Below are 68,163 nucleotides of genomic sequence, written 5' to 3'. Positions count from 1 at the left end.
TTAGTATTGGGATTAATACTGGTTCTTTAGTATTATTGTTAATTATTTAGTCTTATCCTATTAACTCTATTTATATTTCAACCCTTGTGTTTCCTTGCTTTCCTCGATTCCCTTTTCCGGGTGGGGAGGGGTCATTGTGTGACAGAATAATTGTCTAAACGACAATAAATTGTTACGGGTTTTCTCAAACCGTAACACCGGGCGAGGAACCAGACCTGGCACGGAGCAGAGAGAGCCCTTCCCGGGCCGGAGCCCAGGAGACATCCCTCGGGTCCTGCTGGCGCTCGTCTCCCTCCGGAGCTGCTTCGATTTGCAGTTCGGCATCGCAGCGCCTGCCTGGGCAGGTCGGAGCGAGCTCGCAGCTCCTGGAAATAACTCCTCCACCACTCTCCCGTCAATACCAGCCTCGGCACAGTCGATTGCTTTTTGTGTCTCTTCCCAATGCACTGCAGCACACGTACACGCACATAAAAACACAAACTAGTATAAATTACCTTCCAGGCAAAGCCCGAGGACTTATAAATTGCTTAAAAATCAAAGCACATTCCGGGGGGAAATGCGGTAAATTGGAAGGGGGAAAATGCGCATATAGGCTTTTAATAAAAGCAGTGTCATGGAGGAATCTCACAGCCCTTTCAAGATGTTAATTAACTGGGTCCCAGTACACCCCTCGGAGGCAGGAAAGAGTTAATGCCCCTAACCAATTTCCAGAGGGATGTGTAAGTCAAAGCCTGCTGAAACCCCCAGCCCGTGGCCGGGGGGGAGCATTTCGGGGCGCCCTCTCGGGGTGTCGCAGGAGCAGGGATTTTGCGGCTCCGCTGCGCTCTGAGCGCGCCAAGAGCCAGCGCTGAACGCAGCTCTCCTGGGCGCACCAGCCAAAAACGGCTTTTCCAGGGGAAAGAAATAGGAGCAGAGGGAAAAGAGTTTGGAAGAAAAGCAAAAACTCCAACGGAAAAAAAAAAAAAAATAAGGGGTTTTCTAAATGAAAAATATAAATTTAAAGTGCAACACCAGCTTTTTCCCATTTCAAAGTGATGAGGTTTTAATGTCTGAAGCTGGAAGACAACCAGCAAGTGATGGAAAGGAGGTTCAGCCTGAATATCCCTGTTGGGAAAACAGAGACCTTCACGCTCGCTTGACTTGAGGATCTGGAGCCGTGATCAATGCGCCCAATATTGCCAGTCGGGTGGTCGTAAAACATTTGCTTTAATTACTCACATATTGCAGCTGAACAGCAAGCCCAGATTAAGGACCCGCAGCCCGGCCGGGTTGGGAAGGGATGGGGTGGCTTTGCCAAGCAGCCCCTGCGCACCCCGGGGTGGCCACCACTCGCGGGGACTGGCCCAGGGCTCCCGCAGCCGCCGCGCCGCGTCTCGCTGCCGTACTCGCCCCGGATCCATCCCGCTGCTGGTTTCCCCCGGTAAACCTTAGTATTTTCCTGGCTAATCTTAGCAAAGTCTGAGTCGGAATAAGGATGGATGTGTGAAACAGAAAATGTTGAGATATATTCTGAATATATAGCCGGGAGCATTTCATGATGTGAAGCCAGCAATGACTCCAGCAGTGTTTTTCCCCAGCCTCAGTCTTGGCACACTTTGGCTTTTCCTCCCAAGGACCCATTAGTCACTCCTCTGAATATAAACCAGGCTCGCACGCAGCAAACCGCCCAGTTCCTTCAGTCTTTCAAAGATCCCCCACATTGTAATTCCAAAATAACATCGCACTTCTTTAATGATCAATAGCAATTACTAAGTCATTTATATCCAATAAAGGCTGCAGCAGGAGGTCTGTGTGATACATTACTGTATAAATTCACACTATGAAAAAGATTAACAAAGCATTATAAAAAGCAAGCTTATTATTTGCGTGAATACGAGGCTCAAGAGCTAATTGAAGCAATCCAGCAAAATGTCAATGACTTCTTTTGTATATGAAATATTCATTAAAGGCAAACACTTATTTGTGAGGGATTGTTTATTTCTACTTTTTCATTTGCATTCTGCTATAAAACGGGCTGTCTTGCCATTAGGGCGCCGCTTTTGTTTGGAAACACTGGGTCTTCAAAATTTCCTCCTGTCTTGCGAGAGAGCGGGGTTGGGGGGGGATGATTTTCCTTAAGCGATGGTTGCATCAAACGCATCGGGGCTGATGGGGAGGGGAGGGCAGCAGCCGCAGGAGCGATGAGCCTCCTCGTCCCTCCTCGTCCTCCCTCTGCCCTGCCTCGTCATGGCATGGAGGTGAGCGTTGGAAGAGCCTTGTTTAATGCCAGGTTGGACACCCCCATCCTCTGCAGGAAGACCTGGGGGAAGTGCCAGCCGTGCAAGGTTTCTGCAGGTTGAGTTGGTATTTTTAAGCATCTATTAAAGCTAATGAGCGTCATTTGCCCCAGACGATGGCCACGCAGCAACTGGGCAGGGAGAGGTGTAAGCAGGAGGGGGAGGCTTTTTTGCGCCAGGGGAGGTTTAGATTAGATATTAGGAAAAATTTCTACACCAAAAGGGTTACCAAGCATTGGAACAGGCTGCCCAGGGAAGCGATGGAATTTCCATCCCTGGAGGTATTTAAAAGCCGGGCAGACGTGGTGCCGAGGGACATGGGTTAGTGATGGTTTTTGTCAGTGTTAGGTTGATGGTCGGACTTGATGATCCAAAAGGTCCCTTCCAATCGAGACGATTCTATGAAATCTAGGATTCTAAGTGCGGTGATGGATCCATCTCCTCCCTCCAGAGTGTCCCCAGGCACAGCCCACGGTGATGTACCTGTGGCCAGGCTTTGCTGTGCTGCCCCGCTGGGGCTGGTGCAGGATCAGGCCCTCATGGTGTCACCCCCCCGCCCTTGGCACCAACCCATGGGGCAAGCCGAGGCTGGGGGGAGCGGGTGGAGGGCTTTGCTCAGCCTAGAGAGGGGGCAGGTTCCCCTTCCCTCTCCCCAAACCCACTGGAAATGCCTGGTTCAGGTTTTATTGCCCTTGGCACCGTATCCGAGCCGCGGGGCGGCGAGCGCCGAGCGGGGCACAGGGGGCCGGGGAAGACCCTGCAGAGCCGTAGGGAAAAGCATCCCAAAAAAGAGCCAGAGCTGGAGGCACAGCCCCAGTTTTGCCCCCCCTGGTGCCTACATGCCGCCAGGGTGGAGGAGCAGCGGGACACCGAGAGTCCGGGCATCATGCTCCCTCCTCACTTTGCTGCTTTCTCCATTTTAAGTCACAAATGAAGTTTTTTCTGAGCCCATCTCTTTGCGAGGACAGCCCTCAGACTACAAATCAATGCGCCACCGTATCTCATTTGCTCTGCAGCCAGCTGAGCAAAACAATGTAGCACCAACAGAGACATGAATCTCCTTCATTTATCTTCGCGCTAGAAAAATTCCAAGGCTGAAGCTTTTTTTGGCTATTTGGCAGCGCTGTCAGGAGCGTGATGTGTTACAAATGGCTGGATGGGGGCTCCGTATTTGTTTTCTCCGTGATTTCCTTGCTCTAAATTGCAGTTTTACTAACACACGTCCCCGGTTACCGGCGAGACAAATCTTTGACCAACAGCTTAGGACAGGACACGAGGATCAATCTGGCGTCGCCTCTTGGAGGGAGGCTGCAGGGGAGGTGAAATTATAATTATCCCTAATAATGCCAAGAGGGAATACCCTTGCATGCACCAGCAGAAGACCCCATGGCCTAGGACCAGCTCTCAGGGGCTTGGGGACCCCGTTCCTCCTCGGTTCTGGGGGGCGCAGTGGGGAGATGCCTGGGGGAGCAGGGCTGGTTCCTGAGCCGCAGCTCTCCCTCAGACCACCAGCAGGACCTGCTGTACCTCACCCCCCAAAAAAAAAAACCATTGGAAAAATCCGTTCCTGGCAGCAATTTTTGGGATTGCAGCTACAGGCATTTCACTCAGCGTTTTGGTGCTCCCCTGAGCTCCCTCCCCCATTGCGGGGTCTTCGCCCGGACCCCATCCCACCGCTCACCAAGCCTCGGGAGCAAACAGGCTCTTGGCCATCCCTTCCCAAAGCTCTCAGCACGTTACCGGAGCAGCAAAACCCCGGGGACCCCGTGGCCACGTCGCACAGACGTGTCCGGTCCTGGGAGGTGGGAGTACAGCCTCCGTTTCTTGAGCATCAGCAGGAAACAGCAGACAAACACAGGCAATAACCCGCTGGTCCCGCAGCCCCCACACCTCCGTCCTGCCATTAACAGCAGCTGTTGTTTTTATTGCCACTTTATTAGCAGAGATACTGGGGGGCAGAGAGTTCATTTATTTCTTGAAAGCACCTAGCAAGCCCTGCTCGATGCTCTCCCCAGAAGTGGAAGTCAGCGGGGCGGATGATGGTGGAAAAATACCTGGTCCTCTTGTGGGAACCAAGCTCTGGGTGCCCCAGAAACCTGCAGCAAGCACGAGGATGCACGGGATGTGCATGTCCAAGGATGCACGGGATGAATGTGCCGAAGGATGCATGGGGTGAGTGTGTCCAAGGATGCACGGGATGAGCATGCACAAGGATGCGTGGGATGAGTGTGCCCAAGGATGCACAGGATGAGCATGACCAAGGATGCTTGGGATGAGCGTGTCCGAGGACACACAGGATGAGCATGTCTGAGGATACATGGGATGAGCATGTCCAAGGATGCATGGGATAAGGCTGTCCAAAGATGCGTGGGATAAACATGTCCAAGGATACATGGGATGAGCGTTTCCAAGGATGAATGGGATAAGGGTGTCCAAGGATGCATGGCATGAGCATGCCCAATGATGCACGGGATGTGTGTGCCCGAGGATGCAGGGCAACAGGCTGTCCCCTGCGTGGCCGGCTCATCCCAGCCCACCCCTCTGGAAGTGCCCGATGGTGTAAGAGGCAGCCAGTGCCCACCCCAGGGCTGCGGGAGGGGAAGGATCCGGGTGCTACTGAAGCCATACAGCGGTGAGCAAATGGCTTTCGGAGCCGCGAGCAGCACTGGGAACTGCTGACATCAGTGCGCTGGCTGGGCCCTTTAATGGCTTTTAAATCACAGAGGTTCAACAGGGAAAAAACCAACCCCGAATGTTTACTCACACTTGCGCTGTTTCTTATTTGCATATAATTGCTTCCTATCACAACACGTACCATCCAGCGCCACCTTAATCACAGCAATCAGACCTAGTGCTGTACAGGGCGTGCTGGCAAACAAGTCCTCTGATACCCGAGGAGCCGTGGCCGTGTCCCGCAGCAGCGCAGGGGCCCGCATGGACGTGGCAGAGAGGGGCACAGCAAAAAAATGAGGCAGGTGAAAACAGGGGATCCCCCCGCTTTTTTTTTTTTTTTTCAATAGATCCTTATCAATCGCGGGGATCCCAGGGACACCCGCTGCCAGCATCCAGCACAGCTCACTTCTGCAACCAGCCTTTTTCTTACCATTTACCGTGCAAACCCTTTTCATTTAACTTCAAAAGCTCATAAAACCTTCCCAATAACCACATTAAATTGGGGTGACTCTACACACCCACTGCATGACTCAATCCCTTGCAGTGCGCACCCTCCGCTGCCTGAACCAGACCCAGCACCCTCCAGCCCAGAGGTGGCTTTGATGGTGCATTTGCCGGTGGTCCGGGCCAGCTGCAGGGTTTTCTGTCACTCCTGTTTTTCAAATCAGAAGATAAGTAAACTCATTGCAATGCCTCCCAGGCCTTTTGCTGGAGAAACAACCACGGAATCCCCCCCCCCGGGGCTGGATTTGAGGGGAGGCATCGATGGCACGGGATGGTGTCAGACCATCCAGGGCTTCCCAAGCAGCACCAGTATCCCAGCGCCAGAGGTGTGGGAAAGCGCGTGGCACACATCGTGCCTGTCCTACTTTCCTGCTCATGTGATGGTGCTGATGATGCACTCACGATGCATTTTTTAAAAACCCCAGTCTGTCTTGAGGATTTAACTCTAGAGACATTTTCTAAGGATGATGCTAGAAATGTTGGAAAAACATTATTTCCAGGGAGGGCTGAGAACCAGCTGAAACCAGCCCTCTGTGGGTCTCCGAAGCTGTTAATCAGACAACAATTAACACCCTGGGAAACATTTGATTCCTAACAATGGCACATCTCCGTTTCACCGGGATTAGCATCACCGGGACTCCTCAAGCTCAGTAACATCCTGCAGTACCTGTATCTGCTTTCCCCATTCCCTCCATTTCTCAATGCTTTCGCATTAAGAGGGCTTAGAAGTTTGTTAGGGCTTTCAAACCTCCCTTTTTCCTTTACATGGAGCGTTTGAGGCTCAGGGAGAGACTTTGGTGAAGAGACCCCAGTTACAACAGGGCCTGTGCAAGGTTGTTGCTGGTTCCCCCCAGCCTGGGGCCGCGACGGTGGGGATCCTGCCCGGTGCTGGGGGCAGGACGACAGAAGAGCCAAGGATGGTGCTGGGGAGACTGTAGGAACTGCTTAGTCTGGATGACCTTACTGCGCGGCTTGGAAAATGAGGAGTTTTTCTTAGAATCAGCAAAATTACTTTCCTTCCAGCCGGCAGCCCCCGGGGAGTACGCTGGCCTCTCCAGGCAGAGGGGAAACAACCCCCCCCCCATGCGGTCAGTTTTATTTCACGATTAAATATTCCCTTCTGCCCCACCTGCCTGCCCCTCGGCCGCCTGGAAGGCAATCAAACGCTGAAGGGGAGAAGGTTTTGGGGTCACCTGGCAGCCCCTGGGGTTTTAGAGCATCTCTTGAACAAAGTTTTGAACGCGGGGTGTTCTCTGCGTGTCGTTTCTGCCCTTAGTCCCCCAGCGCTGGGGAGGCGCCAGGGGCCCGGGGCTTCAGCGTTTCTCCTGACAGGTCATCGGTTGCCGTGAAATTTTAACCGAGTGCTGCAGTTTGCCAAGGCACGCTCCTCTTCGGCAGTGAAGGAGGAGGACGCGGCGGATGGGCTGATGAGAGACAAATGAGGGAACAGATTTAGGCTGACATGTTAGAGGAGGTTGAGATGGGCTAATTATTTCACTAACAAAAGCCGTTAGGGGGAAAAAGTGCCGCTTATTTTATTTTATTGCATTTTATTTTTCCTCTTTCCTAGTCCCATGTTCTTCCCCCAAAGACGTCACTGCGAGCAGGCACACGTGTTAGCTGCCATGATTTATTCAGGAGCCACATCAGCTCTGCCTTCCACTCCGACGGTCTCAGGATCTCAATATTTCATATGGAATTCTCTGCCCCTATTTCTGGTTAAAGCTGCTTGTTTTGTACGCTCATCCCTGGGGTGCGAAGATGTAATAGCCGCGGCGCTCCTCTGCTGCTCCCAACTTTTTTTCCCCGTTTCCTGGATGCTTTTGAATCTTTCCCTCCCCACGGTCTCTCCAGTGGCCTGTCAGCAGTGTGACGGGGCGTGTGACAAACCCGGATGGCACCGTGTCCCCTGCCAGTGCCACCGTCCCCGTTCTGTGCCTGCAACTCATCCACCAGCCGCTTCTCCGGGTGACAGCCACGGCGCGGCGGGAGCCTGCGGCCATCCGAGCTTGTGCCTGGAGTCAATTGGGTTTTACCTGGCAGCGACCCCTCCTTGTGCTTCAGCTCTTCTCTTTTGGGCAAAGAAACTCTCTTTCCTGGAGCTGAAGAAATGGCCCTTTTCAGGGCGGGCGCAGGGGAGGGAGGGCAGGTTTTATCATAGAATCATGGAATCCTCTGGGTTGGAAGGGACATTTCAGATCATCGAGTCCAAACATCAGCCTAACACTGACAAAAATCATCACAAACCCGTGCCACGAAACACCATGTCTGCCCATCTTTCGTATACCTGCAGGGATGGCAATTCCACCACTTCCCTGGGCAGCCTGTCCCAATGCTTGATAACCCTTTCAGTGTAGAAATTTTTCCTAATATCCAGTCTAAACCTCCCCTGGCACAACCTGGGGCCATTTTCTCTTGTCCTATCACCTGTTCCTTGGGAGAAGAGACCGACACTGGGGAGTTTTGTCTTTTTCTGCACCGAAACATCCGCAAGGATGCGCTTTGTGCATGGAAAGCTGCACCTGGGATTTATGTTGTGTTGGGGGATGCTGAAATCACTGCGTTTCTGGGGCTGGCAGCCTGGCTCCCCGCAGCCTGGCCGGCCCCTTGGGCACCGTGCTGGGCTCCGGCAGCGACGCTCTCCCTGCCCGGGGGCGCTGCTTGGCATGGAGGATTAAAAACCCTTCTGAGGAACAAGACAGAGAAGCATGTACAAGCTGATTTCTCCTAGGGAGAGGGTAATAGTCTTGATTAATATTATTCTCCATGAATGGTTTTAATCAGGCTTCGCAGAAACACTTGGCAGCAGCGCTTGTTACCAGGGATGAGTCGCCCGAATTCTGTTCAAGATTTGGGAGGAGAAGCGGGATGGAGACCTTCTCCAGGCAAGGAGGTCTGGTGGGATGAGCTGCTCTCTCCCCAAAAACCAGCAGAGTCCTGTCCCACAGGGAAGCGCCGGTCCCGAGGAGGAGCAGGGACGGAGCAGAGGGGCTGAGACGATGTCTCACTGGGGCAGAGCCTTCTAGGTCTGGCTGACAGATGGGGACTTCTAAATTTTGTTAAGGGCTGCATTAATCCTGAAATAAAAAGAAAAGCATCTTCCCAAAGGCACTGGCAAGCCCACCCCAAATCCTTGGTTGCTCAGCCCAGCTTTTGGGCTCCTCGGCATTTTTTTATCTTTTTGAACCCAAATTTGGGGTTTGGTTGAAAGAAGTGAAGGATGTCGACCAGCCCAATGTAGTAAGCAAAGCAGATGAGGAGGTTCAACAAACTCCTGTTCTCCTCGGAATATATCAGAGATAAGGGGGAGCGAGGATGCCCCGGCACCGGAGGCACGCAGCTGATTTCTGCTCCGAATTTACATCCCGCTGCATCCCACAGCATCCATATGGAACAGGGCCGCTAGCGAGGGAGACGAGAGCAACCAGAAAGTTATGGTTCAATTGGAGAGAATAAAGGAAACAACCGAGATAAATCAATTTCAAGAGGGGGGAAAATTCATATCTTTTACTGCTCTCCCAACAAAAACATAAAACACAAACAAATCAAAGGGCTGGAAGTGCTTCCAGTCCGGGACATGACCTGACTGAACAACAGGCTTTAATGTGGAGGGAGCTCCCACGAGGATTAAACCACTGATAATAAATTATTGAGAAATATTAGGCAGCAAACAGGCCTGACGCCAGATTGATTCACAGCGACATTCGCGAAGAACAAATGTAAAAAAGGAAAAGAAAAAAAAAAAAACAAAACCTGAAAGAGAAGCAAAGCGACGACAAGATCGTGAGCTTTAAGCTGAAAAAAAGGGAGCGAAGGCTGTTTTGGGGCATGAAATGGGCAGGAGCTTGTGTTCACAGGGAGGATGTTCAAATCCACAGGGACACAAATGGGCAGCAGAGCCCGGCTGGGAGCAAACTGGGGATTTTCCCCCATCCTCATCCTCCCTCCTATGGGCAGCCCCAGCTTTGCTCTGCTGGGCCATGCCCAGCTCTGGGTTCTCCTCGGTTTGGCTGCAAAAGCTGCCAAGGAGCAAGAAACCTGCCAAGCGCCCGCAATGCCATGAACGAGCATCGCGGGGGCACGAGCATCGCAGGGGCACGAGCATCCCGGGGACGCAGGACAGACGCTGCTCGCTCCCCGGCTGCCTGCTGTAATGAAGGGAAGAAAGGAGCCACACGCGGATACAGCCGTTAAAGGTGGCTCCGTGAATTTAATTTAATTTTTTTTTTTGTTAATGCTATTAATCACCATAGGCACACGTCAGGAGTCTTATGCATATTTAAACTGGGCCAGGAGCCAGTGATTTCTCATATGCAATTTCCTAATGTTAATAATGTTTCCATTAGCCATATTCAGGAAATCTGCCATTTTTTTGTCCCCTTCTGGCCCATACTTTTTACTTTTAATTATGACCCAGTGTCAGCTATTGAATAGGTTGACGCATTTGAAGTGTCTGCAGAGATTTCTTTTTAATAATGCAATTTCGTGGCTGTAATAGCCCTATAACTTGAGTAATTAATGAACCACGCAGGCAGTGTGCTCTCAGATGCTGCCCATTCATTCGCAGCAAAACTTGCTGGTGGAAAAGATGCTCCAAGCCAGGGGAGATGCAGGAAAGAGCTCTGTTGCCATCCCCTTCCCCAGCCCTGGAAAAGAGGAGCCGGGTGCTACCACAGTATCCTTGCAGATGATGCTCCAGCTGCAAAGGGGGGTCTCACCCCCCTTCTCACCACTTATTGCCCCAGGGGATGGACCCGTTTTGCCTGGGGGGTCTCTCTCCCTGCTCCATCCCATTCCCTCCCAGTAGCACTGTGCCCCTGCAGGGGACAGCAGTGTGGGGACAGACCGGAGGGACATGTCGGCAGGGCTGCCCGAATGGTTGGTGGCGGGCTGTGCTAAATGTGGAGCATCCCAAGGAGAAGGGATGGGCGGTGGGCAGTGGGTGGCATGGTGCCTGCTGCCACCAGTGCCAGCCCTCCTCCATCTCGGACGGGCCATACCTTCCGCCCTGCAGAGCATCCCCTGGCGCGGGGGCATGAGTCCCTGCTGCTCCCCAAGATGTTTTGTGGCCACGCAGGGGGGAGCTTTGAGCCATCCTTGAATGTCAACGGGAGGCCAACAGCAAGTGCCCCCTCCCTGGCAGCCACGGCGGGGTGGTGGTAGCCGTGCCACGGGACCCAGCCAGCCCAGCGATGTATCACCAGCCCCCGGCACAGTGTCCTTTCCTCCACAGAGCTGCTTAGAAAAATTGACCTTGGTACATGAGGAGGCTCCAAAATGGGGACTCATCCTGCCTGCCTCATGCAGGGACAGCCGAGCGATGCTCCCAGCACTGCAGGAGCCGGGGGGGAGCTCATCGGGGCTGCCACCCCCGAGCTCAGGCTCCCCCCATCAGCCCCTTGCACCTCCTGTCCCCTCGGCTCTCCCCTCACCTCCTGCTAGAGGCGTCCCTGGTTGTCATCAGCCCCACACAAGTGACTGAGACGGGATTAAATGATGACAACAGTCCCTCCTGGTTTTAAAACCCATGGATCTGGGCTTCAGGGAATTATTCCCCAGGAGCTACGGGGGAACGTTTAATTCATGCATGTGTCCCAGTTGTCTGATTGTATTGCTTTGCATCACAGTCGGTGATACGTGCTGAGATTTGGGGGGGATTTGGGTTTTTTTTCTGTTCTCAATAGCCTTGCTCCCTTCAAGCGCCGCTGTTTGTTGCTCTCGGCGCTGCTTGTTTCGGAGCTGATTTACATTGCCCCAACAGAAGCTCTCACCGAGGAAGTCGTGTAAGGAGCAGAGCGAAGGGAAATCTATTGCTGAACGTATTGATCTGTACATTTTTCTGAGGCGAAGCAGGCTCAGATGGTGGCAGCTGCTCTCGGCGTCTGCAGCGCCGGGGGCTGCCGGGGAGGAGGTGGGAGGGAGAGAAGCTCCAGCAGAAATAGCAGCCTGCGAGGCGGAGGGGGGTCGGGATGCTGAAAGGCAGCACCAGGAGCCCCATCTGCCAGAGTCCTGCTTGGGGCCGAGGGACAGAGATCCCCAGAGCAGCAGGACTCTGTGTCCCCGTCCTCATCCCGGTCCCCTTCCCCATCTTTTATGTACAAAGCATCACAGAGGGTGTGTGACGGGTCCCTCGCACCCTGCGCAGCCCAGCACCTTCAATGACAACCTGAGGCCACCATCTCAACCCCCCACTGCTCCAGAAATTAAGGGTCAAATAAAATACGGCAGCAGAAAAAGCGGATAGTTCAGTGGAAAATGACTCCCCCGTGGCGGGGTTTATCACTGATTTTGTACTGGTGTGGGAGCCCGTTGCGCTGACGGGATACAAGGAATTTCACCTATCACTTTGCTACTTAGAAAAATATCTATGAAAGCAAGAAAGACCCCAAAGGGAAAGGCCTGGGGGCTCGGGGGGGCTCCTGCCGTGTTGGGTTGGGGGGGTTTGGGCTTCGGGTCTGGGAGCTGCCAGCGCCGACGCTCCCGGCAATATTACACACGGGTTTTCTGCTTCCCCCATTTTTCTCCCGACTGCTCAGGCGTGTGAGACAGCTCATTAGAGCGGCCGCAGATTTGAGCAGAAGAGATGATCAAGTTGTATGGGGGGAAAAAATAAACCATTTTAAAAGTGGCTGGTTTCCGTTCACAGCTGCCTGTGGCGTTAATAACATAATCGCAGCCCGTCTCCCCGCCGCCCGGGCACGCTGGGTGGGCAGGAAAAGTTTTGCTTTGCCCAGGGTGATGCAGCCACATCTGGGGCAGGAGCAGCTTTGGGGAATGATATTGAGTTTTGACTGATGGAGAGGAAGATTTGGGCCAGGGCTCAGGATATAAAAAGCTTTCTTCCTCTCCAGGGCACCTTCAAGCCTGCAGAGGGGCTCGGGAGCCGGGATCTCTGCTGTAAAGCAGCAGGTAGCCACCATGCTCGCCCCCTGGCCACCGGGCACGGCTCGGTGCAGAGCCAGCGATGCGGCACGTTTCTCAGCTGGGTTGGTGACAGCTCTTGGCTGCCGCAAGAGGCCGGGATGTCCTGGATGAAATTTTTTAAAATGTGGGGGAGGAAATCAAACTGTTGGGTCAGGTCTTCTTCAACGCCCAGACACCACCAAAGCCCTGGGACGTTCAGCCAAGGCTTGCTCTGTCATCGGCTCTGAAGCCACCAGCCACGGGGACACACAGCCCCCACCACCCGGTGCCACGGAGCGTATGTAATAGAAAGTAATCCCCACCACCACGTCCTTCACCCAGGAGGAGGGGACAGACCCAGATGGCTGCCACAGGGGAAGAGGTGGCAGATTCCCTGTCCCTGCACTGCCACCGCTGCCGGTGACACTTCAATTCCTGCAAACAGACCCCATTTATTAGAGAAGTGCATTGGGGCAGCAGCGAAGCGATGGCTTATCTGAGACACTGCTGAAGTTAATCGCCTGGTTCATTCATATTTCTCCACGAGAGGAGTCCTGGCCCTCCTGGGGACGGGGCTGTGGCTGTCCCCCTGCCACACAGCCCGAGGCGGCCACTGAGGCCACGGTGATGGGCACAGGGCTGCGGGGAAAGGTCTCCTGCAGCAGGGAGGATGGAGAGGCTGTTGCTGGGTGAGGCGGGTCAGAGCATCCCACGCTCCATGTTTGGTAAGAGGTTAATTTATCCGAAACGCAGGAAAAATGTCAGGCGCTCTGTTCTTTTTCGCAACCAAATTTCAAAGGGGAAATATTTTACCGTAAAATAAAAAATAACCCCATCGCCTTGCCAAGCACGGTGCCTGGGGAGCGCCAGCTGCCCAGACCTTCGAGGACCGTCCTTTGCGCAGGGCGGAGAGGAGGGGGATAAATCCCAGCTTCGCCGCGCAGCTGGCTCTGCTCAGGGCTGATGTTAAAAAGAGAGTGAGAAGGGAAACGAAGAGAGCCCTGAGAAGCCTTCAAGGTAATTAAGGTAAAACTCGTTAATATTTCAAGCCAGCGCTGTGCCTCTTACAGCAAAAGGCCTGGCTGAAGCCGGGGAAGTGACGGGAAAGAGCTTGTCTTGTTGCATAACGGCACATTACAGGATCAAAGCAATAAAACTTAAGAAACCTGCTGAAAGCCCTTTGCAGGGCGAGGGGGGACGGCGCCTCTGGAAAAGCCTGGGAGAGCAGAAAATAAAAAAGCTGCCAGTTCTTGTTAGACATGAATAATCAGGGAGAAAAATTCCCCGCCATCCTCTTAGCGCTTTGCTAATTCTCCTCCGGCCAAGAGGAGCCGGTGCGAGGAAGGAGGATGCGGCTCCTGGGCTGTGATCGTTCTGGGGGGCCATCGGGAAGGAGCTCGGCCCCAGCTGGGGCAGGGGGGGGTCCCTGGGGTGGGCAGAGGTGGGGGAAGCAGCCAGCAGCTCCCTGGGCCCCCCTGGGCCCCCCAGCATGCCCCCAGACGCGGAGCCGCCGGCGCAGCCCAGCCCTGAGCGAGGTTGGAGGGGCTCGGCTAATGGCGGGGGTTGGAGGGGTTCAATTCATTACCAGCGTTGTAGGAGCTCAACTAATTATCTCACGCAGTCATTGCTATGCTGGCGGCAGCGGTGAGGGCGGCTTAGCTCTCCGGAGCGGCTCAATCTCTGTTTTAATCTCCACAAGCAGAGGAGGGGAGGGGAAACGTGGCTTTTCCTCTGCTTTAAGATTTTCCAGCCGTCTCCCGGTCACTGCTGTTGGCACAGGCTGCCCGGTTCCTCCAACACCCCCAGGGGAGGGGACACAGCAGCAGGTCCTGGGTGTCCCCAGCCCCTGGTCAGTCCCTGTTCCCGGGACCGAGCCCACCCCATCCCTCTCCAAGGAAAGCCTCCCTCCTTTGCACAGGAGCAGAAAAACCCACAAAACCCAGTGCCCAGAGCTTCCCGGGGCCACCAAAGGTCCCTACGGCAGCAGAAGGTCCCATCGAAGTGTTGGGGCTGGCAGCGGAGCCCGGCATCTCCTGGGATGGGGGTACCCTGCAGGCTGTCCTGAAACTCAATCTCAGCCTCCTCTGTGATGCTCTGGATGCGGGCTCTCCTCCAAATATTGGATTAGCAGATATGAGAGCAGGGACTTGCCGAGGTGTGGAGTGGATTACAGGCACTCCGGTGCTCTGGTACCCAGTAATTAATGTCCTAGGTTTGCAGGAAACGTTTGTTTCTTAAGTAAACAAACTAAATAAATATTAATTCCCCATTTCTCGTGTCTCGGCACGAGGGTCCCACTGCAGATGGGCTGGGGGTGAGGGATGCTCACATCCATCCCGCGCCATGCAATGTGCTATGCAGAGCTGCGAAATTCCCAACTTGTCATGATTTATTGATGCCGGAGTTCTCCGCTCTCCTCCTTTGCTGTTTCTCTGAGCAGAATTATTCCCAAATCAAATTGCGGCATTTTCTATGGCACCCGCTCCCCTGAATACACAAGGCACGCAGGTTAGGCGAGGAAAATAACACAGTCGCAGCAGAAAAATTACAGGATGGCTGCTTTATTTGTGCTTCAAATCAAGGGACCGGTCTCTCCCAGCTCGTGAAAGCAGCACAGTGCTACCGGGATCAGCCCCGCCAGCCGTGGGGAAAGAAATTTGGGAGGAAACCAGGCAGGCTTGGAAGGTGCTGCGGAGGGGGGATTTTCTCAGGAATGGCCAGAAATTTAAAATACATTGAAAACATGTAATACGAGCTGTAAGGGCTGGCAAACTGGAGCACGAAGGAGTTAAGCGATGGCTGGGAGGCAGCAGCAGGCCAGGAGTATGTGGGGTCTCCTCCCCACCCCAGCCCCCGCTGGGCAAAACGGATGAAGGATGCGGCCTCGCTGGCCTTGCCCGCGTTAAGCGAGGAAAACGGAGAGCTCATTTTCCTGCTGCTGCGCTGGAGATGATACCCAGAATATTCTACTTGGATCCCTCCAGCCTCTGTGAAAACCAATTTCCCTTGCACCAGCAAAAGCGGGTTTTATTAACAGCAATTTGAGCTCTCCGATAAATCTCAGCAAGGCATAATTTCTCCGCAAATGGCATGTCCGCATTGTTACTACCTCCACCGCTCCTCGCTCTGAACCATTTAGGACAATACTTACTTGATGGAGTCTATTAAGCGGGATATTTTGGGATGTGCAGCAATTGCTGTCGTTAAGCCTTCTCAGGGCTGCTCATTTACCGGGCAATGGCCCCGCGCCGGCAGAGAGGACGCTCACCCATCCATCTCGGGTGAAACCACCTCATTCGCGGGCCAGATGCTGCTACTACCACATTACCACCGCGCCTTCGTGTCCTGATCTCGGGAAAATGTAATAACATGGGACCGATCCGAGCTCCTGGGAAGCGACTGCTGCTGCTCAGCCCTTCCCCAGCAAACCCAGCGCTTTCAGGAGGACGCGCGGGCCGCTCCAGCAGCGCCCATATATCTTTTTTTAATTTGAAGAACGAACAGTTTCCAGGAACCGCTCCGAAGTTAGAAACAATATGATGCTGCTGGTGAATAAGTCATGAGGGCTGGAGCCTGAATCTACATATTTATGTGCACACTCCCTCATCCAAGGGGATGATTTATATAATTTATACGAGTGAGAATACTCCCATGCCAAACCGCAGCCATCGGAGCCGCTCTGCCAAGGGTCCTGCTCGCCCCTGGCCCGGGCTGTGCCCCACAAGAGCCAAGCTGCCACCCCAGGGTCCCGCTGCAGAACTGGCACCGATCCCCTGGCTTCGACCTGCCGCCCGGGTGGCCGCGGGGACGCTCCGGTCCCTGTCCTCGGGTAGGTGGTTTCCACCTCCCAGCGCTGCCAAAGCCACTGACGGGAGCTCTCTTATTACAGAACTTTAAAATATTGCCAGCTGATGCTATCTCAGAGCGGGGAAGTCAGCAGAGATCTATTTTCATACACTTTCCATACCAACAGTTATTATTTTTCCTTTTTTAATTATTGAAAGTTTCTGCTTCAAGAAGCGCTCCAGTTCTCAGGGGGGGAAAAAAAATATTAAAAGGGCCTTTTGCTAATCTCTGCCTTTTAATCTGTGGCAGAGTTGTGCAGTTATCCTTGGGAAAGCTGACTGCGGAGCATGTTGCCACCTCCCCCCGGTTTGCAGCGGCATCAGAAAGTCCCCGCGCCTTCGGGGTTTGCCTGCCACGCTCCCCGCGACGAGAGAAAGCGAACCTAATTAAATCTCAAAATTGCAACTGGCAATTTTCCTTTATTTTTCCCTTTTTCACTCAGCACTTGGCTGTGCCTTTAATTACCACCTTCAATTATTTGTCACTTCAAGGCCCAAATCCCACTTTTGAAAACGCTTTCGCTTCAGTCAAGGGAAAAAAACTGTGGAAAGCATCAGCAGGTGGAGGGAGGCGAGCTCAGGTGCTGACCCCCCTGGCACCAGCTTAATTTAAGCATGTGCTTAAGTGCTTTGCAAGGCTCAGAGCATCTCTGTGCCTCAGTTTCCCCCAACCACCCACAGCAGGCTCTGCCCCTGGGGCTGGGTTTGTCCCTTTCTTAGGCTGGCTGGAGGCACCAGCATCCTCACCACTCTGCGAGGACACGGACGTCCCCTCTCGCATCCCTGTGGGGACCACCATAAGCACCTGGGACCCAGGTTGGGGGGCACGCAAAGGTCCCCAGCCTCTCCTGCCCTCCTGGCAGTGCTGGAGCCAGTGGCAACCTGCCGCCTCTGCCCTCCCATCCTGGTGCCAGCAGCAGAAAAGCCTCCAAAGACCTTTTATCCCCCTCCAAGGGCTCCCCAGGCCCCCACTGTGAAGGGCAGCCTGCACGAGGGGAGTTTAAAGCCCGCAGTGAAGGGTTTCTCCCGGAGAAGGGTTTCGCAAGCGGGCAGCCGCTTCACAAGCTGCTTGCTTCACAAGCACCCCAGGCAAAAGAGGTCCCACCACGATCACAAAGACATTGAGGCCTTGGTTGGAGATCAAACGCCTTCCCAGTCAGCTTTCAAAGACCACGGGGGTAGTGCTAAGAGCCTGGGCTTTCTCTCCCAGCAAGCCTCCTCCTCTCCTCCATCCTTCTGAAACGCCTCCACGCTTTCATGTATCCACCAGTGCCCTTTCCCCACGCTAGCAGGACTGGCCAGAAAAAGCCAAAAACGGCACTAAAACCTCTCTGAGACACTTGTGTGCTCTCAAGCCAAGCCCCGGCAGCTGCACGGCCAGGGAGGGATGGGGAAAAGCGGCACAATGGCATATCTGGGGCAGCCCTTGGTGCTCCCCAGTGGCGGGTGCCCGGATGCTGGGGCATCACGGGATGCTGAGCAGCAAAGCCAGCGCTCGGGGACAATCGGGATCCCAAACCACTGGGGTTCCCAGCTCAGAGCGACACAGGGACCCCCACAGGGATGCGGCTGTCCCTGATGTCCCTGTTGCGGGTGCTTGGTGTGCTGAGCCCCGGGGGGTGCGAGCACAGCCCACCCCCTCAGCAGCGAGCGGCCCCCTCTTGGCTGGAGGGAGATGGTCTCTCCATCCCGACCGCCTTCCTGCACCTCCTCCAGAAAGCTGAACCCCCTCTCCAACATAACCCCCTGCCTTTGGGCCCTGCAGGTGGGCGGCTTCTACCTGCTCCATCTCTTTCTGTAGGATCTGAGGGAAAAAAGAAGGAAAAAAGAGGTTGTGCAAGGAGCGCTGAGGAGGAGGATGCATTTCCCGGTAATGAGTCCTTTGCACCAAGTGAGAAAGGGGAACTACGAAGGATTAGCACAGACATGAAAATTAAGAGTCAGAAGTAATTAGAAGAGCCGGGATTGCTGCTTAGCCCCAGAGGAACCCCCGATAACGGTGTGGGTGCTCATTAAAGAGATATAATTGGGATTCTGAAGCCACTGATGAGCCACTCTGCATCCCCAGCACCGCAGTCTCCGCGCAGGCGGCTCCTGCTCCCCCTTCTCCTCTCGCAGGACCCTTTGCTCTGAGGAGCCGGGGCACACGGCAAATCCCTCCACAGCCCGATCCCTGCGGGACCCTCATCAGAGGCGACGGGAAACGAGGAGCAAACCTGCAGCATCGGTCACCGCCTCCGCCCACATTTTGCTTTTCGCCATGGGGTGCCAACATCCACACAAGGGGGTTTGCGGGTGATTCCTTGGCGTGTTTGCTGCCACACTGCCCCCAGCCACACCAGAGCAGGGCCCAGCTCATCTCCTCGGGCAGGATGCGACCCCAGATCGCATGGAGTAGGGGTCCACTGGAGCCGGTCTTGATGACGCCAACAGGGCACTGTGTGGGTCATAAATCCCAAAAATATAGAAAAGTGGTGCATGTGGGGCTATGTTGGTACTTGCCACAAGGTTCGGGTGAGGCTGCGCGGCCTCGGGGAGCTGCTGTGCCCCAGGTTCAGGCTGTGCAGCTTTGAAATGCTTTTTGATGAGGCTCGAAGGACGGAGCGTTAACCCCGAGGGCAGCCCAAGCCCTGGCGGGAGCAGTTGACACGTGGCAGAAATAATTGAATGGGCCCCGCTCACCCCCCAGTTGGACGCGACCCTTGGGCTGCCGAAAACTGGCGACGCAAAGATGCGATGAATTGTTTGAACGCGTGATGAAAACCCTGGAGTGAGCTTGAACTCAACGGGGTGTTGTGAGACTTAATTAATTTATGTCCAAAAGCACTTTGAGGGCGTCAGATGAAAGAGGTTATTATGGGAGTGCAAAGACATCCTTTATCCCGCAAGATGGAAGCAGGAACAGCTCCGGCCATGCTCCCTCTTTAAAGAGGACGGGCTATTAGCACAAAGCCTGCTGATGAATAGGAGCTATTTTATTTTTTTATCTTATGGAAATGATCCTGCAGCTTCTGGTGATGACACATCATCCTGGCACAAGAGGGCATGGAGGGGGAGAAGCTCCTGGTGAAAAACAGAGCGCTAATTATTTCATGCTAAAAGCCTGCAACGAGCAAATGTCAGAGTTTGGACCAAAATCCCTTTTCTCTGCAATGCCCCCGGGAGCGCTCGCCTCTGCTCCGGCATCCCACCGAGCGGAGTTACGGCGTCCCGGGGGTCCCCCCACCGCCACCAGCTATTTGAGGGGGGAGAAAAGGATCCCCCGCAAGGCGACGGGGAGTTTGGTGGGGCTCTGCCTCACCGGCGCCGGGCAGCCCCAGGGAGCCAGGCTCACGTCTCGCCCCGCGGCGTCCCTGGGTCCCCTGAGCTCCCGCAGTCCCTCGCTGCCACAGGCTCCCCTGAGACCCCCATCCCTCTCTCCTCCTCTGGGGTTTCAAGGCAGAGAGACATTTTGGGTACCCTGGGCTGGGGACAGCTTGTGCCACCGCTCAGGAGATGCCCGTAGGTGTTTGTTGGGAGACAGCAAACAGTCGGAAATTGGGGCTTTCCCGCTGGGATGGGCAAAATGGGTTAGAAATCAGCCCCGGTACCACGTGCAGGGTTGTTTTTCCTCTGTCTCCTTCCTCAAGCCAGTGTCTCTCTGGCTGGCAGGGCAGGATCAGGCCCTTTTACATCTTACTTTTGTGGCAGTACATCTAGGGAATTGCAACCTGCAGGACAGATTCCTTCCCAATGACCCTCGGAAAAACCCCTGGGGAATTAGAAACACCCCCACGCAGAAGCCCAAAGCGTGCGGAGCTCCCCTGTGCAAGCCCTTGCACGGCTCCGAGGGGTCAGCAGCACCCGTCCTGCCCCGGGCAAGGGGGACCAGGGAGCTGGGGGCACTGGCAAGGGGACAAGGACAGGGACAGGAGGCACCGCGGGGCAGGAGCTGCGCAGGTTTCTCGTTACACTGCTGTTGCAGCAGAGACATGTTTAATTGCAGCTCCACGGCAGAGATAATTTGTAGGTATGAATGTCGGCCTCGTGGGCGTTAATTTTCCTTGGCTGTTTATGCGAATAGGGTGAGTTTCCGCTGCCAGGGTGATGCTTCCCGGCTGCCGAGACGCCACGGTGAAGGCTCACATCCAGCTGGGAACCCGTCACCTTCATCACGGGGAGACCCCCCCCAGCCGCCCCGGCACCGCAGAGCCCACCGAGGCAGCAGCACGGGGCATCTCAGGGACGGATCCTCCTGTTCCATCCCTGTGTTGGTGGGGAAAATCACCCTAAGGACAGGTATTCCTGATGCCCTGACCTCCTGCTTCTAGAGGGCAAGAGGTTTCGGCAGGGAGCCGGTCCTGCTCGGAGCTGAGCCGGGCGCAGCGTGGCCCTCCAGCACCCCCGCACAGCGTGGGTCCGTGGGTGGGGAGGTCTTGTGGATGCAGTTGCCATGGAAAAATAAAAACCCCTCGTCAAGATTCAGTAGGGAAGCTAATGAAATAATTAACAAGTAGAAAAAATGAGAGAGGAGGACTGTTGCGGTGTTTCTGCTCCATTGCCCAGGGTGGGCAGCTGTGGAGGGGAATTGACCCTGAAAGCAAAGCAATGGGAAAAGCGAGGAAATAAATCCCACCTAAATCTGAGCTGCTTCTCGCTGGGGCTGGGATTTTCTGAATTTTGGTTTGCTTTCTGCCCAGAAAGCAGAAATGAGAAAACTCCAGGAGAAACTGTCTCCACACAACGCAGAAAGCAGCAGCACAGCCCTCTTCTGACCCGGGCTTGCAGTGCAGGTGGTGAGGGACGCTGGCCTGGGACAGGCAGCCCTCGTGGGATGGAGGAACCCTGTGGCTCCTTGGGACCTTGAGCCGTGGCTGGGACAGGGCGTCTGGGAGAGGGTCCGTGCAGCTGACAGCCAGCGGGGCACTGGGAGGACCCCCCAGTTGCATTCATCTGAGGAGGCTGGGCCTGGTCATGGAAGGACCAGTTTTTAGAAATTATGACCATCTCGCTGGCAAAAGGCATCAAGGGGACCAGAAGCGCTCTGCCCCTCTGAGGGCTCGGTGCTGGCCTGGACACAGACCTCCATCGCTAGCCGGAGGCTGCTTTCCGCCCAGCTACGAAACACAGCGTCAGCTACATCTCCGCACCAATCCATGCAGCAGTGCAACGTGCTCCTTCCATCTCCTCTAGACACCATTTGGCAGATCTGAGCTGTGAATGTCACAGCAGTCTTTCATAATACCTTCTCCCACCATCCCACCAAGCGCGCTGAGCCGGGGGTACCATCTGCTGGGAGCCGTGCCGCCATGTGCAGAGCCGCATCCCTCCCTCGCTACAGACACCCTGAAACCCTTCCCCGGGCCCACTCAGCCTGTCTCGGGGTGTAACAGATCTGCGCTTAAACAGTCCTTGCATTTCTTCCGGTGGGGGGGGGAAAGTGGCTCCTTTTTGTGCCCCCCTGCAGATGCCCCTCATGTCTGCAGCGATGGCCTCGTGGGGGAGAAGGTGACCAGGTCCTTCTCACCTGTGTCTTTAGCATTCAGCCCTAACATCATCTTCCAGGGTAAAACACCAATAGGATCGTCTCCATCCACAAGGTTCCTTCCCTGAAACAAGTATGCAGCAGCACTTCGAGCCATCATGGATAAAAGTCACTGGAATCTGATTTTCCTGGGCAAGAGCGTGTCATTCACCAGGGGAGAAAGATTTGATCAACCTTGCTGAGACCCAGCAACCTGCGCAGAAGGGGAGCCACAAACCCGGCAGCGCCGGGGAGGGGGTGGCTCCTATACAAGGAGACCAGGCTTCCAAACGCTTTCTAAAGCTGATTCAAAGTGTTCCTCGAAGAAGGCACTTAAAGAAGAGAGCGGCTACTTGCAGGAGCGCTGGGCATCGCTGGGGCGGTTTCTTTTTGCTTGGGCTGGACAAAGCATCAAGTGATTTATACCTGTGTTTGCTCTGGGGGTGGAAAGAGTCCGGGCCGTAAAGCAATTAGTGCAGGAGAGAAAAATCTCAGGGCAGTTTAATACAATTTTGTTGGTGATGTTGCGCTCAGCGTGAGCTGGGAAAGGCCAGGGTGGTCCTTGCCCCTGAGGAGCGTGTGGTTTCAGCGGCTTAGACAACAAGCAAAAGTGTTTTCCAAGAGAAAAGAAGTGAAATGCTTTTTTTCTTGTGAAGCGCATGTTTTCTTTAAGCTCCTTGCAACATGTTTCATAATTAAAACACATCTATAACGTTACCCAGTGCTTTTTGATACTTGCTCTCTCCAGAAGTATGATTTGGATCAATGAAAACGTCCTGGGAGCTTATGGCAACAGCCTTGCTCAGCGTTTCTTTCCCTTGACAGCAGCCCAAGGGGAAGAAAGGTTTGTGGTTGTGCAAGAAGAAGGATTTTCCAAAAGAGTTATTCCCCACATTGGAAAAAAAAGCGGTAACAACTTCACTCCGGAGTTTCTCATCGAGGCGGATTTGCATAATTAACACTAAAATTAGTCTTCGTTCTGTTGTAATGATTAGGACGGGTTGCGGAGGGCGCCTGGCGAGAGCAGGGCTTCGCCCAAGGCAAACCGGGTCCCTGGGGGGGACGCCCCCGGGTCCCCACCACGGAGGGTGCCCGGCAGAGCCGGGACCATCTTCGTGGCTAGTGATCACCAACCCCGCGCAGCCAAAGCCTCTCACACGGCGCCGACAGCAACGATAATAGCAGTTAGATTTGATTTTGCCTTGAAAATGCACTTTAATCAAACCTTATTGGATTAGCATTGAAATCCGAGAATTGCTGGAACGGAGAGCTGCCGCTTCTCCGCCACGAAATCCTCCTGGCTCTTCAGCTGGGCTCGGCTTTGAACATGCCTCCCACCCGCAGCAATTGTGCTCGGAGCCGAATAATTATGAAAAGGGACTTTGGTGCCAAAGCAAAAAATAAAAAATAAAAACCAAGCCAACCCCAGCCCCCAAACCCGCAAAGGCTCAGCCGCGCTCGCGCTCCAGCGCGCTCGGCATCACGAGGATTTTTTTTTTATTGCCCCCCCCCCCCAACAAAATGTCAAAAATGTACTTAATGAGAAGTTCTCCCGTTACAAATGAAGCAGTAATCTGTCAGGAGGGAAAATCTGCTGTAAACTTAGTCAGAGCTCATCCCCCGACTCCTCGCCAGCCTGCGTTACAGCCGGGCGGGCGGCGGGGCCCGACTGCCATCTACAGCGGTTCGGGGGAAACTAAGAAATCCGAAATCCTGCTGCGGCTCCAGGCCCTTCCTTCCCTCTGCTCATCCTTCCCACCGGGAGCGCACACCCCGACCTCGCTGGAGACAGAAACGGCCTGGATGACTTTTAGGGTGCTTCCCAAAATTTAGGGTGAGGCTGCAGCTGGCAGAGCCGTAGGAATCGTGGCAGGGATGCGGGGCAGGTCCCCAGCAAGTTCATCAGCTCTCTGGCAAAACCAGCCTGGCCTTTAATAAAAGTTTGTTTTGCAACCCATGCTCACAGCAGAGACTTCAAGAAACACGCCGGTGCCCACGCCGCGGGGCGCGGGATGTCCCACCCGTGGCTTCACCGGTGCGAGGATGAGCCGGGGCATGGGGCTCCGCTCCGGCAGCAGCACCGTGGGTGGCACGGGAAAACACACCCGGGCGCCGGGAAGAGGAGATCCAGGCGAGAGCTACCAGAAAGATCTGCAGGAGAACATATGGTGTGTTTTTTAATGCACCCATAACATTTATTTAAAATACAGGCTCTAAAGCTTGCCAGCAAAGCTTAATAGGAGGAAACCTTCTTTATGCTGGAATCTCTCCTATTGTTTCAACCAAATCATTAAGCTTGTATTTATTTGTTTTTAGCCTAAACAAGTGGGGAGTATTGCAGGCAGAACTACCGAGGATTCCCCTTGTGTCTGCAGGGTCCCGAATCCAACCTGCGCGGCTCGCCGCGGGCTGTCCCCATGGGGGCTGGCAAACCCGGCTGAGCTCACTCTGCCCTGGCACAACCCCTCAGCCATAGACGTCCTGCTGCTCCGAGGAGGTGGCTCTCCTGTAGCGGTGGCCCTGGAGGAGCAGTGCATCTGTGTGTCCCTCCTGCCATGGGCTGGGTGGAGAGGCCGGATCTCCAGGTGGGACGGTGTGGTTGAGTGCGTCCCAACCCCGAGCTGCCCGTCGCAGGGACCGTCCTCCTGCCCTGCCGAGTTTAGCAGCCACCTCCCTCCTCGCCTGGAGATGAGTCAGGGGATGGCAGGCGAGCGGGGTTTCTAACAAAAGACTATGATGGCATTGCGGCTCCTCCGGCTGGCTTGCTCCGCACCCGGCGGGAACGGAAACAGCCCGATTGCCACAAGGCACAGGGTCACCCCCAGGATCTGTCCCCTCTCCTCCGCCTTCTGCTGCGTTCTGCCAGCATGTCCCCCGGGCACTGCCAGGACGTGCTCTGCCAAGGACAGGAATGCCAGGAATAGCAGGAGGCAGGTTTCTCATCCCCTCGGTTCCACGCAGCCCTGTGCCCACGGCTGGTGGACTGATGATGCTCCACAGGTACCTGGCGCAGACCTTGCAGGGGGGGTGATGCGTGTGTGGCTGTGCCCCCCAACACCCGTCCTGCCAGCGGGACAGACCTGGAAGGGGTGTCGGGGAGCTGGGGGCAGACCCCAGGGCTGGCTGCACCCCACGTTCTGCTGCAGGGGCTGGGGTCTGGCTGCATCCCCGTGCTTTTTTGGTGTCCAATGGCAGTTGCACCATCTAGAGGAGAAACTGGTACCGGTCCCAGAGCAGAGGCCAGATCCAGGCAGGCAGAGCGGCTATAGGAAAAGGGTGAGCAGAGCAGTCCGGTCATGAGTGAGATGCAAATCCTTCATCGAGGCACAGTGCGAGTGATTTCAGGGTCTCGTGGATGAGGCCAGATGGCCCGTCTTTCCCAGAGAACGGGAACAGAGGGAATCGGATTCAAAGATGCTGGCACTGCCTGCCTTACATGTGACTGATCTCTGCTGGCTGCAAGGAACAGGGCAAGGGAGAGGGGAAAAAATAAATTAAAAATCCCCAGCCTGCAGTCAAGCTGACCGCACACCCCGGAGCCAGGAATCAACAGCCCTGAAAGCAATTTTGTCGCTCAGCTGGACCTGTATTACTTCTCTCTCTCTGAACAGATGTGCCAGTGACACTCATATGAATTACCACAGCGGAGATGTGAGCAGGTGATAAAAAGGCCCCCACCCCTCTCCTCCTGCAGAGCTGCTCCTCTCCTCGCTCCCTGCTCCCCTTCCCGCAGGGTGCCCAGGCCAAGCCACTGCCCAGTGCCCCAAATAAGCAGCAGGTTTCTGCCGACGGCAGCTCTTCCCTCGTGCTGGTGATCTCCCCAGGGACCAAACCATCAGGGCCATACCCACAGGTACGCAGAGGAAAAGGGGGCTGCACACCATGGGATTGGCTGTGCTGATAGTACCCACCAGCTCCCAGGACCAGGGGGCTGCCCTTTGACCCCACCGGCTTGCCCACCTCCTGCCCTGTCGCAGCCACATGAGCCCGGGCTCTGTCTTGCATTGCCCTTGCACAGGGTGCAAGTGCTTCACCCTCCTTTGCAGCCTCCTGCAGCATGAGGGGATGTGGGAGCTCCATTCCCACAGATAATTTTTTTTTTTTTTTGTACCACTCAAGCCCCTGCAGATTGTGCAAGTCACAAGGAAACGTTGATCATATCCCAAATCCAACCACCAACACATCTCAGCTCTCAATCTGCCTCGTTTGCTGACACCTGGTTTTCTCCTCCTCCTCCCACGAGCTCCTCGCAGCCCGTTCCTTCCTCCTGATCTGCGGCACGTACGTCTGCAAGCTGCTCCGGCTTCCCCGTCCCACGCGCGGCTGCGTGCACAGCTCGCCCCAGGCAGCGCCGGAGCCCGGGGCACTGCCTCCGTTCCTTCCCTTCCATCCTCCTGCCTTTCCTGAGCCTCAGCCAAGCCAGGCGGTGGGCAAGGGTCAAATCCAGCCCTCACCCTGTGCTGTGTAGGGCTCAGTAAGGAGCAAGAAAAACACGAAACACACCAGGTAACTGGCTTTTGTTTTTTTCCCCACTGATTCTCCCACACCGGTTGGGGCAGCGCGAAGTATCAGTGCATAGACCTTCTCTGTGAGCCATGTTTTGGGTGAGGGTTTGTAGCCCCATGCTGTCATCTCATCTCAGCAGCTCCCAGCCTCCTGCTGCCGTGGAGCCCGCTGCCCTGGGGGTGGTGGACAGATCGGAGGGGGTTTGGGTCATTCTCCAGGGGGCTCAGACCACTGCCAGGGGAATCAAGACCAGGATGAGGCAACACTTCAAAAGTGTTGTCCATTACTGCCATCAGCACAAGCCCCATCCAGGAGAAAGTGCCTCTCTAAATACCATGTTTTTCTTACTGCTTCCCAGAGGGCCAGGGTTGGATCTTCTCTGTTTCCAAAGCTGTTATGGGTCTGTTGCACTGAAGGCATTTGCGGTGCCTCATCAATACTCCTCCACCCCTGACAGCTCTGCGGAATGGGAGGGGGAATCTAACACTGCGCTTGGCCCAAAATTACCATCACTGGACATATGGCATGGCCCTAAAAGCCCCGTGCAAAAGCAGGAGTGCCCATGGTGTGAGCGTGGAGTGTGTGCAGCTGCAGCTAACACCAAGCGAGGGTGGCCAGGGCTCCTGCCCTCCTCTTGGCTGGAGCACTGGGAGGTGACTTTGGCCCACAGGGAGGGTGGCATGAGGACTGGGGAAAAAGAAATACTTCAAATAACTATTAGCAGGTTTGCCAAATGCTGCTTCAACTAGCCCAAAACTGCTCCTGGGAGGTCCCTTCACCGTGCAGAGCCGCAGGGAGGTTTTCGCTCCCTCCGGCTGCTGCGCTGAGGGCGATTTGCTCTGTGAAGAACCCCAGCCAAAAGGAATGCAGGGACTCTCTGGTCCAGCATATATTTTTCAGTTTTGATGAAAATTCAAAACCGTGGTAATCATTGGTTTGATCCAAAACTGATTTAAGGAAGCATTTTAACCACGGAACCAAACAGCGGTTGTTTGCAAATCCCTAATCAAAGCCTGCTCACGCAAAGTGCATTTTGCAGTTGCAGAGGTGCCGGTGAATGAGACCCACTGGGCACCGTCGCCCTGGCCCCCACCTTCCCTGCTGCCCCCACAGCGAGACCGGGCAGAGAGTGGCCCATGGTGGCAGCGTGGACACAACCCGCTCCACGGGGACCTCGGGGACAAGTCGCTCCCTTTGTGCCGCGCGTCAGTTGGAGACTCTGAACGTCTGCCAGCTGCCCTGTTGTGAATTCACCGCAGAGAGGTTTCGCTTGTTTGCAGCCAAGAGAGTCCATGGCTGCTAAAAATAGAGTGCTGCTTGAAGGTGAGCTGAAAAGCTTTCCTACATGTGAAGACGCCTTTTAAAAACACTGGTTTAGAGCTAATGGGGGCTGGGATGACGCTCGGGATGGGTCTACTGGGAATCTGGAGTTGGTCCTCAGAAGTCGCCCGTTCGTCCCCTGCCTCACAGGTGGCTGCAGGAATGCTCCTGAGCAAGCAGCCGGTCAGGAAAGGGGCTCTGCAAATGCAAGACCTGATAATTTGAGGATGGACAAGTCCACAACTGTGCTGGGACTTCTCAGCAGAGGAGTCGGAGGAGCAGTAATGAGGGGAGCTGGAACACAATGTGTTTTCTTTCCCTCCCCCAGTCCCCTTAAAGCTCTCAGCAATTGCAGCACAAAGTCAAAGCAGGACAGTTTCCTTTTGAAATATACAGCGAGTGCAGCATCTCAGTTTCATTATGGCTTTTCTTCGTGTGGAGGGGAAGGCATCTATCCCACTGTGCGTCTTTGATCTTGCCCTTTAAATAGGCCATTTTGAAGCTCACAGACCCCTTTTCATCACCTTCCACCTTGGCTCATGGCACCTAATGCCTGTGTTTGTATCCCGGCTTGTGGCTAAAATCAAAGTGTTGCTGTGGGAAACTCTGCACATGGTTCATTAAAAAGAAAAAAAAAACCAGACTCTCCATCTCGCAATGAATCCCCGTGCATTCCTCAGTGCTCCCAGCTCCTGAGAAGCAGGAAACGTCTGAGCTGTCCCGGCACCCTGCACTCACTCATGCTGCTGGCATGGCTTGGCACCAAACTTCAACATTCAGCTTCTACTGCTCATCCCCAAGAGGGTGATGGACGAGGTGGAAAGAGCCCTGTCACTGCTCTGGCAGCACCTCGGTGACCCTGCAGATCCCAGAGCTATTGCGATACGAAGAGCTGACCCAAGGAATGCAATTACACGTGATCTAAAACACAAACGCACTGCAAAACCCTGCAGTATTGGGGCAGGAGTCACTGCCTGGGAATGCTCAGCCTGTAGCCCGGGGATGAGCTGGCTTCAGAAGAACCACAGCTGGAAAAGCCTGGGCCAAGGCCAGTAGAAAGTCCCCATTTGGTGGCCCAGTGAGCACCACACCACCCAGTCTGCCCTTTCTGGGTCGTACCCATAGGCGAGCGCGCAGCCGGCACCCCAGACAAGCCACGCTGGCTCTTGACTTTTCCTACTCGCTTCTTCTCTGCGAAGCCCCAGAAACTGGAGAAGACTGTGCCGATAACAGTCTGACACCTAATGGGCACAAGCAGAATTGTGACAAGAACAGGATCGGGCTGGAAACGTCCTCATGGGAATACAGACAGCATTGCCTCAGAGCAAAGCGGAGCTGGACGGAAAGGGAAGACTTGTGTAAAGAAAACTCTTAAGAGCCCATACGGCATACTTCCATGGTCGTAAACATGAAAAATTTATAATTTAACCTAGATAGGAATGAGCTGGATGAAAACTATTAAAACGTTCCAGGTACAGGAGAGAGGTGCCATCATTTCCTTTGAAATTTTACAGGTCTCTGCCATATGATAGCGAGGAAAGGTCAGGGTTGCAATCAAACCTTTTGGCAATAATTGTATTTCTGAGGTTGTATTCTTATGCCAGATACACCAGGAGTTACTACTGAAAAGGGATGTCTTCAAAACCAGACAGTTGCAGCTACATTTTCCATAATGGTCAGTAATGAATGGGAAGTTAAACAGATTTGACTCAAAAACATTAAATATATTCTGTAACTGTGCCTCTGTGCTGTACTTCCCACTGGATGTGTTTCATGGTGCCATAGGGTCTATTTTCTTAAAAAAATGCGATTTACAGCAATGGTGTTTTCTAAGGCAAGACACAGTGGAGCTTCCCAGGACCGAGCTCCACTGAGAACTGCCCTCGGATGTTCTCCTGCCCCTGGATCTCCTCCTGCCCCTGGATCTCCTCCTGCCCCTGGACCTCCTCCTGCCCCAGGTACTGCTTTCCTGGGCAGCATCCAGCCCTGCTGTAAGGAAGCTCCATTCAGAGAGTAAATAGAAATGTTCAATATCCAGTGCTGTTTGCTGGCAGCTTTCACAGGCATCTCTGTTCCTTTTTTTCTAAATTAGATCTTTCTATTATAACTTCAAGGCCTCATGAGTCTCCTTGGCATTTATTAAATAACAACTAAACTCTTCAATTTACCATGTTACTACATGATCCAGTTGTACTCCATCTAAATACGCCACCTGCGATCAGACTGGAGGAGCTGATGGGGGCAGGAGGACGTAGGAGCAGGGCCACCACCATGACCTGCCGCTCCACGAGACCTGCTGCCACCCGGGATGTGCCCAGCGCTTACTGCAGCTTGGAGCACGGGCAAATCCATACAAGAGAGAAACAATGCTCAAGCCACACCTGAGCCCTGTTTTGAACCAGAGGCAAGCAGCCTGCATGATTTATTTTAAAGCCAGTGCTGGCACTACTTTCTCCAGACCAGTTTTGAGCCTCCGGGAGCTCAGTGGAACCACATGCGTGGACCTCAAATACTGACTGAGCTCAAGGTTCAGACTGGACTCCATCCACCTCCTTTCCCTGCTTGCTTCTTCCACCAAAAATTCAATGGTCACTATGAGATTTCACTTTTATGGGTTGGTTTTGCCCCAAAGACTTGCTTGGGGAATGCAAAACTGCCACCAGCAGAGGAAAGGGTTTGCAGAACCTGAGGCTATTGACTTCCCTCGTGTCCGGAACACGGCTGTGCCCTCAGCCAGCACCAGGTATGACTCATATTCCCAACGAAACAGCAGCGTGACAGAAATGCCTGGTGTTTTAACACGGCTCCATGTAGGACCCATAATTGGCCACGAAGCCACAGGTTACCTGACAACAAGAAGATCTGCGAGGCGAGTCCTTTTATTCTTACTATTTTGTTTTTAATCTTGTCCTTTTTCTTGCTGGGAAAAAAAAAAAAAGCCATCACCTGAGCTCCGGTTTCAGCCTCTGATAACCCACAGCAGCTTTTGCCTGTAATGTATCCAGAGACACCTATAATGAGCGCCTGTTCCTACCCCCTGCAAAAAGCTGCAAATGGGATGAGCAGATCCTGAGGTCGGGGAAGATGTTTCATTTTGAAAACATGAATGTTTCCCTGCCATTCCGGCCATCCTAACAAGGGGTCTAATTAGCGCTCGTGACTTTGTCATCTGTCCACCGGGGACACGGGGCCGGGGACCACTGCTCTCATTTCCACAAAGATCAGGGATCGGGAAGACAAATCATCCCTAATGGGACCTTGGGGAGAGGCTCTGCTCTGCTTTCAAGGCAAAGGCTGCACATGGAGACAACCTGCTCTGCAGAGCCATGAAATGCCACCTCCGCTGGTGACAGCCGAGCTCTCCAGCAGCAGCCAGCCTCCCCCTTCCAAGCAACTGCATGTGCGCAAGAACATTTATCAGGCTCCTGGCCATAGCTTTGACTTTCATTTTATTTTTAAAGTGCATTCACATGTAAATTGACTTGGCCCGAGAGGATATGTGAACACAAGAGCCCTTTCTTTCCTCTGGAGTGGCATTAGGAGGAATATGGTGAAAGGAGCAAAGTTTCCTCACCTCCGGGCTGCAATTCTGCAGCTAAGGAAAAGCAAGTTCATTGTTTCCTTCTGCACACAGATGCTGGCTGTGCTGTTTTCAGCAGTCTTGTTCAAGCGAGCCATTTCGGAATATAAAAGCATATTACATATCCCAGGGACAAGAACACACAGGCGAATGTCTTATCGGCTCTGTTTTATCTATTGTCAGAGCAGGAGATAAATTAATATGAGTCTATAACTGTGTCTAACGGTTTGAAACACGGTCCTGTCCCATATCCCCACGGTCAGACCTGTTTTGGTGGATAGCAGACTCCTGGGAAAAGAAAAAATTAGAACGTGGGGCTGGAGTCCAGGAAAGGGTCCAATTCCTCAGGAAATGAAAATACATGTGCTCCCCAAAACAAGCATCTCTGGGGTGACAGTAGGTGGAAATCTGTTCCACAGCACTCAGCATACATCAGACCCACATCTCGCGATGCGTTGCCAAAGAGAGCGCACAAAAATGTCTGAAGAGCCTTGCAGCTCAGAGGCACAGCGTCCGGCACCCGCCCTGCACCAATATTGGGGACAGGGACAGGGCAGTCTAGCCACGTTGCCAGCTCCAGCAGCACCTTCTCTTTCTGCAAGGACAGAATGGATGCACCTTGGAGCCTGGTTAAATTCTCACTGGTGTTCAACAGTGCATTGGGAAATTGCCCTCTAACTCTTCAGTTAAACTTCTGAGCTGTGCTGCGGTGCTGCGACATGCTGTCATAGCTGCAGCAGAAATGGCAACATCAGTCGAGCAAAGTGTCTGGAGCTTTGGACAAAATCTAGAATCATGGAATGGTTTTGGTTGGAAGCGACCTTAAAGACCACCTAGTTCCAACCCCCCTGCCCTGGGCAGGGACACCTCCCACCAGCCCAGGTTGCCCCAAGCCCCGTCCAACCTGGCCTTGAACCCCTCCAGGGATGGGGCAGCCACAGCTTCTCTGGGCACCCTGGGCCAGGGGCTCACCACCCTCACAGCAAAGGATTTCTTCCCCATCTCTCATCTAAATCTCCCCTCTTTCAATTTAAAACCGTTCCCCCTCACTACCCTCCCTGATCCAGAGTCCCTCCCCAGCTTTCCTGGAGCCCCTTTAGGGACTGGAAGGGGCTCCAAGGTCTCCGCGGAGCCTTCTCTTCTCCAGGCTGAATCCCCCCCAGCTCTCCCAGCCTGTCCTCCCAGCAGAGGGGCTCCAGCCCTCCCAGCATCTCCTGGGCCTCCTCTGGAAAAGTGACACAAAAGATGATTAATTGTACGTGATGCACCTATTAAGGGTGATGGTCCTGATTCTGACATCCACCACGTTCTTGTGCACTGGCAATAATTCTCCCTATGGCAGAGGAGCCCAGTGGGGCGTGAGCGTGGTGCCTGGTTTGCACTGTCATGAGCTGTCACCCCATTTTTCAGCCTTGGGACCCTTCATATCTGCTGTTCCCCACTGATATCACTTGACATTTCCTCACCTGAGCATTTTCCCAGTGATTCTGGCAACACCCAGCCAAAAGCCACTGGTTTCCTCTGTAGCATCACAGGTGTTCAAGCACCATGGGGGGGAAAAAATGCACTGGCAAGTGGAAAGAGGCAGCACTTTGGGTTAAGGCACTAGGTTTTCCTTTGCCAGAAACTAAGAATGGAAATGCTCGTGAAGATTTACAAACCAAGGGTTATGACTCATTCTGTGATTTTTAGTGAATGAGCAGGTTGAAAAGGGTGTCCTGAAAGGAACAACTCCAAAGCCTGGCTCTGCTCTGGAAACACAGGGACAACAGGAGGCGGCTGGCAGCACAGCCTTGGGAAAAACCTGCTCGCCAAGAAGAAACAGAGCACTAAAACTTTGCTGTTTCTCTACGTGAAATCACGGACGCCCTGGTAACTCTGGGAGACAAAGTACCAACCGCTTCAGCTTCTGAAAAAACAGGCCTCGGCTCCCTTAAACCCCAGTGCTAGTTTTGCATCCCCAAACATTGTATTTGGGACAGTCATTGGTGTGTTCTGCTGTTGTCTGGACTTTTCCCCACCTTTGTCAGCCCCCATTGCATGCCCGAAGGGAGTGGGATGAATTATTTCTCCCCCTGTGCGTTGTACTCGCTTTGTCACAAAAGTAAAGGACAAAAAAACCACCCGGTACGTGTGTTTTCGAAGTCCCTGCCGGGACAGAGCTGCTCAGCATTCGCAGGATCGGGGTTTGGGGCCCAAATCTTGCCCGGGGTCTGCAAACTCCCCCCGCTGCACAGGGTGTCCCTCCATCCCCGGCGGACCCTCCACTACCGATCGTTAAACGGGCTCCAGCCTCCCACCGCTCCGGTAGGGCCCCGGGGCGGCCGCGCCTGCCTTTGTGGTCCGACGGCGGGGCGGCCCGACCCGGCCCGGCCCGGCCCCTCCCCGCCCCGCCGCTCCCGCGGGCAGAAGCCGGCGGCCGCCGAGGGCCGGCCGGTCGCCCCCGCCTCCCCGGCGGAGCCCTGCGGCGCATGCCTCCCGCTCCCCGGGGGCAGGGAAGGAAGCGCCGCCCGCCCCTGCCTGCACCAGCGCGGCGGGCAGCGGCAGAGCGGAGCCCGGCGGAGCGGCGAGCCCGGGCCGGGCGCCGCTTGCCACCACCACCAGCCCCTCTCGGCCTCCCCCAGCGGCGGCGGCAGGTGAGCGCCGGGGGGGCGGGCGGGGCGGCGCGGCGGGACCCCGCCGAGGCCGGAGCGCTGAGGCCGAGGCCGAGGCCCAGGTCCGGGCCCGGCGCGGCCGGGCGAGGGCGGTGGAAGGCGGGAAGGGGGAGCCATGGCGGCGCGGGCAGGGCCCGGCTGGCCGCGGGCAGCGGGCGGGACGCCCCGCGGCGGGGGCATGGCGTACGCCGCCTCCGGGCGTCCCCCCTGGGTGGGTGTCCTCTCACAGACCCTCTGTGGGTGCCCCACGGGGGGGTGCCCTCTCGTGTCCCCTCACAGACCCTCTGTGGGCACCCCCGGGTGGGTGTCCCCTTGTATTCTCTTACACACACTCTGTGGGTGTCCCCTCACAAACCCTCTGTGAGTGTCGCGGGGTGGGTGTCCCTTCGTGTCCCTTCATACCCTCTCTATGAGCGTTGTCCCCTCACAGAGCCCCTGCAGGTGCCCCCCAGTGAGTGTCCTGTCATGTCGCCTCATGCTGCCTCTGTGGTGTCCCCTCGTGTCCCCACACACCATGTGTAGATGTCCCCCAGGTGAGTGTCCCCTCATGTCACCTCACACACACTCTGTGGGTGTTCCCCAGTTCATGTCCCCTCACATCCCCCCTCGAGCAGCCTCCACATGCCCCTGGGTATCCCCTCACGCCTTCCATGGGTGCCCCCTCAGAGCTGGGGTTCGTCCCACCCCATGTCATCCTCGCAGGGTGACAGCAATCCTGGCGTGTTGTGGCGAAGGCACCTGCCCCTTTCCTGGAAACTGTGGAAATAGGTTAATAGGAAATAAATTTGGGTTTTTTTTTTAATGAAGCTGGGAGCTTAAGTGTGTTAATTGCATTTCTTCAAAGATAATTAGGTATTTTAATTTCTGTCTTTTTGATCCTTAGCTGCTTATTACAAGGAAAAATGTTTTTAATTTATGTTTGCCCATTTAGTGAATGTGTTGGAGGCTGCTTTAGAAATTGTGTGTTCATTCACATGTTTCTGAAAGTTGGGGTTCTGACACGCATCGTGTCGGGCTGTTTGTGTGGAGCTTCCCCAGTTTATGCCTGAATACACGCATGATCGGGAACGCTGTGCTTTATTAGCACGTGTAGAGCAGAAATTAGTCTAAACTATCTTCAATTCACTAAAAGGTGGAAGTTAAAAGAGTTTGTGCTGGGTTGCTCTGGGTACCAACTAGCAAGGAGGATCACTACACATAAAACTTTTAATTTTTCAGGAACGATGTCCACAGTTTGGGTTAAAATGTGTTCTGCTAAGGTGTCCTGCGGCAGAGAACTAGCAAAGAAGCGGCAAAAGCATTATCAGTGGTGTGTTGAGAGCTAACCGCTCTGCAGATGTCGTGTAAGGCGTGTTCAGGCTGACGCTGCCTCGGTCAGTAAGATTTCAAGAATATTCTAGTCTACTAAGAAGATGGCAATAAAAGTGCTCCCTGAGCACAGGTCCCCGAGTCATTCTGACAAAAGCACTTGTTGTGTTGTACTGTGTTCTTTGTTGGAGCACCATGCTCTTTTTAAAAGTGATAAGGAATTGTCTTCCCTGGTTGTGTGCTATCTTATTCTCAGTAGCAAATAAATATACTCTTTCTTTAAAGAGTTTAGAATCGTTAATTCTTTAAAATATTTATTTCCACTGATTAATTTGAAACCAGGACTAGAGAATAATTGACAAGGGCAAGGTTGGAGAGGATTCGGAGGCAGAAGCGTGTCTGTAGGTCAGTAGAGTCCCGTGCCATGCTGCAATTGGGGCTCACTGGGTTTGTGTGGGAGACTGCGAATTGCGCTTGAAAAACTGCTCAACCACAGTAGCTTTTTGTTGAGGTTGCTGAATGCCTTGTGTCGGCCAGGTGCTCTTTTGGTCCCACCAGATGATGCTGCAGGTGAAACCTTCAGCCCTCATGGGACTGCGCGGAAGTTGTGAACTCTTCAGGGTGTGATCTGGCATTTTCTGGATGGCAGTTTTCACTATTCCATGAACCAGGGCTTCATTCTCTTTGGGTTTTCTACTATAATACAAAGAATAGTTTATAATCATCCTGCTTTTGCAAACTCCTAAAGATTTGTGTTTACCAAGAGCTTTTATCCTGCAGTGAGGCCAGAATGAGTGGTATCTCAGGATTATTGCTGTATGGTATTTTTCAGGAAGAAATATAAGCTCCCTTTCCTTCTCTTTGAGCTGCCCCAAGTCCCTCGGTTGTGTGTGTTTAATGCTAAGCCAGAACTAGTAAAAGCTGTCTCGGGTTAGTGTGTGAGTTCAGGCATCATGCTAACAGAGTTACTCTGCTCTTTGAATAAGAGTTGGTTTGTGTTCCACCATCTCAGATCATGGGCAAGCTTGCTTCACATCCGCCCATTATACACCATGTGGACATAGCCAGCATTGTTTTTGTTGTAAAACTGAAAGGCTGAGCTATGCATGGCGGGCGTTCTTTAAAAAGGGCAATTATGCCAAAGGAAACACAGGGAGCAGAATATTTTGCAGGCTTCTCCACTCCCACCAATTCCACTTTGTTATGAAAGATTCCCTTAAAGTTGTTCTTTCTCTCTTGCCACAAAGTTCATCGCAAAAATATTCAGACAATCTTAGTGCAGAAGGGGATCGCACACGTCTGTGCGCTGAAGTATCATCGCAGTGATTCTTTGTGTGTCTTGACAACACATGGTTATGTAGGAGCGGGCGCAAAAGAGAGTGCGACCTTCAATGAAAAGGGCAGGAAGAGTTTCAGAAGTGAAGGTAATTACCTGAATTGGATTATGGTTGTGCCAGAAAATACTGAAAACCACAAATGATGAATGCTCTGTCTTATCCTTAATGGCAGTAGTGACTGATTTACCCGTTAAAGTGATGCTGAGGAGTAACTCTTGTGATATCTGGCAGAGTAAGTCTGAGTGTTAATAATTTACAATTTATGTTACCAGTGTTATTACATGGAACTTCTAAATGATAGATGAATAATAAAAAATATTTTCCTCTTTTTTAATTGTAGGATGGAAGAGAGACCAGTCTGAAGAACTGTTCCATTGTGGACTTTGCTGTTGTCAGCTAGAATGTTCCTTATGAATGCTTCTCCTTTGGTAGCTCTTCAGACAAAATGGGAGTCCTTCGGACCAGCAAGGAATTGTAGATACCCCGTTTGCTTCTCCGAATCTGAAGGGGACGTCACTAGAACCTCTGTAAGTGCAAAAGTTCAGATGATCATAAACAACCTGCAAAGCCAAGAGTCTCCCTTGGGTATGAACAATGAGTATGATTGTATTATGCAGAAGAAACAAAAGGGAGAAAAGGGCACTAGTAACAGAGTCGCATCTAGCACCACATTGCTACGGAAGCATCCTCAATATACCAAGTGTGGTTGCCCTGCTGATTTGGATGACACTGAAGTGGAAGAGAGTGTGGGGTTTGGGACACTCTTGCTCGATTCTGATAGCGACGATTCTGTTGACCGAGGTATAGAGGAAGCCATTCAAGAGTACTTGAAAGCAAAAAGCAAAAGTGACCAGTCATTGCAAAGGAATGCGGAGTGTTCTGAAAATATAAGCAGAGACAAAAGGTTTAAGAGGGAATTCTCCCAGAACAAAATGTCTAGTAACCTTCTCCCTGTGAAATTTAAAGCTGAGATGCTCTCGGAAGAGTACCTGTCTGATCACCTGGGAATTGGTAAAAGGCTACAGCCTGCGTCCCCTCAGAGCATCAGTAGCGATGACTCTTTTGAACAAAGCATACAAGCTGAAATAGTGCAGTTCTTGAATGAGAAGAAGCAGCAAGAAATTAGTAAATGCGTAATCGGGAAGGATAAAAAAGATTCCCATGTGAGAGCTGTCCTAAAATGCAACAAAGAAGCAACAAACAAAGCAAACTGTGGTGCTATAAAGCGAGGTTGTGATGCTCTTCTCTTGAGACACCATCCCAAGCTGCAGAAAACCAGCACACAGTCCAAGTGTTTGCAGTCTAAAATCCAAGAAGAGCCTCGTGACTTCAGCCAAGTGAACCAAGCATATCTAGAAATGGCCACTGCCAGCCAGCCCTGGTTAGTGGAGCGAAATGAAGAAGGTGGAGCTAATTATTGGGAGAAGAGGGGAGCACTCACCAACGAGAGCATGCACGCATCTGACTCAAGTAGCGATGATGGCATTGAAGAAGCCATTCAGCTTTATCAGCTGGAGAAAATCAGGAAGGAGGCAGGTCATGCAACAGACTGTGTCCCTGTGCAGAGGGAACAATTTGACACAAAGGGTATGGCGGACATTTCTGCCAGCCTGACGATTAGCTCAACAAAAAGTGCCTCACCAGAAATCCATAAAAACCCTATAAGCAACAAGAGAAAAGAAATTAATTCAAAGTCAACAGAATTAGAAAGCACCAGCAATGAATTAAACAAGCTGTTTAAACCACTGAAAAAAGCTAGACATTTTACACCTCCGGAAAACAAGATTGCTGCTTGTGAGCTCACACTACAGGCCTCTTGCAGAGCAGACACATCTGCAGAACTCATGTGTGCAGAAGCTATCCTTGATATTTCCAAAACAATCATGCCATCCCAAATGGGAAGTGACAGCAAATCACTCGCTGCAGACTCCTTCTTTTCTCCCCAGCTTCTCTCATCCTCCCGTTGTGAAAGCGACAGCAGCCTTGTGGACAGCGATGATAGCATAGAGCAAGAAATCAGGGCTTTTTTGGCTCTGAAAGCACAGTCGGAAAGCCTCGGAACAAAGCCTCCCGGCCTGTCACACTCAATCCAGATGCCTTTGCCTTCTGATCAAAACAGCCTCACCAGTACCCTTGAGCCTTCTCTTCCCAAAACTCTGAAGCTGTCATTGAGTCGTAAAAGGAGACTTAAAAGGGAAGGCAGAATAGTGAAACAAGGTGCATCAAAACCACTGGAACAGCTGGAGACAGGACTTTCCCAGCCAGGTACCTGTTCAAAATTTCCTGTGCTCCAAGAGGGGTGTGCCCTGGGCAGCCCTGCAGAGCTCTGTGATGCTCAAAGGCTCAGTAGCAAAGAGACTGGGCAGCCGCAGCTGATGTCTTCTGGATTATCTGGATCTGTTGGCAGATGTGTGGCCTTGGACTGCATAAACCCTCTTACGCAGGTTCAGAGTAGCGCAAGAAAGCTTATGAAAAATACCATCCAAACTCAGGAGAGGGATGGTTCGGATGATGAGAGCAGTTCTCTGGATAGCGATGAGGACCTTGATAGTGCTATCAAGGACCTTTTGCGGTCTAAAAGAAAATTAAAGAAGAAGTCCAAGGACCAGAAATCTCAGTGCAAGAAGAGAGTCAGATTTAGTGAGACAGAAACTCAGCTGCTAGATGAATTTAGTAGCCTCCAACAAAATGAGTGGAAATGTAAAAACCCTGAGCTACTGAAAAGCTGCCTCTCAAAACCTAGAAAAGCTGTGAAAGAGAATGCCATCAGAAATCCCCCAGACAAACTTACTGGCGATAAAACAGAAACCATGAAGAACTTAGAGTTTAATTTGCAGCTTAAAAAAGGATATAAACCTAAACCAACTTCAAACCAGAATAACCTGCGGGTAGCTAAAAATAGAAAATGTACTTTCACAGCTGCATCAGATGCTGATGACAGCAGTTCAGTGGACAGCGATGACAGCATCGAACAAGAAATTAGGAAGTTTTTGGCAGAAAAGGCTAAAGACTCTGCAAGCAATTCAGAAGTACAAAAAGACGATGCAACTCTGGACCTATTGAGAGTGACCAAACAAACTGTTAATAAAGGAAAAGCAAAGCAACAGCCAGTTGAAAATGAGATTGACCCTGTGCTGGGTCAGGGTAAAAAGACTGAGGTATCTCATCAAACAGATGAGTTGAAGAACTGTCAGAGAACAGAGGGGAAAAGTGCAATGTTACATGGCAGTGGGAAATCTGCTTCCTCTGCAGAAAATGTTGATCTTCATACTACTGGTCAGCCAAAAGCTAAGCAAGGAGTGGCAGGGACTAAAGGTATTGCTGCTGATGAGTTATCTGACAATGCAACAGGTAAAAAGGATGTCCCTAATACAGGGCCCATGCAGAAAATGCTCCCACCTAAAACCAGCAAAAATGAAGGTTGTAAAGTACGAAAAGTAATGAATGCGAAGTCTAGGTCTAAAAGAAAGAATACCTTTCACCTAAAAATTTCAAGTAAATTTATTGCAGGTCTGAAATATGCTCGGGACAGGAAGAAATCCATGCTTTTGAACAAAAGGCAGAAAGCAGAGCGTTTGCTCACCCAGAGCAGTGCATTAGGAGCAGAGGTGGCTTCCCAGGATATGGACATACTTAATCAGGGAAGAGGAGCCCTCTTGCCAAAAGGTGAATTCAGCAGGGAGTGTACGACAGCAATAAAAGAATCCAGTTCTTCTCAGAAGCTTGCTGTGGAAGCGTCAAGTCCCCAAACATGTGGAAAACTGGAGGCTGCTCCTTTGTATATCAAAGAGGAAACAGAGGGTTGCAGAAAGGCTGATGATTCAGGAGACCAGTCGGGTTCACGCTCGAGTTCCCCCTCGCAGGAGCTGAGCGCGGCAGCAGTAAAAGCAGATAAGGTTTGCAAAGGAACATCCAAAGCTGAAAACACACAGATGTGGATTGAGGAAGGAGATGTCCACGAAGGCAGCTGGGCCAATTCAAATAGAGATCCCCCACTACCTGAACACAGTATGGCAGTGGTAAAAGCAGATAACGTTAGCAGAGACACATCTCAGCAGACTACACAGTCATGCAGTAAGGGAGAGGATACCCAGTGGGACAGGAGGCCAGATCCAAGTCTAGGTTGCCCACTGCAGGAACTAAATGTCACAGCAGTAGCAGTGGATAAAACTAGTGGAGGAGCATGTACAGATAACAGTATGCAGATGTGCATTAAGAACGAAAAAGTTATCTGCCAGGACAGTGACAGGCAGGAAGAAGTTCAGGTATCCAGCTCCAATTTGGAAGGAAAAATACCTGTCCTGCAGAATAGGGAAACTGCTTGTGAAGTGGGCCAAGGGCAGGAAGTTTTAGACAAAACCTGTGCAAAATTTACTGATGTACCTGCAGGGGACTCCCCAGATTCCCTCTTGAAAAGAAAGGTTTCAAATATGTAAGTACACTTTTTTTTTTTTACAGTAAGCATCTTTTTAGAAAATAACTATCATTGTAATTACCTTGATAAAACTTGAGACATGAAAGGAGAGACAGTGGGAGATACTGATACCTGTATATCATATACACACTAATGTGAAAAATGCTTCTATTTAACAGGGATACCATGGATAAACATACATAGTTTTTGTAGAATTTTGTAAATTATTTAAAGTGCTCTAAGGAAATATTTTTTATAATGATTTTTAAGGCTTGCATTACTACAGGATGCTGTGGTTACTGTAGATAAGATACTGGCTAATCACACTTTAAATGAGGCATATCAGAAGGAAACCTGTTTGTGCACAGAATATATTTGGCAATCTGTTAAGAGATCCTAGGAAAACACAGCATTTGATAGCTGTGCTAGACTTTTGAAGCAGATTATCTGACATCTGTTCACATTCGAGCTGCCTTAGGACAATCCTATGTCGTGGGTTTGTGCTGGGGTCTCGGTTCTCCCACCCCGAGGACTGTTGGGCGAGTTCAATAAGCAAAACTCCAGCGAAGTCAGCGCAGCTGTGGGTGTGGAGATCCATCCTTGAAGATACAGATGCAAATTCAGGTAAATGAAGTGGATCTGTCTGTCTGCACATCCTGTGTAAAGCGATCTCAGCAGCTGTTGAAAGTACCTTTTGAATCCCGGAAACCTCCTGCTAGCGGATGATTCCAAGCACGATTGCGGTTTGAGAAAAGTGAAGGAGGGTGTCTGTACAGACGACGTGATTTCTGTGGATTTCGCTAGATTTACGTACTGTTGGGCCTGCAAGGCTGAAACAATTCCTCGTTATTCTCAAGTCTAACTCTGCCCTGCAGTTACCCAGAAATGGCTTTCGGTTTCCTCAATGAACTTTCTTGAATTTGAGTGCCCTTACTTTCCTTTTTCAAAAGTGGTTTCTAAAATGTTACATTTCTGTGAACTTCTCTTTTCATTTACAATTTTTGTGCAATAGAACAAAGCTAGGTTTGCTGTAGGAAGTCCCTAATGTAAACGCCAAGGATATTTTCAGCACTGTTCTTTCATACTGGTAGAGCTTTCTCTGCCTCCGTTTCCAGCAGCCAGAATAAAGCGTTTTTTCACTACTATCTTTTTATTTGTACTAACTTTAAATGGGATTGAAGTAGCACATTCATATCACCAAAAAAAAAAAAAGTGCCCCCATGCTGGTTTCACTGAAAAATCCAAAAAGCGTGGATTTAAGCTGTTGGCTGGTTCTTTCCTTTTCGTTTGTGTGTAGTGAAGTCCTTTGAGTAGTTTGTTCTTACATCTTGTCCCTGTGAATTGATCCGCTATTCTCTTTATATAGCCTTCTACGGAACTTCTCTCAGCCAAACTACCGCTCAGTGTCACTTTGTTTCTCAGTCACTTCAGCAGTCTTCCTGGAGGCTGGCCTTAATGGTGCAAAATGGAGCAAAAGCAGGCAAGAATGGATCCAGTATCGCATAGTGTCCCCTGGTGTGGTCACATTTGCAGAATATTGGCAAACTACAGCGTAGTAACTGTGGCATGTAGAGAGATAAACAACATCCTTTGTGTATTTATGCTGTTGTGCAGTTACATTTTAAACATGTTTATAGTGGTCACTTGACATTTCTTTCTATCTGGCCACCTTTTTATAGTCCTTGGGTAGGTTGGTTGAAGAGATCCATATGCTAGATCATCTCATTTTTGTGGTAGGATACCTTGGAAAAGTGGTTTTTTTCACTTAGCTCCCGTGCCTGCAGCCCGTCTACACAGGCATATATTTTTATCTGCCTTGATTCAGTTGCAGGATTTGGGCCTTTTGTTTGGAATAGGTAAATAGGCTGGTATTTTAAAATAGAAGTTTTCAGAGTACCTTGCTTTAAAAGGATTAAACTGTATACTTAATTTTAATAGAGATGATGGAAGCACTATGTACTGTTTGTATAAAATAAGCTGAATGTTTCTTCTCCTCAAAGTTTTCAGTAAATCATCATTAAGACTTAAAAGGTGTCTTGTGCCCCTGTCGATGTGTCTGTGTTCTCAATGCTACTTGTGAACCGATTCACTTTCAGTTAAGATGCAATTCCCATTACCTTGTGCTTTAAATAAAACCTAATTTCAAGCAGCACTTTTTTAAATTGATAAACTTGATTTGTATATAGGAAATGGTGTACATTGATGAGTTTATAATGTTTAATAAATGGGGTTCTGACCATGGACCGTGAAACCAGAGTCCTCCTATGGTTTGTGTCATCGTCTTTAGCGAGTAGTATCTTTGTGTTATTCTTTTTCCTTCCTGTCTGTAGTCGGAAGATGTAATTAGCTTGTGCCGGTAACATTTGTGAGCGAAGGATGTCTCCCTTGAAGACAGTCACAGCGTTTGCATTACCCGAACCAGGGAACAGGATCTCGGTTCACCAGCTGCTTTTGCTTCTTGCCTTTTGTTGTCTTTAGCCACCCACTGTCCTGAGACTGTAATCTCCTGTGTGACAATAGCGTGTGACTTCCTTGTGACTGTGAAACAGAATCCAGATCTTTAAAGATGCGGCTGTTTAGGGGAATGTCATTCTTAATAACAAAAAAATGAAGAAGGAGAATCTACAAAGTGCATGGGCAAAAAAAGTTGTGGGTATTGTGGGAAGTGCGAATGGGGCTTGCCATTTTAGTAGAACCTTAACAGCAGTTTTCTTTCCTGGTGTTTGTGGTCAGGAAGTGGTGTTTTCCCTTGTGCTCAGCCCTCTCTGTTGGTAGCACTAGGGCTAGCAAAAGGGGTTCCATGTTTTTGAGGCAGAGTTTAGCAGGTGAGATGTGTGATTCAGTTGGAGAGCACTCAGTGTATCTCTAAATGGCCTTCTGCAGCCTCCAGGATTAACTCATCATCCTTTCTGCCCTGGTATGGAAGGCTGGTGTTAGTGAGTCTAGGAGCCCTTGATGGTGCAGAGATGGGATGAACGTGCTTTCTTGCTCACGGGGGATGTTGTGACACCCAGCACTGTGGCTCTTCTAAAAGGCAAGGAGATTCAGCTAGTCTTCAAGGTGGGAGGGAGGGAAGGAATTCTGCTGGTTTGATATTCACACGGTGCTGTCACCCTTGGTGTTTCTGGACCAATATGCTATGGCTATTCCACCTCCAAGTCCTCACAGTCGTATTTGGTCTCAGCAAGTGATTTTTTTCCAGAGTTTCTCTCATGGGAATTGCTGACTTGCCAAGGAGGAGCAAGCACCCACAGGGGATGTGGGTCAACGAACATCTTGGGCATTGGCGCCGCAGCCATAAGAAGAGTCCATGGCACTGCTGGCCATATCGTCATTCTGGGTACAGCTCTCATCACTCATTGGAAAAAGACAAGCCTGCTGTCTTGGAGCAATAAGGAATCACTTTTATACATTACAGATTAAAGGCTGAACAGCTGAGGAGTAGAAAGATTATATTGAATGAGAACAAATTCATGAGCAAGAGTCCCATGCGTGTGGTACCAAGTTTGGGATTGCATTACAAGCCTCCTGAGGTTGAATCTTTATAGATGCAGTACTAAAAGCATTTTTTCCCCTGATATTTATTACGGATATTTTCTCATTTTTTGATACTGATCATAACAGGCAGCCAACCATAGAGCAGGCACAGGCTATATGCCCCTCCTGGCCCTTTTCAGTGCTCCAGCCGTAGCTCTGGTGAATGCCCAGAACAAGCTCCTTTTTCCATTAATTCAGTCCTCCGGAGGCATTAATTTGATCCTTTATCTACTGCAGTAGATACGTGCATGGAACCATGAACTCCAGTCTACTCAAGCATGTAAAGAAGTTACTTTTTTTTTTTTTTTGCACAAAGATTATTTTTTTTTTTAGTCAGAGCACAAAACTTGCTAATTTGGATGGTAAACAAAACTACTCAGTATATTCCATTATGGCTACCAGTAAGTTACAGCATCCTGATTGCGAGACCAGAGTTCTCAGGCAAATCTGTGCTCGCTCAGGACTTTGAAAATAGGTATACTGTTTTATTTTTACCACAGTGACTGTTTTTCTGTGCTTCAGGAAGGGCAATCTTCAAGGATCCTCAGGGGACCACAAGGACTACTTTAATTTTTTATAAAGAGTTATTTGCTGCTATTTTAGGAACACGTGTTTTGACGTGTAGCTGCTTTTTATGCAAGGAAGGAGCACACCATCTCTGCCGCCATTTCTTTTGTTAATGTATATGCTTTTTAATTTTTCAGACCTTGAAGAACTGCAGTTTGTCTTGGTTTGATAGTACAGCCTCACATAATTTTATCTGCAAATGTGAAAATCTTGCTTTCAAAATATAGAGTAGAAAGAGACTTTCTGGTAGATTCTTTATGGTAAAATGCATCATCTTGAGGATGATATATTGAATTTGTACAGGTATTTCTTTAAAAAAGTGTATTGGGTCTCTGCATCCAAACAAACAGGTCACTATTTCTTAAGCCTAACAAAATAGGGAAATGTAGGAAAGAAAACACAAGGAAAATATGTCTTTGGCCTAAGTATGGGAAGTGTCACCTTGAGCAAATCAATGTGTAGAGTCACGTCTCTTGGGGCTGGCTGCAGCTGAAGCTCGCGTGTTGCTCCCTTCTCAGCAAACCTCAGGGGAAGCGAATTGGATAACCTTGCTCCACCATATCTCACGATACAGTCTATATGAGGGTGACGTGAGGTATACTGCATGCAAGACTGTTCAAAGGCACTGGTTTCAGTTTAAGAATAAAACAAAAAAGAGAAGAAATTAAGGCAAGGAAAAAAAGGGGTGGGTGGTTTTAGATGAAGAATGAAAACAGGTGGAAAATATGTGACAAAACCCACTAAATTTATATTTAGAAGAGGCAGTCTTATCCCTAAATTATTCCACCTGCAGAAAAGTCTGTGGATAAAAATATATGTTAAATTGTCAGAACTGTTTGTATTAATTCAGCGCTTTATGTTATTTTTCCTTTCAGGAGAAGAAAGGGAAGTTATGAGAAGCTCAAGGTACTGTCTAGAGTCTAACAGAAGAATAGCAGTGAATGATAGAGGGTTGCTTATTTGTTTTCATGCATTAAATATTTAAAAAGTTAACTTTTCAGTCCCACTTCTGCTTAGTATATTTACTTGTTCCGATGTATTGGTGTGTCTTCACACCACAGCAAAGGCAAATTTCGCCGACTGTTCTGTTTGAGATAACCAAGTGCTTTGCAGCGAGAACTGGGCTTGTTTGGTGGGTGCCAGTGAAATCTTGCTGCTGGATCCAGGCACATGTAGCTTCGCTGGGGTCTGAGTGTTTAAAAAAAGCCCAAGTACAGGCCTGCCCAGTTTCGGACGTCAGATTTTTGCTTAGTGACATTATTAAATAAACGGAATAGTTCTACCTTGCAAATATGTTTACATATGTCATTGTCATGCTTCCTGTCAGTTTATAAGACTATATAAAAGGGACGCAAAGAGGGAATATTTCTAACATGAAGAATACCATTTGCAGTGGTACTTGGACATAGTATTACACTTATTTTTTTTTAATTTATTCATTTTTTTAGCAAACAGCTGAAACAGTAGTACACTCATTTTTAATGTATACTATCAGTTTGTTGTTCCTGTAAGGTAGGAGCATTTCTCATCCCTAAACAGGCAGACTGGTTTCTCTTCAAGACTAGTTTTTAAGCAAAATGTGCTAAGGTTTTCCTTTTAGGGCCATTACTGTCTAAATGATGCAGTTTCACTGGCTGCGTAACTACAGTTGTTGCAATAAAAGTTAAGAAAACATTTTCTTTTTGCTTAGTTGTCTTTATTTGAATAATTTCTTGAAACATTGTTGTTTTGAGAGGTGAGAAAGATGAACGTGCTTTCTATAAGAAATCCAAAGGCTTAATGAATACCTCTGGAAAACGTGCAGTTTGGTTATTCATTAAATAGTACAGAATAGTTTTAAAATCTTAACTTTTAATGATATGTGGTACATGAGCCAAGAGTTTAAAGGATTGTTAGTGACAGAGAAAAGCTTAAAGGAATATATATATATGTAATGTATATTGTTCCAGTATTTCTAAGCATATGCTGCCTATAAATTAAGTAAAATGGTTTGTATGAGCTCTTTACTGACCTTTAATCACATGAAATCTTTCTAAATTAAGATAGTATTCCTCATAACATTCGCCCTGTAAATTAGTTATTTTCATCTAGTACCAAAGTGGCTGTATGTGTTTTTCCCAAGAAATTAGTGAACTCGGTTTTGATAACACAGATTTAAACTCCTTTCCCCCAAAGCTAAATTTGTGACATTAACTAAGTAGGAGTCCTGTTAAAAAAAAATAATAATACATAAAACAGTTTGGGTTCAGGGTTATTCTTGGAAATGCGCTGCTACCTTTAACTCACTGATTTTGTAGCTCTTAATCATGTTGTAAGAGCTAGTCTTGCATTACCAAGCTGAAAATTTTCTTTTCCTGTGTTCAAGAGAAAAATTCTCATTAAATCCTGACTTAGATGGTTAATAGCGTGAAGCACGTGTTCATCTGCTGCTGGTTATTGTGCCCTATGAATTATTTTCCTGATGGTCTAGGCAGTTTTGCTCTCCTCAGTGATAACAACGCAGATTTTCACTATCGTTTAAGTACTGCAGATACCTTGCAGCAGACACAACGCTAATGCCACAGAAGGCAGTGATCAGCCGGTACTAATTGCCCTTTCCTTGCAAATCTTCACAGAGTCAATATTGGGTGAGCAATATCCCAAAATACTGAGCTGGATGTTATTCCCAAAGCCCTCGTGGAGCAGTGTGGCAGGGGAAGGTGTGCTGCCCAGGTTTGCTTTCGCAGCCACAGCGTTCCCGTATGCTCAAAAGGCATTTTGAAAAGCAACATTATTGATATTCTCGATGAAATACCCTTAACCTCGTTTAGCCACTACAGTGTAGCATCACAGTGCCTCCTGTCACGCTGTCAGGTGGGGCTTAGCAACAGATTTTGGATAAGGTCAGTGCTGCTGTTTGCTTGCTTTTGGGGTTTTTTGTATTTTTTTTTTTTATCCAGGCAGCCAGCAGTAAACTGGCTTCATGTTGTCATCGTTACTGGTGCAGATCTAACAGTGCGACGGGCCGCTTGGGTTGTAGCTGGGGTGGAAGTTGAGGTGGTCATAGGCGGTGATGAAGTTGTCTGGACCGGTGACGTGACTCTTCTCCAGGGAGGTGTTCAGCCCGTTATCTCTGTACATGCCGTACTGTGCCAGAGTGTTTGAAAACGCGTGCGAGGTGACATGGAACGAAGTCTGTGAGAAAAGGGGGGGAAGATGTTTTAAATGTCAACATCAATAGCACCTGCCACGTGCAGAAGCTTGCATGCAGTGATGAGGGCACTTCATCTTCACGTGCTTCGGGAAGTTCATTGCCAGGGGGATGAAGGGATTTAGAGCAGCCCTGCCAAGACAGACTTGGGGTGCTGGTGGAGGAGAAGCTGGACATGAGCCGTCAACGTGCACTGGCAGCCCAGAAACCCCCCGCAGCCTGGGCTCATCCCCAGCAGCGTGGGCAGCAGGGTGAGGGGGGGATTCTGCCCCTCTGCTCCGCTCAGGGGAGACCCCCCTGCAGCGCTGCCTCCAGCTCTGGGGCACCAACAGCAGAAGGACACGGAGCTGTTGGAGTGGGACCAGAGGAGGCCCCGGAGATGCTGGGAGGGCTGGAGCCCCTCTGCTGTGGGGACAGGCTGAGAGAGCTGGGAGGGTTCAGCCTGGAGAAGAGAAGGCTCCGGGGAGACCTTCCAGCCCCTTACGGTGCCTCAAGGGGCTCCAGGAAAGCTGGGGAGGGACTCTGGAGCAGGGAGGGAGTGAGGGGGAAGGGTTTTACACTGAAAGAGGGGAGATTGAGATGAGAGATGGGGAAGAACTTTTTTGCTGTGAGGGTGGTGAGCCCCTGGCCCAGGGTGCCCAGAGAAGCTGTGGCTGCCCCATCCCTGGAGGGGTTCAAGGCCAGGTTGGACGGGGCTTGGAGCAACCTGGGCTGGTGGGAGGTGTCCCTGCCCAGGGCAGGGGGTGGATGGGACTGGGTGGCCTTTGGAAGGTCCCATCCAACCCAGGCCATTCCATGATTCTGCGTCGCAGAGGCCAAAACTCGGAGACGCGTCTACCGAACCCCCGGCCGAAGCCAGGGGGTGCCTCCGTCACCCCGCACCCCCACCACCTACCGGCACCTCGTGCACCGTGGGGGCTCTGCTGCCGTAGGTCTGGTTGGTGGTCCGGTACCGGGGGTGCGGCTCCGGCTTCCTGCGGGAGGAGAGCACAGAGGGGAGCGGGGCTGCCGGGGGGCTCGGCGGGGCGGGGGCCGCGCTCGCCCGGGCCCGGTGGCCGGTGGCCGGTCTCACCCGTAGCCGCGGAAGCAGGCTGGCTGCTGGAAACGGCCGGGCAGCCCGGGGCTGGTGCGGTACCAGTCGCTGGTGCGGGGAGCGGGGCTGCCCGCGGCCGCCGGGCGGGACATGGCGGCGGGGACGGGACTACGCGTTGCCCGGCGACGGGACGCGGAGGGCGGGCAGCGATCGAAGCGGGCCCGGCCCCCCCGATGCAGGAAGCGGAAGGCGCCGCCTGACCTTCCTCCTCCTCCTCCTCCTCCTCCTCCTCCTCCTCCTCCTCCTCCTCCTCCTGCTCCTGCTCGGCCGGGCGGGGAGCATGGCGGTGCCGCGGCTCCTGCGGGCAGGTGAGCGGGTCATCGAGCCCGGCCCGTCCCCACCGAGCCCGGCCCGGCCCGGCCCGTCCGTGCGAGCCCCGTGTTTCTCTCCCCGCAGCAGCCCCGCGGCTCTACAGCAGCGCACCGGCACCGGCCCCGGCCGCCCGGCCCCGCGGTGAGTGCTGCCGCCCACCGGCACCTTCCCGCGGGGAAAGGGGGGGTTCCCCGAGCCGGACCCCCGGCACCGGGGGCAGGCGACGAGCAGTGACCTTGCCGCTGTCGCCAGACCCTTGCTGTACTCGGCAGGGCCTTTCTCCAGTCCTGGCTCATCCCCTGCAAACACGAGAGGAACCGGTGATGGATTTATTTGTTATTTTTTTCCCCATCTCTCAGCGGCGGATGACAAGCTGCTCTCCGAGCCTCTCGGCCACCCCGACTTCTTCAACGTGAAGGAGCTCTTCTCCCTGAAAGATCTCTTCGATGCTCGGGTGCACCTGGGGCACAAAAAGGGATGTCGGCATAGGTGAGTGACCCCGTTTTGTGATCCGTCGCTTGTTGACATCGGGAGTGTTTCCCCGGACCCTGTGAGCCTTTGGGGGCTGCACTGGGTCAGCCTGGGGCTGGAACTGCCCCTGCAGACCCACATCCCCTCCTGGTCACAGTTACTGCCCTGCAGAAGTGCAGGGACCCCACTCAGTGTGGGCCCTGAGCGGGGTGTGGGACCTGCACCCCTTGAGCCGGGCTGGGACAGACTCTGCAGAGAGCTCCTGTGGTACCAGATGGGAGCAGGGGTGTGAGAAGGTTTCTGTGGAGCCACACCATGTTCAGAAACGTGGCTGCTGGATGCCTGTAGCACCCCGTCCTGCGTCCCCTTGTGTCGCCCTCCCTCTGTCCCTGCAGGTTCATGGAGCCTTACATCTTCGGCTGCCGCCTGGACCAGGACATCATAGACTTGGATCAGACGATGCAGCATCTCCAGCTGGCTCTCAACTTCACCGCCCACGTCGCCTACCGCAAGGGCATCATCCTCTTCATCAGCCGCAGGCGCCAGTTCTGCCACCTGGTTGAGAGCACGGCGCGGGAGTGCGGGGAGTACGCCCACACCCGATACTGGCAGGGCGGCCTGCTCACCAACGCACACATCCAGTTTGGGTCCGGCGTCCGCCTGCCCGACCTCATCATCTTCCTCAGCAGCCTCAACAACGTCTTTGAGCCCCATGTGGCCATCCGGGATGCTGCCAAGATGAACATCCCAACGGTGGGTGTGGTGGACACAAACTGCAACCCCTGTTTGATCACTTATCCTGTCCCCGGGAACGACGACAGCCCCACCGCCATGGAGCTCTACTGCAAGCTCTTCAGGATGGCCATCATCCGCGCCAAGGACAAGAGGAGGCAGAGTGAGGTCTTTGACGAGCTGCGGAGCAACGTGGAGGGCAATTAGAGCCCTAGGGACAGGCTCGGCCGTGCCCAGACGCCTGGTGATGGGCGTCCTGCTCCACTCCCGTGGGCATTGATCCTGCACCAACCCAACTGGGCTGGTTGTGGAAAGGACCCGGCAACTCTGCCGCTGCGCAGAGGTCCCATGGCGGTCACAACTGTCTCCAGCTCAAAATAAAATTATGCGGAGCAATGCGAGGGGAGACGGAGCCAGGGCAGAGCCAGCTGCTGTCCTTGTTTGTCCCTCTTGCAAGGAGGTGGCTTGCTCCTGTGGCCTTCTTGTCCCTGAGCTTGTGATCTCACTTGAAACCACTTGTATCTTCACGCTTCTTGGTATGACAAATAAAGGTCCCTGTGATCCTTTTTCTTTCTTCCCTTGTGAAATGGAAGGTACAGGGGAGTCTCTGGGCAATGTTTATGGTCCCGGGAGGGGGGGATGAAGGATGTTCTCAGCCTGGGGACCCTCAGGGCATTGCAGACCGGGGGCGGGTGGGGGGACACAAGGCAAGCCGCTGCATCGCAGCATTGGAGGGTCCCCATTTTGTCCCGGCGTCCAACCTCTGCCACCGCCATGGGGAGTGGGGGGCTGCAGGATGCGTCTGAGGAAAGGGAAACGCAGCCCCTAACGCGCTTTGTGTCTCTGCGGGAGGGCTTGGGGCGGGGGGTCCCGGTCCCCCCCCGTCCCCGTCCTTGTCCTGGTTCCGTGTCCCGGCCGCTCCCTGCTCTGCGCCCTCCCAGCCAGCAGGGGGAGCCCGCGGCAGCGAAGGCGCTGCGCAGAGTGTTCCCGCGCCGCTTCCGCCCGCCCGCCCGCCCGCCCTTTATAAGCGGAAGGCGGGAGCCGCGCTGTCTTTTCGTCGCGTCGCTCGGCGGGATGAGGGGCGGCAGCGGGCGGCTCGCTCCGTCCCGGGGTGAGGGGGGGAAGCGAGCGCCTCCGGTCCTCTCGGTGCCGGTCGAGGAGAGCCATTCTGGGCAGGGCCCGTGCCGCCCCGACCGCCGGCCGCTCGCCCCGGCCTCCCTTTCCCGCGCCATGTTGCAGCGAAGCTCTTTCAGGGCGGGCCTTGATGGCGGCGGCGGGTTTCGCTGCTCCTCGTCTCCCCCGTCGCTGAACACGGGAAGGATGCAGTGAGGAGGTGGCTGCGGACCGGCAGAGCCCCCCGTGCGGCGCGGGGAGGGTGTGATGGAGGTACGGGTGGGGTCCGGAGCGGGCCCCAGGGCCCCGTCCGGTGCTCGGTTTGCTTCAGGCAGTGCTGTAGTAGCGTAGATCGGGTGTATTATAAACTGAAGTGTAGGAATATACTAGGATTAGGAATCAGCTAAATGCTTGTGATTAACTGAATTCTTCTGCCTTTCTTTTTTCAGCCTGGCGGAAGAAAAGGGGTGAAGTGAAAAAGATTGTGCATCTTTAAAAATCCAGGGTAAGCGGTGCCTAACGCTACGGCTGTGCGAGGGAGTTTCAGGCATCTTGTTATCTTAAGCGGTCTGTTACATTTAGTATCTACACTTGCACCAAATACCTTTAATACTACTTTCTGACTAGGTGATATAATCCTGTTCTTACACATACGTGTAACTGTCACTTTTCTTCGTCTTTCTGGGTGGTTTTTTTTTTCAACCTGCCACAGGCGTTGCAAAGGTGGCTGCTGTGGCATCTTTGTGTCATTAGGTGGCAGAGAGAGACAGGCTGTGTTCTACGCTCGTTTGTTCTGACGCCCGTGAGCACTCAGAGTGATTGATAGCCTGACATTATTTATAAATAGTCTGGTTAACAGGAAGCTCTTGAGAAACGAGGCCTTCCCGGTTTTGTTTTGTTTTGTTTTTTAATTGCATTAAATGCGGGATTTCTATGAAATAAAACAGAAAGGTGGAATGCTTGACCTGGAGTGGATTTGCAGGAGGACGGCGGTGCGTGGCTTTATGATTATTTAGCCTTAAAAGCGGTAGGGTCCAGTTGGTGCGTAGACTTGTATTACAGAAGGATGAGTTGGAGTGATCTGTCTAAAGCCACGTGGCACGTTGGCGACATCACTGGGACCACGTCCTGGAAGATGGATGCTGGCAGCCCCGACCCTTTTCCTCTCTGAAAGTAAAAATGTGCCTGCACTATGCATTTATTTCTTTAGCGTCCCTCTCTTACCGGCCCTTTCAGATTCCTGTTGTCTGTGAAACAGTAACCATATAACCAGGTTTTGAAGCGTGTCTAAATATGTAAAATAAATGCTGTATATGTTCCACTTCTTTTTCAGAGAAAGCCATGTGACGTGGCAGAGGTCTTCTCAAAGACCTGAGGAGCAGCAGTGGATGTAAGTTCCCCCGTGGAATAGGGAATCTCTGCTGTTAATTAGCTCCGTGCCCCAGCTCGTGTTGCAGATGTGGCTGTAGTGCCATGTTTGTGTCATTAGGTGGCAGAGAGGAAAAGGCTGTGTCTTTGCTAGTGCTCTGGAACCTGTGGGCACCCAGGAATGATGAGCAACCTGACAATTATTTCTTGTTTTTCCTGTTTTGTTTTGTTTTTTTTTTCCTTTAATGTTAATCTTAAATTGTGAAGGATGGACAGCTGTGGAGGGACAGGGTACAGAAGGTAGCCCTGTCCTTCACTGTGACAGCCATTGTCTTAATGAACACCTTGTTTATGTGACAGATAAGAGATACAACTGACTTTTTTGCTGTCATGTTGTACGTTTTAGAAGTTAAACTTCTATGTTTTATTAACATGTTTTGTTAAAAGCTAACTCAGGTTTCTTGCATATCGTATCTTTTATTGTTATGGAGGAATGGCAAACTCCAGGTTTCTTTATTCTAATAGTTCTGAGTCCTTGGAGATTTGCTTTCCTGACATGTTAATATCACTAGGGGTCAGAGATGGAGGGGCTTCCTGGGCCTGAAACTTGTGACTGTTCAGAGACGAGTAGCTTGACAGTTTCCATGCACACCTCTCTCCAGAGACTTGGTGGAAGATGGAGCAAATTTCCTTTGAAAAGCAGTTAAAATTAGGCCAATTTTAACTGCATCAGGGGAAGGACCTTCCTTTTTTTTTTTCTTTTTGCAAGGAAAAATAGAAGTGACAGCTCTATTCTTAAATTCTATTTTTATATATATATAAAAATAGCTGGGTGTGGATTTAGCATGTGGAGAAAATTGCACCCTGTTCCCAGCAATAATAAAAAAACTTGGCCAACAACATACTTCTAAGGGTGCCAAAGAAGTTTGACCAGAAGGTGCAATCATCAGTCTTCTGAAATGCAGCTTTATAATCATGGTGACGGGGGAGAACGGGGAGAAAAACAACCAAACAAACCACCTCGTCCCCCAAAGTAATGAAACTGAAGATCTTTTTCCTTCTTACAGTTACTGTTGAGAATGGGACTGAGCTCTGGAAAACTTGCTTCAAATGTTGAAGGTGGGTATTAGTCATTTCTTGGAAACATACTAAACCTCAAAGCAGTCACTGTCTGCGTAGGAGCCCTTGGGTTGGTACGATCGTGTCCCTCCTGACTTCTCGTGCGACATGGGCAAATAAAAAATATTTAAATGCTACTAGTGCATACTTGCATAAAGAACTTAAAATTCAATATTTTTTTTATCTTTTTTTTGTCTGGCAAACCTCTACTTTAGGTGGAGTGTTTTCAGCTTCCTCTGTTTTACTAATGCAGTAGTTTTCGTGAGCAATCTTGAACGCTCTTCTGATTAACTTTTTTATTTCCCTTCCTCTTCAGTAATCCAAGCAAAAAATTATTGCTAAAACCTGAAGTCTTTTAAAGGCCTTCTAAACTAACTTTCAGTAAGTGCGGCAGCGGAATGCTTTGCCTTTTTTCCCAAGGCAAGATTTAGCTTCCCTGAGCATCGTGTTCTGGCTGGTAACCCAGCAGACAAAATATAATTGAGCACAATGTGACATTTTTAGTTGGTTTCTGCTGTGTTTCTGCGCCAGCATGGTGGCGGAGGAACTCGACCTCCGAGGCAGTGAGCCGCCGGGGCGCGCAGGTATCCATATATCCAGATAGCTGTGTGTCACTGTCCTTTCTTGGGTGACGTGGTGCACGTGAGCCTCTGCTGAGCTGGTGTTAAAACAAGCGGCGAGGGAAGCTCTGGCTGCACATAGATGCTATTGTGAAACTCGAGAGGCTTTGCAGTGACTAATAGCTTGACAAAATCTGGCAGTGCTAAATGGTGGAAAATGTCCTCATTAAATGGGCATTATGAGGGCCAAAGGTGCCATTAACCAAACGGGTAGCTGCTGGCTGCAAAATGAGCCATTTAATTGGGAAAAGTCACTGCCTACCAGCAGTGGCTTTGGAAAAAGAATGCTAATAAGGTTGTTGGGGATATGGTTATGCAAAGAGGCATGCCTTAAGATGTGACTCTCCCATTTAAATTCCCTGACTTCTTTTAACCCTGAAATACATACTTGAGGGTTTTTTTCATCAGATTTTACTCACATCAAGGGTCCTGTAGGGGTAGTGAGTGCCTAATGATGCTCTCTTTAGAACTTGACTGTATGAGCCATAGGACAGCTATTAAAATTTTCCTAATAGCATTTGCTGTTAATCGTCTTCCCAAGACCGAGCGGCAGTCCCAGGCTATGAATATTGCTTTACTGAAAGAATTACCTGTCTCTCAGCTGTGGGAAGGATGAATATTTTGTATTAAAGTGGTTTTGAGAGAAATTAAAAAAATCTTTCTGCACATTAAGTTAGCCCTTCACCCTTTAGAACTGGTTTATATCTTGGCTTTAAATGCAGGAATAAGCCCAGCTTTTCTTTCTCGTCACTATTAATAGCTTGCCTCTGCACTGAGATTGGCAAACTCGCCTTTGATTTTTAGGGAGCCTAAGAATTGAAAGAGTAACCGAGAGCAGGCTCCAGCTATCGGGCTGCTAAATTATCCCTTCACTCCACTTGCCAGAGCGCGCTCTGCCTAGCCAGAAGATTTTTTTCAAAACCATTCTGATCTAGTGGCAAAGAACCTCTCCTACATTAGTCTTAATTTCTGAGTGCCATCTGCCTTCTGTCACTGCCTTAGGTCCTGATCACACAGGTTTGCAGACACTGGGCTTCCACTGGCTGCAGTGAATGCAGCCAGCGCGAGTTTAGGTGTTCTGTGATTCTGGACTGAAGTAAATGGCTTTCGGAAGTTTCCCCGTTAATCATCGTAACCGAACCCAGGTATAACTTCCCCTAAAACTTGGTTTCATTTTAGGAAGCTTTTTCTTTTTTCCTCTGGGATATGAAAAATCTTTGGACAGTCCCAAGACAAACCTGATATAATTCATCAATCAGCTGAAAATGTTGCCTCTGAAATAAAAAGCAATTCTCTGTCCCGGCCAGCTGCGCTGCCTTAGCCCAGAGCGTGAGCAGCAGGAGTCTGATGGTATGGATTAATTAGCTGCTTAGGATTAACATTTCTTGCTAACTTCTGCTGGCTGTATTTATTTGAAGTTGTTGCTTAATATTCTGGGCCTTTTCTTACTTGCAGATCACGCCGTGAGTTTCGGAATTTCTAGCAAACCTGGCTGCAGCGAAAGAAATGGTTGGCGGTGTCTGCGTTCGGAGATTCCTAAAACTTCATCTGTTCTCACGCGGGGGTTCAAGCACACCCGCAGCCCAGAGTCCATGCGAGGTGGCTTGTGCTTCTGAATGTTTGCTGCAACCTGGGCATTCAAATGTCAGTTCGGGGAAAAAAAAACCAAAAAAAACCAACAACAACAACAAAAAAAAACCCCCCCAAAAAATTACAGCTGTTCTGCTCCGAGCGTTGTTCTGCTTTCGCTGTGCTCCTATTGAGTGGCCGGGAGAGCTCTAGTCCTGCCCTTCTCCCAGCCAGCTCGGCTCACACGTCTCTTCTCACAGCCATAACCTAAGGCACTGCTGTTGCAATCCATGTTTTCTCTACGTGGTTAAGGATTTATCTTTTTTATTAAAAAAAAAAACCAAAACAACTAAATAAAGATGCTACCAAAAATAAGGCTGAAATGATTATGCTTGTGTAGCTGTAACGCCCCAAGTAATACTAATTTGTAACCGTTCTAGGATTTAAGACTTTTACTTGTGGCTATGAGAACTGGGATGGTTTTTTAGTGGAAACAATGAAGGGTAGGAGTCCTGCTGCTTACCTCCCTCCCCTTGTAGCACAATTCTGCTGCTGAAGCAGCAGCATCTGCTGAGATCGGGCTGTCAGTCTCTGTGTTCTGGCTTTTCCTCTTTTTTCCAGCTAATGTGGGAAATCTGGAGAAGGCATGAGTGTAAAATACCTTTCCCTGTAGTCATTTTTCTCCCAAATTGTAGAGTAGCTTGTAAACCGTAAGCATGTGTCTGAAAGCGCTTGTGCTTTTTATTAGTGGTGAAGAAAACTCTGCTCTTGGGGTGAGTGACTCATAAGTGATGCCTGGGAGTGGCCGCTGCCGCTACCGGGGTGTGCGGATCAATAAGTAAAGCGACAGGTCTCGTCAGAAGTGTCTTTATTTGAATGAAGCTGTTTTGGCAAGTTCTTTAAAGTACAGGGGCTGTCTCTCCTTGAACTGCACCGTAAATGCATAAAGAGATTCCGATATTTCTGTGGATAAGCAAGGAACGTGGTGATTTTTCCTCTTTTCTAGGTGCTGGCCCCCTGCTTTATCTCATACTGCTTTGGGGGAAGGGAGCGGTGGGGATTAAGTGTGGCGGGAATGATGCTTATCTGGGCAAAATTTACTAGTAAATTACAACCAGAGAAGGGAGGGTGAAAAATGGCTTTCCTGAGAAGCTGAGGAGAGGATTTGGCACCGTTGTTGGGTTCCTTTTTCTCATGGCAGAAGAAAAATTAATTTGTCGGTGGAGCTGGTTGCCATGGGAATGCAGGACAAGAGCGGAGGCGCCGGGATGGCTGCGTGGGGGCTCCTTACCCCATTCCAGGCCTTGCCTTTGCCCTCCCGACTGCTCCCGTGCAGGTGAACCTGCACCAGTACACACCAGTACAGACCAGTGCGGGGCCTCGGCCGGCCCGGCGGTGTTGGGACCGAATGGAGGGCGACTGCGAGGGGCTGAGCAACTTGCCACCCTTCAAACGCAGAAACGCTCAACCTTCCCACCGGTGAATTCTGCCGGGAAGCCCACGCCTCGGCGGGAAGGGGGCTGCGCTGGCTCCGTGCTGGGTTTAGAGCAGCGGTGACACTGAAACATTTCCTCCCTAAATAACAGTGAGGGGTGATGATGAGCCTGTAGAACTAATAGGAGGAAATACTGATATCCCTGCTCCAAAGGGCTCATAAATTTGCAGCCACACCACCACCGATGGCCCGCACGGGCTGGATATGCTGCCAGATGTCATTTTTTCTGGGTGATCGTACTGGAGATACACGCTCCGCTGAGCAATTCTTGGCAAGAGCCCTGGTATACGGTCCGGCAGCAGGAATATGGTTGTGCTGGGAACAGAGCAAGCTCAGGGTAGTTTACATAAACTCTTCCTCTCTACCCACCGTTTTAAAAAGGTTGCTATAATTGTGTGTTTAAAGGAAACAGACTAGTTAAGAGACCTGGGAGTATTTACACAGCCAAACAAATGTCCTGAAACCTGCTGAAAGCTTGCCTGGAAATTCATTTTAATAACGAGAGCAGCACTGGATTATTCTGGTATTACTCTTCAACCTCTGCGGTGCGAGCCCAGCTTAGTTTTAGGGGAATTAAACCAAGAAGTTGGGTTATCCCTGCTGTGGGGCAGAACACACGGAGCACATGTGTTAACCGACGGGAATTGTTCATGTTTAGCCCTTTTCCTTTAAACTATCCTTGGCTTTAGGTGCTTCCAAAGCCGCCACGTGATGGGGAACGGCTCCCGCTGCCAATTCGAGCCGGGCGGGAGCCTCGCGTGAGCCACGGCATCGCTGTCTGGGGTCAGGCACTTAAAAAAAGGGAACGAAAGGATTGCCGGGATTCTCCGCTGCGGAAAGGACAGCTTATCTGCTGCCTAAGTGGCAGCTGGATCTGCTGCGGATGACTCAGACACTTAAGGAGAGACTTTTGAATAGAGAAATCTACCTTTTTTCTCCTTTTTAGATCATAAGCAAGCTGGTACTTTAAAAGCTGCTGTTTCACTATTGATGTACTGGTGTGATTCACGTAAAAGCTATTTATTTACATCAGAGACGTTCATCAAAAGAAGACGTGACAAGTACAGCATGAATGATTCATTCCCATCTCTCTGCGCTGCTTTCCTGTTAATCAAGAAACAGGGAGATGCGTCCAGCTGGGCTCCGCTTCCTTATGGCTTTTCCGTGTCATCTCCATCCCCCTGCGCCTGCTCAGCCCGGCTCCCGCTGTCCCAGCTCCGCAGCATGCTCTCGCCAACTGTGTCGATGGTCCTGCTGGGCGGTGGAAGTCATGATGCTTGGGTTTCCATGAAGGAGAAGGGGCTGCAGCTACGCTCAACTCCCTGCGCAGGGTGTGTTTTTCCTGGGGGGAAGCGGGTGGGGAGAAGATGGCAGAAACAGGCCTTCAAACCCTTGGGCTTTACTCCAAGACTGCAGATTCTGAACTCCGGGGCTGTGCTTCCCCCGCCGGCCCTGACCCCGTTAGGAATATTTGGTGTTTGAAATCTTCTTCCAGAGCAAGGTCTTGAGGTTGTTGAGCACGAGGGAGTGGTGCACTTCCACCTGGCTGGCCAGGCCGCTGAGGGTCATGCAGGTGCGGAGCTGTTTCTGCAGCTCCTCCTTCAGCTCCAGCGGCGCCCCGTACAGCAGGTAGTCCTGCAGCAACCCGCAGACCTTCGCCAGGTTGGGCTGCACCATGTCGCTTTTGCACTGCTTGAGGAGTTTGTCGCACGGCGCCGTACAGTCCTTCCCGTAGGTGCAGTCCACATTCTGCTCACAGTGACGGCCCTTGAGGAAACCTCTGATTGTCATCTCCGTCGCCACCTTCCTCAGGTTGACCATTTTGAAGTCGTATTTGTCGTTGTAGCCCACGTTCTTAAAGCCAGTCTCGCAGATGTAGAAGTTCCCGTAGGTGCCGTGGAATATCTCCTCCACGAACTCCAGAAGGCCGATGGCGATCTTTGCCCGCCGGGGCCAGGCTGGTGCAAACCACTGGTGGATGATTTGGTGGACGACAGAAGGCAGCAGCGACTGGAGGAAGGGGGGGACATCCACTCCGTAGAGGGAGGTGTGGGGGATCTTCTCGGTGACGTAGAGGTCCCCGCAGTGCCCCAGCAGTTTGGAGGTGTGCTCTTTCTCGTGCAAGGAGAGCATGAGAAGAAACTCATTGAGCTGAAGTAGCGCCCAGATGGATTTGGCCTCTGCTAAAGACACTTTTCCATCCCGGTTCACATCTGCCATGGCGATGATCCGGCCCACCAAGGCTGCAAGAGAAGGCTGATCTCCCAGGTTGGACTGCGAACAGAACAAGAAGCGGCATCAGACCCTTGCAGCTCTCTGTGTTTGGGCTTCGTATCACAGAACTGAGCTGGGGAGAGGAGGAAACAGCCACCGTGCTCGAGGAAATCTGGTGCCGTACCAATGTGTGTGGTTGGAAGGATGATGCTGCGGGGACTGGAGCCCCTCTGCTGTGAGGACAGGCTGAGAGAGTTGGGGGGGCTCAACCTGGAGAAGAGAAGGCTCTGGGGAGACCTTAGAGCCCCTTCCAGTCCCTCAAGGGGCTCCAGGAAAGCTGGGGAGGGACTTTTTACAAGGGCATGTAGTGATAGGACGAGGGGTAATGGCTTCAAATTGGAAGAGGGGAGATTTAGATTCAATATTAGTAAGAAATTGTTTGCTGTGAGGGTGGTGAGCCCCTGGCCCAGGGTGCCCAGAGAAGCTGTGGCTGCCCCATCCCTGGAGGGGTTCAAGGCCAGGTTGGACGGGGCTTGGAGCAACCTGGGCTGGTGGGAGGTGTCGGCGCTGCCCGGGGGCTTGTGAATAAGCTCTGCCCAGCACAGACACCACCCGCAGCCGCGGCGCCGTGGCCTCCGGAGTGGCTGCTACCAACAGCTTGCAAATAGGAGTTCCTTTTTGAGAACGGAGGTTTCTCCCGGCTATCCCAGTTCTTGCTCTGCAGCAGGGGCAAGGCGCCCTGCCCGGCACCCAGCAGCTGATGGGGGAGTGTGGGCCAGAGGAGCTCTCGTTTAAGGGGAAGGGAGACACAATTAGTCTTTCTGACTCGTAAGTGGCATCTCGGACCTGCAAGATCCCAGCGGGACCCTCCACACTGACCTTCAGGAAGTTGAGGAGCATTTCTTTGAACTCATCCATTGACGTCCCTCGTGTGGGTTTGTCAAAGAGGACCACGTCCCTCCTGGGCACAGAGTCTGGGTGGCTGTCTGCCTTCAAGGCTTCTTCGATGCCGCATTTGATGATCACCTCCCTCTCCCTCCAGAGCCCACTGTAAACCTACGGCAAAGGAGAGGGGACACGGCGGGGCCGGGAAGAAAACAACAGCAAGTGCAGAGAACTGGGGTTGGGTTCAGTCTGGGATGGGTACAGGGATGGGGTGACGGGCAGACGTGCGGGTGGGTGGAGGAGGACATTTCCCTGCCTCGACGCTTGTACCCATCCCTGCCGTGCGGTGGTTTCCCCGGCGGGCAGAGCCCTACCTGCTGGGTGGGAGAGGAGGAGAGGCAGTGCTGGAAGAGGAGGCTGCGCTCCTCACACAGGTCTTTGCACGTGGAGCCAGAAATGATTCCTTTCTTGTACTGGTCACACTGGGGAGGAGAAGGCAGAGAGAGGAGCTCAGCGGGGGCAGCTCCCTGTTTGCCCGAAGAAGTCTGACGGATCCAGGCTCAGCCCCACAGCTCGTATCTGGGGCACCCCGAGCACACGAGCTGGGGGGGTGCGAGCCCCGCCGGCCCCGCCGTGCTGCCGCCAGCCCTGTGCCCGTCACCTGCCATCCCCAAACTCAGCACCCCCCACCTTCCTGCAGCAGCGCTGGGGCCCGCACTCTGGTTTTCTTTAATTTACCGCGTGTACCTGACAGCACCATCAATGCCATCGTGTCCCCAGTGAACCCTCTGTGTTCATGAGAGTCTCTTATACAGGAGAAAAACACCCCTTAGAAGAGGCATGTCTGATTTTAAAGCCACGCGGGCTGTTCAGAGGCAAGAACGGTATTTCCAATTGCCAACAATTTCTTTCTTTCCTGGGATTTCGAGGTTCTCAAGCACAGAGGGGCTGCTCGGGGTCACCACCATCACTTTGGCCCCAGGTTCTGCAGCCTCCGAGGTGCCGCCAGCCACGGGGGACCCTGGCCACGCCGCAGGGCGTGCAGGTGGCTTCAGACGATGATTGCATCTTGGTAGCCATTTTGGCGAGTTCAGGGTGTCTGGGAGGGAGGGGAGCACCTTGTCCTCGGACTTTCATCGGGAAGAGGTACTACCAGTTGCTCAGAGTCCAGCCCCCTCCAAACTCCCCACTCTGTGTCTTCGAAAGAAATCCCATCCCAAAATCTCTGCTCCGAGACCCAAATATTTCTACTGGCCCCAGAGCAGGGACTTTAACGGGGGAGACGTGGGGAGAGGAGTGCGTAGGTGCACCCGGGGCTGAGCCCTGGCCAAACGGGCAGCAGCCTTGGGCAGAGCCCCCCGTCTGCAGGCAGGGCCTTTGAGGGGGCTCGGTGCCCCGGGCAAGCTGGGGCTGGGCTAGCAGGGACCCCCCCGCGCTGCTGGAGGGACCGCAGGGGGTTTGCTCCCGGGTGCTCCTGCTGCGAGCCCAGGGGTTCGGGGAGCTGCCAGGGCTGGAGCAGAGGGCACGTGGAGCCGGGCGAGGATGAGGATGGACGGGCTCAGGCTGCCCAGCAGAGCAGCAGCCCCTGCTGTGAAATCCCAGTCCAGGGGGTGGCGGGGACAGGGACAGACGGTGGCTCGGATCTGCAAGCCCGGAGGCTCGGCTGGGAGCTGGAGGCATCTCCGGGCGGGAGAGGCGGCAGCTCTGCAGCTTCACAGCAAGGGCACAACAGCCTCAGGGCTGGAAACAGGAGCTGCAGAAATTTACTCCATCTTTTCCCTCTTTTCCCCTCATCCTGCCCCGACACGGATGGGAATTACCCCTTGGACCTGCTCACGGGGGACACGGCGCCTTCAACCCCGAGCTCAGAAGAGGAATTAGCGCTCAAGACCCTGTGGTCAGAGTCATGCAGAAAATCAAATTAAACGATCGTCGCTGTTGTTATGGCAATTCCTGCCTCCCTCCTCTGCTGAAGGATTGATGAACGAGGCGTTTCCAGCCAGAGCCTGGCATCCCCCTCCTCCCCTGGGCTGGGGGGGGTGACCGGCTCCCCTGCCGCGGGGCAGGCACAGCTGTCCCCGGGGGGCTGCCAGCCCTGCGGATGCTGTGGGGAGCCGCCTGCACCCCACTGCAACCCCCAGGCGGGGGCAAAACACGCCAAGCCAAGCTCCTGCGAGGGCTCTGCTCTTTGTGCAGGATGCTGCTTTCTCTAGGGCACGCCAGCGGTTACAGGGAGGTACCCGCGGACTGGCTGCCCCCCTTTTTTCTCCGGCTCTGCGTTGCTCGGGGAGGGGGGGGGACTGGCGCGATGCTCTCCCTGCCCGCAGATCCTGCGCTGACATTGCAACTTCATCTCCACAGACACTAATCTGCCCACGTCTGCCCTGGCCCGCTTCCCTCCAACATCCCATTAAATGGTTTCGCCGTCGTCCTGGCAGGATAAGGTCACCTCTCCCGCTCCGAGCTCCGCGTGACGCCGGGGACGGTGCCGGGGAAGCAGCTGCCAGGAGAGCGGGATGCCACCCCGGTGCTGCCTGCCCGGCTGCAAAGCACCCCACAGGGCTTGGGGGGAGGGGGGGCTGGAAATGGGGCTTCCGCAGCTCCAGTCACCCCAGCACCCCGAACCGGGAGTGCCGCGGGGGCTGCCGGCCACCACTCACGATTATCATCCGGCAGACGTGACCGCGGCAGAGCTCGGAGTAGGAGGAGTAATGCATGTACGCCACCCAGCTGCCCACGAAGATGCCCAGCCACACCACCAGCAGGTATTTCACCTTGATGCCCGGGAGGCGACTCTGGAAGGAAAAGAAAACGTGGGTGAAGGCCAGGGCTCTGCCAGGGCTCTGTCGTCCTGCACAAGGACAACGACTTCTATCCAAACCAAACCGAGCATCGGGGAAACCTTCGGCCTTTTTTACATATATATATATTCACTATTATGCAACTCCTGCTGCAAGTAGGTCACTTAAAATTCCCTAAAAGCAGGGAGATTACGGCTCTGGGCTGCAAGGAGCTGGACGCCGTGCATCCCCACACCCGGGGACCGCGGCTCCGTACGCCTGCTCTCCTGCCATGGCGAGGGCAGAGCCCGCTGCCCTCTGCAACCCCAGCGTTCACCATCAGGGCTGCGAGAGGCTCCGCTCCCCCCCACTGAGACCCTTCTCACCAGACCCCCCCTCGCAAAGCCCCACAGGCAGGGCACAGGGAGGCCACCGCCGCCGGCTCCCGCCTGGGAGCGGGCAAGTAACAAAGCTGGAAGCGCACGGATAAGACTCAGTGCAAACGTCTCGCCGGCTGAGAGATGCAGCGTGATTTTCTTTTCCTGGCTTCGTTTCTTCCCCTCTGCCCCCGTGACAGCGACAGCAGCGCTGCTGCCATCTGGCCTCCCCGCCATGTCGGCTGTTTACCTGACCCGTATAACACTGTGCAGATCCCCGGCGATTCCTAAGGGCAGGGAATTAATCCTTGTGTCAAACACCCCATTCCCTGTGCTTTCTATAGATAATTCCTGCTCCACGCTAGGCCAAAGAGAGCCCTTGGCCAGTGGCCACCTCCAAACCCCCCTCTCTCCTTGCACCGCATCAGCCAGCGAGACCGCGACCTGCTGCTGGGATAGGCCTGGATCCGAGCGGATGCGGCCATGTTACAACCTGCCAGGGATCCTTGCTTGGGCCTTGTAGCCCAAAACCACTTCCATTTCCGAAATGCCTCCTCCCTGGCTCCTTGCCAAGCGCTGTCAGGGCTCTGCCCCGCGGCAATAACCGGCGCCGGTGGAGCCTCCTGCCCTGCCGTCGCACCGGCTCAGCTCACCCCAGCGCCGGTGAACGGGCTTCAGGAGAAACGGCAAGCGAGGGTGAAACAGGCAGGTCTGCCTTGAGATCGTGACATTTTCCATGTTAATTGGAAATGCCGAAGTGTGAAGCGGGCCACGATGCCCCCTTTGCCTGTTGAGCAATGGCACCGCTAATTAACGCCTGCTAAAGAGAAGCCGACCATGGCGAGGACGTGGCAAAGACAAAGGCCGGGTGGCTGCTCCTGTGAGCTGAAAACCAGCTCAGGTCCCTGAAGTCAGACGTACACCACTGCGACCCGCGAGACCCTCCCCAGCGCCCCAGCCCCCCGAAAACTCCCCAGGACCCTGCCCTCAGCAAAGGGGCCCTTTCCACGGACTTCCCACTAGAGACACGTCCTGGGGTGGCAAAGCTCCGGAATAGCCAAAACGTCCCTTTTTGCTTATTCAGACCGAGAATCTGTCATGGTCCCGGGGTGGAAAGGGGGGTCAGGACTGCGGCATAGGGAGCCTTGGTTTCACTGTCCCTCTAAATGGTGGAAAGAAACACGGCGGTGGGGGATGCATTGCAATGAGAGGTTCCACGGGGCTGTGGTAATATTTTGGATCGTAGCCGGTGCTATGGTTTCTGCCAGGACATGAGTCTCCAGGCACAGGGGGCTTCCCTGCCCATCTCCTGCACCAAAGGCTGTTACCTTCGCTTGTGTGAGTTGCTGTGTTTACTTTTAGGGTGACTCTGAGGGACCTGGAAGTCACTTTGGGCCCGAGCTGACTTCAAAGGCAAAATGGACGCAGCATCACAAAATCCTGCTCCATCCCTGCGGCTCCCCTGCAGCGCCCGGGGGACACGGGGGTTGTTTCACGGTGGGTCTCAGTGATGGGGACAGTGCCGGGGCGAGCTGTTCTCCCAGGGGTGGCTTGGTGTGGCTGTCACCCGCCCTTCCCATGGGATATCTGCGCAGGTGACCACAGCACAAGGGCTACCCCCAGCTCCCACCCCCCCTCACTCCGCACCCAGCTTCTCCCTCGCTGCCAGCCCCAGCCCCCAGCCCCTGCCCACCGCCGCGGCCCCACGCAGCCGCTCCTCAGGCCTTTTGTCTTGGAAGAAGAGCGTCTGTGGGGGCGGCTCAGCAGCCAAAGGCCCGTCTCCCCTGGAAGAAGAACCGCAGCATCCACCTGGCTCTCGGCTGTCCTGGGGACCCATAGAGCCCCCCCTCTAAACACTCCCCTTGGCTGTGCAGCCCTTCTCGCACCCAGTGAGCCCCAGCCCTGTGCCCACCTCCTGCCCGCATCCTCTGCCCACCACACACCCCCTCCCGTGTCCCCCCTTCTCCCCTCCAGCGGGATCACCTCTCTGCTCCAGGACCTTCGCCAGAGCCAGGGTTTCTCATCCCATGGCTGCAGAGAAGACCCCCAGGCCGGCATCCCCAGCCCCATCACCGCCGGGTCCACGGAGCGCTGAGACGAGTCCCCAACCCCCCGGCCCCCAGCAGCTCAGGGATGGGAAGAGCGGATAAAAAAAAAGGGAAAATAAAGAAAGAGAGGGAAGGAGTCATCCCTGCCCTGCACCGCTGCACCGGCTTCTCCATTCCCCGATGACGGATGGGCTGCCCTGGTGCTCCATGGCCGGTGCGGCCGCCCCAGCACCACAGAGCGCGGGTTGTGCAACCGCCTGCGGCTCCCGGTGCCGGTCCAGGTTCTCCCGGTACCGGTCCAGGTCCCCCCGGTGCCGGTTCCCGGCCTCTCAGCCCCTCGCACCGGCCGGCGGGGGAACCGCGGTGGAGCATCCCTTTGTGCACGGCCGGCGCCGGCGTGCGGAGCCGGGCATCACCGAGCTCCCCCCGGCCCCGGCCCGGCGCATCATCCCACGGCCCGGTGCATCCCCCCGCCACGGCCCGGTGCAGCCCCCCCCCGGTACCTGCAGGCCCTTGGAGATGGGGCAGAACAGCACCAGATGCACCAGCCGCCGGATCCTCCGCATGCTGCGGGCGCCCCGCGGCCGCGGGCCTCAGGCTCCGGGGGGCATGGCCGGGGCGGCGGCGGCCCCCGCCTCGCCGCCGGAGCCCCGGGGGGGGCCGGGGAGGGGGGGTGGGGGTCCGCCCGCCCGCACCGCCGCAGCGCGCCCGGCCCGGTTCGGCGGGGCTCGGCGCGGCTCCGCCCGGCTCGGCGCGGCGCGGGGCGGCGCACGCAGCTCCGCCGCAGCCCGGGGAGGCGGGGGGCTGCGGCCCGGCACGGCCCCCACGGCCCCCACCCCAGCCGCCGCCGGGTCCCACCCACGCAGGGTCAGCCCAGCCCCAGGGATGGGGGTCCCAGACGGGGGTCTCAGCCCTCAGCACGGGGGTGCCACCCACCCGGGGGTCCCACTCTACAGCACGGGGGGTCCCACGCTCCAAGGAATCCCACCCGGGGATCCCAGCCGCACCACAGAGGTCTCACCCACCCAGGGATCCCACTCCAGAGCATGGGGGTCCCACCCTCCCAGGGATCCCAGCCAGGGGTCCCACACACCCGGGGAATCCCACGCCACAGCACAGGGTCCCACTGCACAGCATGGGGGTCCCACCCACCTGGGGATCCCACCCGGGGGTCCTGCCCCACAGCACGGGGGTCCCACGCTCCAAGGAATCCCACCCAGGGGTCCCATCCATAGCATGGGAGTTCCACCCACCTAGGGATCCCACCCTACACCACGGAAGTCTCACCCACCTGGGGATCCCACCCAGGGATCCCACTCCACAGAATGGGGGTTCCACACACCCGTGGATCCCACCCGGGGACCCCACGGCACAGCTTGGGGGTCCCACCCACCTGGGGACCCCAATGGGGGGTCCTGCCCCACAGCACAGGGGTCCCACGCTCCAAGGAATCCCATCCGGGCGTCCCATCCACAGCATGGGGGTTCCACCCACCTGTGGGTCCCACCTGGGGATCTCACCCCACACCACGGGGGTCCCACCCACTTGCGGGTCCCACTCCACAGCACGGGGGTCCCAGCCGGGGGTCCCACACACCCGTGGATCCCACCCGGGGACCCCACGCTACAGCACAGGGTCCCACTCCACAGCATGGTGGTCTCACCCACCTGGGGATCCCACCCGGCGGTCCTGCCCCACAGCACGGGGGTCCCACACTCCAAGGAATGCCACCCGGGGGTCCCATCCATAGCATGGGGGTTTCCACGCACCCGGGGATCCCACCCCATGGTACAGGGCTCCCACACACCAGCTGTTCTCATCCGGGGATCCCACCTGGGGGTCCCACTCCA

General features: G+C 52.9%; 4 protein-coding genes, 1 long non-coding RNA gene and 2 other non-coding genes across 8 annotated transcripts; 5 read left to right on the top strand and 2 right to left on the bottom strand.

Moving 5' to 3' along the window:
• Window positions 1-33,503: 33,503 nt before the first annotated feature.
• PPP1R26 (protein phosphatase 1 regulatory subunit 26) lies at window positions 33,504-43,079 on the top strand. Its single transcript, XM_063352961.1, has 2 exons — window positions 33,504-33,746; window positions 36,750-43,079. The coding sequence occupies exon 2, from the start codon at window positions 36,811-36,813 to the stop codon at window positions 40,843-40,845; it is 4,035 nt and encodes a 1,344-aa protein (XP_063209031.1). The 5' UTR covers window positions 33,504-33,746; window positions 36,750-36,810; the 3' UTR covers window positions 40,846-43,079.
• Window positions 43,080-43,202: 123 nt separating this feature from the next.
• PIERCE1 (piercer of microtubule wall 1) lies at window positions 43,203-49,401 on the bottom strand. Its single transcript, XM_063352963.1, has 3 exons — window positions 49,190-49,401; window positions 49,013-49,091; window positions 43,203-48,101 (listed from the first exon to the last, which is right to left on the bottom strand). The coding sequence occupies exons 1-3, from the start codon at window positions 49,300-49,302 to the stop codon at window positions 47,916-47,918; spliced, it is 378 nt and encodes a 125-aa protein (XP_063209033.1). The 5' UTR covers window positions 49,303-49,401; the 3' UTR covers window positions 43,203-47,915.
• Window positions 49,402-49,425: 24 nt separating this feature from the next.
• Window positions 49,426-51,291, top strand: MRPS2 (mitochondrial ribosomal protein S2). Its single transcript, XM_063352962.1, has 4 exons — window positions 49,426-49,518; window positions 49,607-49,663; window positions 49,882-50,011; window positions 50,389-51,291. The coding sequence occupies exons 1-4, from the start codon at window positions 49,491-49,493 to the stop codon at window positions 50,930-50,932; spliced, it is 759 nt and encodes a 252-aa protein (XP_063209032.1). The 5' UTR covers window positions 49,426-49,490; the 3' UTR covers window positions 50,933-51,291.
• A 453-nt stretch (window positions 51,292-51,744) lies between these two features.
• Window positions 51,745-56,647, top strand: LOC134523777 (uncharacterized). Of its 2 annotated transcripts, none has more exons than XR_010073403.1 (5): window positions 51,745-51,836; window positions 52,288-52,343; window positions 53,172-53,228; window positions 54,274-54,325; window positions 56,401-56,647. It is a non-coding gene; the product is annotated as an uncharacterized LOC134523777 (long non-coding RNA). The 2 variants fall into 2 exon arrangements; XR_010073404.1 differs by having other exon boundaries at window positions 51,751-52,111.
• LOC134523954 (small nucleolar RNA SNORA17) lies at window positions 52,541-52,673 on the top strand. The gene has a single exon (XR_010073447.1). It is a non-coding gene; the product is annotated as a small nucleolar RNA SNORA17 (small nucleolar RNA).
• LOC134523955 (small nucleolar RNA SNORA17) lies at window positions 53,274-53,407 on the top strand. Its single transcript, XR_010073448.1, has one exon. It is a non-coding gene; the product is annotated as a small nucleolar RNA SNORA17 (small nucleolar RNA).
• A 718-nt stretch (window positions 56,648-57,365) lies between the features above and the next one.
• DIPK1B (divergent protein kinase domain 1B) lies at window positions 57,366-66,975 on the bottom strand. The gene is made up of 5 exons (XM_063353141.1): window positions 66,817-66,975; window positions 63,769-63,903; window positions 61,483-61,590; window positions 61,103-61,279; window positions 57,366-60,283 (listed from the first exon to the last, which is right to left on the bottom strand). The coding sequence occupies exons 1-5, from the start codon at window positions 66,877-66,879 to the stop codon at window positions 59,471-59,473; spliced, it is 1,296 nt and encodes a 431-aa protein (XP_063209211.1). The 5' UTR covers window positions 66,880-66,975; the 3' UTR covers window positions 57,366-59,470.
• Between the last annotated feature and the right edge of the window lie 1,188 nt (window positions 66,976-68,163).

Source organism: Chroicocephalus ridibundus, chromosome 15 (genome assembly GCF_963924245.1).
Source record: "Chroicocephalus ridibundus chromosome 15, bChrRid1.1, whole genome shotgun sequence".
Taxonomy (NCBI): Eukaryota; Metazoa; Chordata; class Aves; order Charadriiformes; family Laridae; genus Chroicocephalus; species Chroicocephalus ridibundus.
The sequence above is the reverse complement of the archived record's forward strand: the minus strand, read 5'-3'. Positions and strand labels throughout refer to the sequence as shown.

Excerpts from the sequence above, each read along its gene's own strand:
- DIPK1B (XM_063353141.1), bottom strand. The coding sequence starts at position 66,879 with ATGCGGAGGATCCGGCGGCTGGTGCATCTGGTGCTGTTCTGCCCCATC. Across the intron at positions 63,904-66,816 it reads CCATCTCCAAGGGCCTGCAG|AGTCGCCTCCCGGGCATCAA; the intron begins GTACCGGGGGGG and ends TTTTCCTTCCAG. Across the intron at positions 61,591-63,768 it reads ACGTCTGCCGGATGATAATC|TGTGACCAGTACAAGAAAGG; the intron begins GTGAGTGGTGGC and ends TCTCCTCCCCAG.
- PIERCE1 (XM_063352963.1), bottom strand. The coding sequence starts at position 49,302 with ATGTCCCGCCCGGCGGCCGCGGGCAGCCCCGCTCCCCGCACCAGCGAC. Across the intron at positions 49,092-49,189 it reads GCCTGCTTCCGCGGCTACGG|GAAGCCGGAGCCGCACCCCC; the intron begins GTGAGACCGGCC and ends CTCCTCCCGCAG. Across the intron at positions 48,102-49,012 it reads CCACGGTGCACGAGGTGCCG|ACTTCGTTCCATGTCACCTC; the intron begins GTAGGTGGTGGG and ends CTTTTCTCACAG.
- MRPS2 (XM_063352962.1), top strand. The coding sequence starts at position 49,491 with ATGGCGGTGCCGCGGCTCCTGCGGGCAG. Across the intron at positions 49,519-49,606 it reads GCCGCGGCTCCTGCGGGCAG|CAGCCCCGCGGCTCTACAGC; the intron begins GTGAGCGGGTCA and ends CTCTCCCCGCAG. Across the intron at positions 49,664-49,881 it reads CCCGGCCGCCCGGCCCCGCG|CGGCGGATGACAAGCTGCTC; the intron begins GTGAGTGCTGCC and ends CCCATCTCTCAG.
- PPP1R26 (XM_063352961.1), top strand. The coding sequence starts at position 36,811 with ATGTTCCTTATGAATGCTTCTCCTTTGGTAGCTCTTCAGACAAAATGG.